Source organism: Ipomoea nil, unplaced genomic scaffold, assembly GCF_001879475.1.
Source record: "Ipomoea nil cultivar Tokyo-kokei standard unplaced genomic scaffold, Asagao_1.1 scaffold2700, whole genome shotgun sequence".
Classification (NCBI taxonomy): domain Eukaryota; kingdom Viridiplantae; phylum Streptophyta; class Magnoliopsida; order Solanales; family Convolvulaceae; genus Ipomoea; species Ipomoea nil.
This window is the reverse complement of record NW_017619128.1, coordinates 1,320,846-1,387,671: the sequence shown is the minus strand read 5'-3', so window position 1 is coordinate 1,387,671 and position 66,826 is coordinate 1,320,846. Positions and strand designations below refer to the sequence as shown.

General features: G+C 35.7%; 3 protein-coding genes across 3 annotated transcripts; 2 read left to right on the top strand and 1 right to left on the bottom strand.

Moving 5' to 3' along the window:
* Nucleotides 1–19,823: 19,823 nt before the first annotated feature.
* On the top strand, nucleotides 19,824–21,458 carry LOC109155291. The gene is made up of 2 exons (XM_019302976.1): nucleotides 19,824–21,080; nucleotides 21,249–21,458. The coding sequence occupies exons 1-2, from the start codon at nucleotides 19,824–19,826 to the stop codon at nucleotides 21,456–21,458; spliced, it is 1,467 nt and encodes a 488-aa protein (XP_019158521.1).
* A 5,952-nt stretch (nucleotides 21,459–27,410) lies between these two features.
* Nucleotides 27,411–28,482, top strand: LOC109155290 (uncharacterized mitochondrial protein AtMg00810-like). Its single transcript, XM_019302975.1, has 2 exons — nucleotides 27,411–27,648; nucleotides 28,154–28,482. The coding sequence occupies exons 1-2, from the start codon at nucleotides 27,411–27,413 to the stop codon at nucleotides 28,480–28,482; spliced, it is 567 nt and encodes a 188-aa protein (XP_019158520.1).
* Nucleotides 28,483–41,870: 13,388 nt separating this feature from the next.
* LOC109155293 lies at nucleotides 41,871–44,470 on the bottom strand. The gene is made up of 2 exons (XM_019302978.1): nucleotides 43,761–44,470; nucleotides 41,871–41,972 (listed from the first exon to the last, which is right to left on the bottom strand). The coding sequence occupies exons 1-2, from the start codon at nucleotides 44,449–44,451 to the stop codon at nucleotides 41,905–41,907; spliced, it is 759 nt and encodes a 252-aa protein (XP_019158523.1). The 5' UTR covers nucleotides 44,452–44,470; the 3' UTR covers nucleotides 41,871–41,904.
* Between the last annotated feature and the right edge of the window lie 22,356 nt (nucleotides 44,471–66,826).

Sequence of the window (66,826 nt, the reverse complement as noted above, 5' to 3'; positions counted from 1 at the left end):
GTGAGAGGAATCAAAATAAATTCTTTCGAATTTATCTATTTTCTGATCATCTTGCTTCTTTGCCACAGTTTGCTCCTTAAAAGACACATTGTGCTCCTTTGGACACATCTTGCTTGTTCAGACATCGTACTCCTTTGGATCTTGCTTGTTTGACCTCGGCACTTATTGCTTGTTTGACTTGACACATCGTGCTTTTCTGATTCGGCCACATTTTGCTCCTTAAGGCACATCTTGCTTGTTTAGACATCGTGCTCCTTTGGATCTTGCTTGTTTGACCTCGGCACTTATTGCTTGTTTGACTTGACACATCGTGCTTTTCTGATTCGGCCACATTTTGCTCCTTAAGGCACATCTTGCTTGTTGACATTGTGCTTGTTTAACAACATTGTGCTCCTTCGAATTTTGACTTCTAAAAAATAAATTCTTTGGGGGAATTGATCTCGGGTGTGATCATTATATGTAAGGACTTCTACCATTTTGCCGTTAAGCTTATCCAATCATTCAGTCATTTGTTGTATCACCATTGCTTAATACTTCTTTCCCGGATGAATACTTGTAGGACCAAAATTAATTCTTTAAATTAATTTTGTTCTTCATGTGGTAGTCTTTCCTTTACATACTGACTTGATATACTGATTCATGATGCTTGTACTAAAGACCTAAATTCTAAGGGGATCTAAAGTACATTTGACTCATCAAAACTTTATTACAAAAATATTCCTATCAAATTATGATAAAAAATAGTCACATTCACTTATTCATAAACTCCAAACTTAGGCATGCCCAAGGATATCTTTAATCAAGTTTAATAGCCCAAAAACATATCATGGCAATTCTTCAAACATATACTTAATAATTAATAACAATCCATAAACTGAATAATAGTGAAATCACACTTTAACAATCATAAATAGCTTGAGTCATATTATATCAAAAAGCCCAAAATATATTTAACTCATACTAACCCTAAAATGGGTATTCAAAGTAGTAGAGATTCCAAAATAGGTTATGGGTTTTGCAAAATAAGGAGATCAGAGAAGAGTTAACCACTTACCTAAAACATCCAAATCTTAGCTATTTAGCTCACCCAAATACTCCTTGTCAAAATCCTTAATATTTTCAAACATCAATCTTAGGGCTCCAATGATAAAACCATACTAAAAAAGAGCGAAATATGGAGGTCAAACTCACATAGAATACTCCAATAACTTGAGACCTAAGCTTGAAGAGGATGGAGATCAAATCTTCAAGATTTTTCCTTCCCCTATCTCTCTAGTCAACTCTCCTTATCTTCTTTCAAATGAGATGTTTATCGAGAGACCAAAGTGGTTCCTTAACCTTTAAGGGTAAAGAGGGTAATTTAGTAATTTTATTCAATATCAACTTTTAATAAACTTTGACTTATTGACCTCATTTAATAAACATAGATATATTTCATTTCTAAGATAGTGGGTATTACAACTAATTCTTGATAGGAACACACAAAAAACAAAAGCACCTACATGCTAAATCTTAATGAACTAAAGAAAACCTAGGAGGCCAAAGCCCCTGCTCAAAGGACCAAAACCAGATCATATGGCAAAATGATGAAAGTAAAATCTTCAACAAACAATAAAGAGCACTAATAGGGAGTCACTGTAAGGTGGTCGGTCTAGGATCACCCGTGCTAGGCAAACCCGACCTAGCCTCTCCTTGGGCACCGACCTGACGATCAAGCCCCGATATGGTCATGCCTCAGAAATATTACGACACGTGCATACAGCCCCTTTAGCCCCGACCTAGACTTGTGCATGGGTTCCACGTGCCTTACATGCAAAGAGCTCGGAATCTGCCTCATCTCCTCAATTATAAATATAGAATTTATTACCAAGGAGGGGACTTTTCAACCACTTAAGAGCCAGTACTACTAGTTCGGAGGCCACCGACCCACTGTCAAGCGTCCCGAGCTCGCGAACATAAAGCAACAAGCAGACTAGGTGGGAGATCCGACCTGGAACTGATCCTAGTATTGTATTTTCAGACATAACGGATCGTATATACTACATCATTTGGCGCCATCCGTGGGGACAGTTAAGAATTCAACCAATTAAGTCGCTTCTATCGATCTCCAAAAATGTACACCTATCTCGATTTCTTCAATGAGCAAGAAGCCGAGGATAACAGCTCCGATTTATGCTCCCATTTGAATTCCAGGATGGACCTCAATTGAACCCCGACCGAAGCTGTACCACCCCTAGAGCCCGTAAACATCATCCAACAGGGACCAACACCGGATGTAGATTATATTTAAAAAAACCGAGCTTACTATCTGCGTCCGAAGTGAAAGATCTTCAGATGCCGAATAGTACTTCCATAAAAGCCGCGTGACAATGTGTGCCCGAAGTTCGAGAACTTCGGACGCAGATTGTCCATAATTTTTTAAAAAATAAAAAAAATAATTAAATAGTGCCATTTTAATTAAAAAAATGCCATTGCCCCCACTTTATGCGTTCGATGTTTAAACTTCAGACGCATATTGTAAGAACTTTTAGATCATTTTTGTACTAGAGTATACCAAGTTTGAAAAAATCGCTAGGCGTCTGGGGGGTGCCCAGCACCTAAGCGCCTGTTTCTTTTTTTTTTTTTTTTTTTTTTTTTTAAATTTAAAAGATTTTTTTTTTAAAAAAAAATTATTTAAACTCCCGCCTAGTCTACGGTGACCTACTCGGCGCCTAGGCCGCCTAGGCGGCCGACCACCTAGATCGGCAATTTCGTCGAATTTCTAGCCGGCTCGTCGCCGCCTAGCGCCTAGGCGCGATTTTTGCAACCTTCGTGTACGCACACACACACGGATGAGTTAAATGAATTAAAAATAATACAAGAATGTTTACAAAGTGTCATTTGCATATTTGGTTTTCATAATGTTAGGATAATTAAAAGGTTGGGCATTCAATTCTTGTAGGAAACATTAATTTCAAACTTCAATTACACAAAATATATTTAAACAAATTTGGGGTAGGATGGGGGAAGTGGGTTATACATGCCAGGTTGGAAAAATGCCCGGTCGGCCCGTCAAAACCCTGGTTAAACAAGTTACCCATATATCATGTACTCTTTTCTCTTTTGGGTTTTTTTGCATATATCATGTACTCTTTTCTCGTTTGGGTTTTTTTCCACAGGGTTTTTCTGGCGAGTTTTGAACGAGGCATGATTAGGTTATATAATGTCCCAGGGAGAGTGTCATAAAGATTTTAATATGGACATTATGACCATTCATGGCAATGTTTTTATAACGGTCATCCTTTTAATTACCTTCATTTAATGAGTTAATTCTTTTTTTGGTCCTAGACTTATGGTGGCAAAGACAATTTTAGCCATCCATAAAAAATTTGGACAATTTATGGACACACTTATTGTGACGAGGATAATTTTGGTCCTCCGTCTGCATTCCTGTTAGATGGCCGTTTGAGAATAGGGTATTTGCATCATTTCATGATATCTCCTTCTCTTTATTCCATCTCTTCTGTTTTGTTCTTCATTGCAGAAAGGGACAGCGAAAAATTCCAAAAGGCCGACAAACAAAAAAAAGGAGGTTATTTGATTAGGGCGAGAACTGTCATTTGAGATAGAATGGCGAATCCAACAAACAAGACAACCTTGTTCTCTGAATTCTCGTAATTATGATAAAAATAAAAATACAGACCTTAATTTGGGAATCAATCTCCAAATTCAATGTTCTTCTACTGCACAATGCACACATGTTTATATTTATCATTTTCGCCACATGATATGCTATGATAATGATGCACCTTGCTTGCAATTTCTCTATAGTCTTTAGTCTTTTCCCCTCCACAAACTCCGCAGTCCACCCCCACTTCCCCGGCAGAGCGACCTACGCAAACAAATTTGTCCACACATATACTATTCGATAATAACTAGAAAAGTAGGAATCTTTTCTTAAAAATCGGCTGATTTGGATCTCTGGGTCGATGCCTCGACGCTGCTCTCATTGCAACAACAACGGTCACAACTCAAGGACGTGCCGGGCGATGGGTGAAGCTCTTCGGGGTGAGACTTATGGATGAGGGATCGATCATGAAGAAGAGTGCCGCATAGGGAACCTCTCCGCTCTCTACGATTCGTCCTCGTTCGCCGCCGCGTCTCTCAACCCGAGATGAATCTTGGGCTAAGCTTCAATGCAGCCATGAATTCCACCTGGGTTAGTTCAATTCTGAGCACCTTGCTATCTGATTTTGTAATTAAGTTTGGAATTTTCGAGATCCGGATAATTGCTCTCAAGAAATTGAAATTTGATATTTTGAGATGCTTTGCCATTTTTATTAGAATTCTATGTATTTGAGTGAGATTATGATTCCCTATCATAATCTCCCTAAGACTCTCTTTGTATATATACATGTAATCTGTATATTTGTAATCACATTCATTCAATACAATAATTCTATCAGTTCTCATCTGGTATCGGCTAAGCTAGGTGAAAAAGTGCCGTGAGTCTTGAATGGAAGTTTAGAATTAAAGTTCTACTTGGTTTTTAATTAATTAATTAACGTACCATTTTAATTGTGTCAGTTTATGCTAATACGAAAAACATAAAGAATTAAAAGGTAAGAAATAAAAACCAGGAACACAAAGAAATGATCACGCAGTTCGGAGCACTTCTCCTACGTCTGCGGGGCAACTCACGTGAGCCCAATCCACTAGATGTTCACTAAGATTACAAAGGGGGTTGAATACAACAAGGCCATAGCCACAACAACCAACTATAATCTTCCCAAAATCTAATAAAGGAGAGGTGCGTTCATGCCGATTTATTCAATGTTGCAAACTCAAACTGTTGAACCTGATGCCGTCAATATGACCCAGCTTGATCAATACTCCATAGTAATAGAATAAAGTGATTTGATAAAGAATTAACCTGGAAACTTCTCTTATAATATTAGCATAGTAATTCGTCTATTCAAGCCAATGTCTCCCTCCTTTATATAATTGATTTCCCAACAATTTTTGCCAAATCTGTAGCAAATCCATATGCCTCTATTCATTCCCTGCCATGTATTAATAATTCCATACTTTAACATAGCTTTGAATCAATCATAGCCACATGTCGATTTCCCATATTACCAACCAATTCCATAATTAGAATAATCTTCCAATTTCGAAAAGCCCTTCACTGGAATTTAACTTTTGTTGTAGTAAAAATACCCTTTTTGATAGGAGACAATCCATATTCCATAGATTAATTCCAAACTAACTTCTAATTATTTTGTCAATTAAATTAGCCAACACAAAAAGGGTTTTAATGTGTATCATTTGTACACTTACAATCTCCCCCTTTGACAATTTAATTGGCAAAAACAACCTAATGCATATATACTTTGGACAAAAGAATTTCAAGACTTTTTATTTAAACAAAAACCCTTTGTATATTAGCTTGACATGAGAAGCCTATGGATTAGAATTTATTTAGAATTTACCATGTTCAATGGATTGTGGCTCCATCCATATAAGATCCTTTCACTTCACTGTATGAAAACTCAACACTATAAACTGTATAGATATTCCATAATAGCATACCACCATAAGAGCCCAATAAAGAATATAAATAGGATTAATGAGAATACCATTAAGAATGCCCAAATTGTGAATCCATCTTGGGCGCAAAAACCTGACTCCTAATTCCAGTAGATATCATAGTCCAAATATGAATAGGACTAATAAATCTATTCATATTCAAACTAAGTCATCTCTTGTCCTATAAAAGGCAGCCACTCTCAATCACAAAGATCACGCTTTCAGAACCTAATCGTGAGCACGAGAGTCATTGAGAGAGATACCAAAATCCCCTTGAAAAGTAGTACAAGTGTTTAGGTCTCAATAGCTTGATAGGAAATCATATTGTGTAATCCTCATTCCCTAAACAAAGTGTACTTTAAATATTGAGCTTTTAGTGGATTTAGGCAAATTCTCAATTTGAGAAGTGCCTCGCAAATTAGGGCTGCTTGCCCGAAACTGCGTTATAAATATTTGTGTCACAACGTCTGTTTCAACGTTACCGAATTCAAACATCTATATTAATTTCAATTGGTATCAGAGCAGGTCTGCTCAAGTTACTAGCAGGATCCAAATGGAATTCCCAAGAGAAGGTCTTTCAAACAATAGACCACCAGCTCTACTTGGCACAAACTTCTCCTACTGGAAAGCTCGAATGCAAATATACATTCTAGCACAAGGAGAAGGCGTCTGGAATGCAATAGAAAACGAATGGAAAACTCCAGTTGATGACCTAGAACTGATTGGAGCGAAGAAGAGAAAACTGAATATGACTTCAACTCAAAGGCTATGAATGCAATATATGGAGCAGTGAGCGAAGACACTTTTAAACTAATTGCATCAACTCGCATAGCCAAAATTGCATGGAGTATATTATGCGATCATCATGAGGGAAACACAATTGTAAGACAATCTAAGCTTCAGATGATACAAACTGAATTTGAAAACCTGAAAATGGGAAAGGAAGAAAGCATCACCCAATTCAGTGCCAGAGTTTTAAGCATATCCGGAGATGCATTCAACTTAGGCGAACCTATACCCGAACATAGGATCGTCAAAAAGGTTCTACGCTCACTACCCGGAAGATTCCAAATGAAAGTCACCGCCACTACAAGAAAAAGTGCGAATTGCGACGGAAATTTTCCGTCGCGAATGGGCATTATTCCGTCGCGAATCGCGTTTCGCGACGGAATGGCGACGGAATATATTCCGTCGTCTATCGGCTTGTCGTTTTTTGGTAGACGACGGAAACAGTTCCGTTGCAAAATTGGCGATGGAATTTGCGACGGAATATTTCCGTCGCCATTTGGCGACGGAATTATTCCGTCGCCAATTTTGCAACGGAACTGTTTCCGTCGTAAATCCGTCGTTATTTCTGAATCGAATATTCCGTCGCCATATTATTTTTTCGGTCGCCAATTCCGTCGCTCATTTCGCAACGGAAATATTTTCCGTCGTAATTCCGTCGTTTCATTGGCAACAAATATTCCGTCGCAAATCTTATATTCCGTCGCAATTCCGTCGCGTTTTTGAATTATTTTAAAATAAAATTTTGATTTTAAATAGTAATGAATGTTTTTAAAATAAAAGATAACATAATTTTAAATTAAATTAAAATACTAATACATTACCAATCAACATTTCATACATAATATAATCGTCAATTAAACTCTAAACAACATAATAATACATTGTCAATCCACACTTAATACATAATATAATAGTCAATTCAAGTCTAAACAACATAATAGTACATTATCAATCCACACTTAATACATAATATAATAGTCAATTCAAGTCTAAACAACACTAACAAACAACCATTAAAATCAATTGATTTGAGATGGAGGTGATGATGAAGTACCCGCTCTCCCGCCATCAATAGCATCAAGTCGTTGTTGCATAAGGAGAATAGTTTCCTTCAAACTCTGAATTTCTTGTTGTACATTTGCAGAAGTAGAAGTAGCATTGTCGGGTGGTCGCGATGTTGGTGTCATATTGCCAGAAGTGTTATCATTAGTTGGACCATGAACAACAGAACAACCATATGAACCAAGTCCATAAACTCTTTTTTTCTTATCGTGTCCACCAACCGCGTCATAGTATAATTGATTGTCATCCACCTGCTCCCAATTTTCTGCCAACATCTCCCGTTGCGATTCAACTTGTTCCTAAAATATGTTAGAAATTTAGTACAAAATATATGTAAAGGCATATATCTTTTAAAAACTTAAAACAAATTCAACTTACATGAATTTGTTTGGCTTTTTCAGCTATGAATGTTTGCCCATCGTGTTGTTTGGTATGTGTATGCCTGAACAGTTCATAATACGATGGACAATGACCCAATTGTCCTTCCTACAAATTATATTTAACAAACAAAAGCAATTATTAAAGTAAGAAAAAATTCGGCAGAGTTTCCTTTGTATATAAGACTATCTCCCTGTTCAATATATAATACAATTCAATTATAATCTCCAACATCAATCAATAAACACAATAAAACACAATCACAATCAACAAAAAACATAAAAGTTGGAGCCAAGTAAACTCTAGTTATTCATTCTACCTAGAATCCTCATTAAAAGATTTAAGCTAGTGCTTCCCAAATTAACTCTGCAGTTTCTACTCCTAAGTTCAATCAATCCTCATTCCATATCTTATTTCCATATAATAAAAAACACATAATACTTAAAACTTAAACAATTCAAATGAACTTACAAGTTGAGCTGCAACTTTTACGTGAGGTGTTGATCCTGTGGTATGGGTAGATTGAGCAACTCCAGTTAAAACTCCTCCACGCCTATTTCTCTTAGCCAATTCTGTTTTCTTCTTGCCCTCCTCAGAATTCCAAACATCATTCCATTTTGTCCATATTTCGAGTGGGACATAGGGAGGTCTTGGCTTTTTCCTTATTCTGCTTATGTAATCAGCATATCTTCTTTTAGCCTTTATCTCCCAAGCATTATACACTACAGCAGTTTTACTAGCATCCCACTCAAAAAATTTCTACAAAACACAATGTAAATACGATCTTACGTTAGATATGTAAACAAAATAACAATAATTCACTTTAGAATTAAAATACAATGCATGAGATTAAATATTACCTTGAATTCTTCCCAATAAAATTCAACTGTCTCAACACTAAGTTGTCCCCATGCATAACCATTGGGATCTATTCTTTCTTTGAACAACTTAGTAATTTTTCTAGCACATACATCTGAGCTAGTCAGCCTATAAAATGGAAAAGTCAAAATTTAAAAAATTAATATATATTCAAATAATAAATTTCATTTTAATTTAACTTACATATTATCCTTAACATCAATTCGTAGGCGTCCATGCACTCCTACAGAGTCAACCATATCACCTTGTTGCCTAACTGCATCTTGTCCAACCTGACCATTATTAGTAGCCGCAGATGGCGTGGATGGTGATAAGGGTCTTGATGCTAGCCGATGCCGATGCCGATGCCGATGCCGATGCTGATGCTGATGCCGATGCCGATGCCGATGTTGATGCCGATGCCGATGTGTGATTTCCATTACGTGGTAGAACATTTATTGACAAAAGTCTAGCTGCAAAACGACCTCCACGTCCTCTTGGCATCTTTCCTACAAAATATGAAAAGTGTAATATATATTAGTGTTTCATATAATATATATTTAGTAAGCATTACTTTTGAATTACCTACATAAACTCTAATTTTCATTATCGTAGTCGTCGTCATCATCATCATCATCATCATAACAATCATTATCTTCATCTTCATTAGTTGACGAACTAGAGTCAAAGTCAATCTCATCATTTTCCTCTTCATTGTTATCTGAATTGTCGTCAGGAATGTTGAGATATTCCACATTTTCATCACTTAACCTAACGAATGAATCATCATCCACAATACTTGCAATTTCAGTTTCTTCAACTTCTTTTTCTTGAAAAGCAGTATCTTTCGTTTGGCCATTTTCCTTTTTGAAAGATTCTATCCATCCCCGAGGTTGAACTTTACACACAACTAACCAATTAACTTTATCTCGTCTCGTACTAGGGTACGGAACAAAACAAACTTGAATAGCTTGCATTGCTAAAATAAATGGCTCAAATTTGTTAACCCTTCTCCGTTGATTTATTTCAACCAAATTATATCGGTTATGAACCTTTACTCCAACATTAGGTGTTGGGTCATACCATTCACATTTGAACAAGACAGTGCGTTTAATTGGCAAGGCAGTATACTCAATTTCTAATATTTCCATCAGCTTGCCATAGTAATCATCACATGTGCTACTTACACAAACACCACTATTCATTGTTGATTTATTCTCACCATGTGACTCTGTGTGAAATCTATACCCGTTGACAAAATACACAGGATACGATTTCACAGTTCTCAGTGGCCTTTTGGACAAATCACATATATACTTGTTCTCTATTTCATTTTGGAGTGCCTGTGCCATTGAAAAATTTACATATAAGAGTTAGGTTTTAAGTAATTTAGAACCAAGAGAAGTGGTTGACTACAAGACTTACATAATTTTCAAACCAAGAACCAAAATTTTGTTGTAGTTGTGTTGCAAGTTCTAACTCACTTATCCTGGGATGAAGTTCCTTCAACATCTCTTCATATAAACTGTAAATTTATATAACACAATTATAAACTCACGAATGATTCAACTATCATTAATTGATTGATTGATGTGGAACTTACGCAATGTAAGGCTGTACTTCCTCACAATTAAGCAATATATAAGTATGTGCTGCCAAATACTCTGCATCAGTTAGTCTTCTTGTCTTACATCTTCCATATAAGCGACCAGGATATTTAAATATGGACAAATTTTCCCCGTCCTCCTCAAGAACTCCTCCATCATCATTTCGAGGTACTTTTCGACTACGTGTATAAACGTGTGGCTCGAAATAATGAGAACAAAATATAGAGGCTTCACGCACTAAATATGCATTGCAAATTGACCCTTCCACTTTAGCCTTGTTTTTCACATCTTTTTTCAACTCATGGAGCAATCTAAATTGAAAAAAGAATAAAACTTATTCAAATATTAGATACAATTGCATCTAACATCATTAATATTTTAAATAAAAAGTAACTATAGAAGTTACCTTTCAAACCCATACATCCAACGATATTGAACAGGCCCAGCAATCCTAGCCTCATATGGCAAATGTATTGGCAAATGCTCCATTGAGTCAAAAAATCCCGGAACAAATATGCTCTCCAATTTACAGAGAATTATTGAGATTTCATCTTCTAGTCTTGTCATTTCTTCCACTTTAATGACTCTTGCAGTTAAGCTTTTAAAGAAAATGCTTAGTTCAGTTATTGCTTCCCAAACCTTGGTTGGCAACATCTCTCGAAATGCAATTGGCATTAACCTTTGCATGAAAACATGGCAATCATGACTTTTCATTCCAAATAGCCTGTACTTGCTCATATCTACACACCTTCCCATATTTGAGACATAACCATCCGGGAATTTCAGATTTTTCACCCATTCACATAACACTTGTTTCTGCTTATTGTCTAATGAATAACAAGCTTTTGGGTATTTACCTGTGGCATGGTTCTTTTCTAACTCTTTTCTGTTACAAAAGAGTTTTAAATCTTCTCTTGCTTTCGCATTGTCTTTTGTTTTACCTTGAATCACCATTACTGTATTGAAAACATTCTCAAAAACATTTTTCTCGATGTGCATGACATCAAGATTATGTCGAAAGAGATTTGATTCCCAATATGGTAAATCCCAAAAAATACTTCGTTTTCTCCATCCACAACTACGACTGCATGCTTTATTCATCTCTTCTGCATTAGCATCTGTAACTTTTAATAGTCCAAATTCATCGATTTCTCTTAAAATTTCTGTGCCATTCTTAATCGGGGGAGGATGACCTATTTCCACACGATTTTTCGTGAATCTTCTTTTGTTCAAGCGAAATGGATGATTAAGTGGAAGAAATTTCCTATGATTGTCAAACCATGACATTTTTCCACCATTAGGAAGCCGAAATGCTTGTGAATGTTCCCTACAATACGGACATGCTAGTTTTCCTGCTGTTCCCCAACCTGATAACATAGCATACGCTGGGAAATCACTAATTGTCCACATCAAAGCAGCTCTCATTTGAAAATTTTGTTGCAAAGAGACATCATAAGTTAGCACACCTTCTTCCCATAATTGTTTCAATTCAGCAATAACAGGTTGTAGGAAAACATCGAGCTTGTTCTTAGGGTTGTTGGGTCCAGGCACTATTGCAGTCAGAAACATATATGGCTCTTTCATACACATGGATGGAGGCAAATTATATGGTGTAATGATGATAGGCCAACAAGAATATTGTTGTCCTGACTGTCCAAATGGTTGAAATCCATCTGTGCATAAACCCAACCTAACATTACGGCTTTCTAATGCAAATGATGGATGTGTTGCATTAAAATGCTTCCAAGCTTCCGAATCAGAAGGATGACACATAACTCCAGAATCGTGGTCATGATCCTCATTGTGCCATCTCATAGAAGCAGCTGTTGTTTTTGAAGCATAAAGTCTCTTAAGTCTTGGAGCTAATGGCAAGTAATACATTTTCTTGTAAGAGACAAGTGATTGGTTAGATGAACGACTTGATTTTTTGTACCTTGGTTGCTGACACAATTTGCATTGGGTTAACTCTTTATCATCACCCCAATGCAACATGCACCCCAACCTACAACAATCAATTTTCTCCATTGGTAGCCCAAGCCCTTGTATTAGTTTCTTTGTCTGGTAAAAACTATCAACCATGTTATTGTCTTCAGGTAAACCATCCTTAAACAATTGACAGAATGCATCAAAGCATTGCTCTGGCAGACGATATTCTGTCTTTATGTTTAGCAATCGAGCCACAGCAGATAATTGTGTCAACTTTTCACAACCAGACCATAATTGTCTATCAGCAGCATCTAACATGTCGAAGAATTTTTTATCTTCTACATTTGGCTCCTCACGCATATTCCTTGCTATGAGATTTGGACCAGCAACATCATAAACCATCTGCTGATATGATTCCAACGGTTCATTTTGCTCATTTAAACTCCAATTTGCATCAAACTCCATTGAAGTTTGATTGTGAGACATTTCTCCATGTCTATTCCACTCAAAGTAATTTGGCACAAAACCAAATTTGCACAAGTGAAATCTCACAATCTCAGCTTCTTCAAATGAGATGTGACGACATCTTTTACATGGACATCGAATTTTAGTTCCATCCATGAAATTCGGCTGACTACATGCAAACTCAATAAATGTTTCTAATCCTTCGATAAAAACTTGATTAAGATCACCACGTTGAGTTCGTCTTTGATACATCCAACTTCTATCCATATTACTCATTTATAGATGCCTACATATTTACACATATATTATCATGATTTTCAAAGTAATGATTATGCAATAGAAAAAGCAAAAAAGAAGCAATCAAATTAGTCCTTAGAGAAATGTTAATTCGACTTGTAACATACCGATCTTAGAGAAATCTTAATTGATAGGCTAACTATTTTACCAAACAAGGCCATTATTAATTATATCTTGGGGATTTGGTATTATTTTTAGGTACAGTGATAATATATTCAATTTATGAAGAAAACTAGCACAAAACAACAAACTTTATTATATGTTGAGTGACTTTGATTTGCACTGCATTGTCTATGGTGATCTATCCATGTGCAGCTTTCTCCTAGTCATTGCATTAATATGAATGACCAAAATAACTAAAACCATATATACAGGGATTAAAAACGAAAACTATACCTTTCATTTGAAACTCAAACATAAGGTAAACTATATAGTCCAGAAATTTCACAGAGGCAATTAATATAAAAAGCATACAAGATATGAGTCAGATGGATTTAATTGTCTTTGATGATAAATGAGTAACCAAAAATTAAATAAAATCAATTCATTAACCACATCAAAGTTAGTATCTGGTAGAATACATTTGCTCAATTGTAAACCTGAGTTTGAATTAAAATGTATTTTTTTATGCACTTCTAAGTAATATTATATTTTAAGTAGAAAGATATTACATATTTTACAGTAAAATAATCTCACATAATATTATATTCATTCAAAATAATATATTGAAGTCACAGATATTAAAATACTAATTTTACACATATTATTAGTACAAATATGAGAGTATTCACAGAGCATTCACTTATTTATTTTTTATTTTGAACCATCAAAATGTCTGCTATGCATCAATACAGCAATATAATAGAGATTAATTCAGCAGTAATAGAGATTAATGAAAACAATTCAACAGTCCACGAAAGAACTTTCACCCACCTACCAATATAATAGAGATTAATGAAAACTAAGCTAGCTAGCTTCATCAATACTCTTGCTGCACAAGTAGATTCGCTCCATACTCACTGCACTGCATACCATTTTCATGATATGATTGATATGCTTGTTGGATGTGGATACAAGAAAGGAACTACATTGTTTGGATTTGGCTATGACTTTCAACAAAGCAATAGGTACTCTTTAAATTCTTAATATCTCTCTCTTCCTTTGAATCTTTTCCCCATCTTTTAACTTCTCTTTCTGTTGATTTTACTAACAAATAGATAAACTTCTTTTCAACCTTTCTTATTGAATATGTTTGTGTTTCTTAGCAATCTTTTTAGCTAATGGGTGCAGGATTGACCAGGCAATGGATGCCTTAACCTATTAACCATATTTTCTTTCTTTTCCCTGATTCACTTTCTCATCATTGATCATTCTGCATCGGACATGAACTTTCAGGGCATTATATTTTGCAATTGTCTCTCTTATTTTCTTTGTTCCTTAAAAAAGCATTAACAGTGTATCAAAACATTCAACTCATAAGAAACTAACACTACTCAGTGCACATAGATCATTCCTTCATAAGAAACAAAGAAACAAATAATACTCAATGCACATAGATCATTCCTAGGAAGATAAGCGAACAGTACTAAAGTGATTGGCATAAGGCTCAAATGGGAGAAGGAATCAACTGAGGGGATTAGAGAAAGAGTGATTTTGGAACCTTTAGAGGCTTTAATTAGGGACAGTCGGCTTCAATTCCTCAGCTCCTCCATAGCACCTTAGCTTTTCTTTCTTTTTACCAGAAATCAGAAATCAACTCTCTGTGTTTGGCAAAGATTACGAGATGAATTACAAGATGAACCACACAAGACTTGGACAGCACCAGACAACACTAAATTTACTTCAAAAAAAAATATAAACTGCGTAGACGGAGTGAAATATTACGAGATGAATTACCAGACGGAGGAGGTCGACGGCGCCCTGCTGCGACGGCGACGGCGACGGAGTGCGACGGCGTTCTGCGATGGTCGTTCTGCGTAGACGGAGTAAAACGGTGGTCTTGGTCTATCTGCGTTGATGAGGCAACTTAAATTAGGGTTTTTATTTTCCTTCTTAATATATTTGATTTTATTTGATTTTTAATCTGACTTTGAAAACGACACCGCTTATATAGATAATATATAAAAGAATAATTTTTTTTAAAAACATATTGCGACGGAATTAATTCGGTCGTTAATTCCGTCGCAACATTTAGTCAAAACATCACAAATTATTTTTTTCACGACGCAAAAAATTATGTCGCCATTTCGGTCGTTAATTGCGACGGAAATAATATCGGTCGCTATTCCGTCGCGAACTAGACGACGGAGTTTAATCCCATCGCAAATTCGGTCGTAATAATTTACCGCCAAACTTTCCCGGGTTTTATTTTCTCTTTGCGCCAAACAGCGCGACGGAATTAATTTCCGTCGCGAATTCCGTTGTTAAATTGCAACGGAAATTATTCCGTCGCGATATCCATCGCTATATTGCGACGGAACATTGTCCGTCGCAATACGCGATTTTTCTTGTAGTGCGCTATTCAAGAACATAAAGATCTGAATACATACAGACTAAGTGACCTAATAGGAAATCTTCAAACCTATGAACTTGAGATGCTACAAGGTCAGAAAAACAATGGTAAAGGAATAGCATTACAGTCCAGACAAGAAGAGAACTCAGAAACTGATTCAGAAACCATGGAACAGTCAATTGCACTACTAACGAAGAATTTTAACCAAGTTCTCAAGAAGTTTAACAAGTCCAGGAATAAAAATATCTCAAACAACCAAATAAATTCTACAAATCAAAAACCATTTAATCCAAAGAGAAGAGATAATACAATTACTGAAGGAATACAATGCTATGAATGCAAAGGCTTTGGACACATTCAATCAGAATGTGCCACATACTTGAAAACGAAAAATAAAACATATATAACAACTCTGAGCGATGACTCAGATAGTGAAGAAGATGACAACAACACAAACTTTGTAGCTTTCACTGCTAGCCATGAAGACAACAATAGTGATAACAAGCAAGAGTTACTAGAGGCATACACTCAACTAAATGCCAAATGGGAGCAAATCATCAAGAAAAATTTGGAACTCGTGGAAGATAATCACTATTTGAAGAATGAAAAAGAACGAATAGAGAAACAATACAAAGAAGCCCAGAACGAACTACTAGACTTTAAGAATAGAGAAACTAAGCTGCTACAAGAAATTAAGGAACTTACAGAAAGGCCCAGAACTCCAGGCACGGACACCAGTGAGAATAACCAATCTGAAATACAGGAAGTGTCGCAACAGCACTTCCGACATCGAAGAAGAATAAGGTGCTACTATTGTCACAAACTAGGACACATCAAAGCACATTGCTACAAAAAGACAGAATGATTATTACTACAGACAAAACAACAGAGTATGGCCACCACACAACAGAAATAATAGCAAGAAAGTCTGGGTAAGAAAAGACCAAAATGTTGCATACACCTCCAAAACAAACAAGGAGCAAGATATATGGTATTTTGACAGCGGATGTTCCAGGCATATGACTGGAAATCCAGAAAATTTAGAGAACATACACTATAAAGATGAAGGATATGTTACCTTTGGAGATGGAGGAAAAGGAAAAATTGTTGCAAATGGAACCCTGAATGTACATGGACTTCCAAAATTGTCAAAAGTCTTCTTAGTACAAGGGTTAAAAGCAAACCTGATTAGTATAAGTCAACTATGTGAAGATGAACTTAAAGTAGAATTCTCAAAAGATAATTGCAATGTTCTCAATCAAAATCATGAATGTGTTATGATCGGAAGAAAATCCACGAATAAATGCTACACATGGGACGGTGATCTATCTTGCCTACAGACAACCATCAATCAAACACAATTATGGCACCAACGGATGGGTCACATAAACTTTCATGACATGAAAAAGGGTTTAAAGAAGGGAGTCTATCGAGGAGTTCCAACACTTGACATAGATGAAAACAAAAAATGTGATGCATGCCTTGAAAACAAAATAACCCGAACAACCCATAAGAAGACCTCAGGAATACACACTTCTAGAATCCTAGAACTACTTCACATGGACTTGTTTGGACCAACTCAGACTGAAAGCATAGGAGGAAAGAGATATGTCTATGTAACAGTTGATGACTATTCACGATTCACATGGGTAAACTTTCTTAGAGAAAAATCTGAAGCATTCACAATATTCAAAACTCTTGTTGTCAAAATCCAGAATGAAAAGGATGAAAGAATAGGAAAAATCATTCGTCTAAGAAGTGATCATGGAAGGGAGTTCGAAAATTCAAAATTCAAAGAATACTGCACAGAAAATGGGATTCACCATGAGTTCTCTGCACCAAAGACACCCCAACAAAATGGAGTAGTCGAACGAAAAAATCGAACTATTCAAGAAATGGCAAGGGTTCTTTTGAATCACAAGAGACTTCCATCAAAATTCTGGGCAGAAGCAGTTAATACAGCCTGCTACCTAATAAACCGAGTCTTCATTCGAAAAGAAATCAACATGACACCATATCAAATCTGGAAAGGAAAAACACCAAATTTAAAACACACACATGTGTTTGGAAGCAAATGCTATATTCTAAAGGATAGAGAACCATTGGGAAAATTTGACGTCAAAGGAGATGAAGGGATCTTTCTAGGTTACTCCTCGAACAGCAGGGCATATCGAGTATACAACCTTAGAACAAATACTGTCATGGAATCTATAAATGTTGTGGTCAATGACACAACATCAGAGAACCCTCCCAACAGTGATGAAGAGATATCTGTTGTTGAAATAACAGTTCCAACATCACAGAATCAAAAGACTGAAACAGAAATAACAGAGAAAGAAGAAGCTGAAGATCCTAAGGAAATTGAGGAAATCGTCACCACTGATGAGACCAGGGTACAGAAAAATCATCCAATAGAAAACATTATAGGAGGACTGAATGAAGGAATCAGAACTAGAGGAAAGAAACGAGACTATCAAAAAATGGAAGAAGGAGACTATGACTACTGTTACACCTCAAAAATTGAACCCAAAAATATCACGGAAGCATTAAAAGATGAATTTTGGATGGGGGCCATGCACGAGGAATTACAACAGTTTGAAAGAAACAACGTTTGGCAATTAGTCACTAAACCAGAGAATGCCAATATCATAGGGACGAAATGGATCTACAAAAATAAAACAGACGAACAAGGGAACATTATACGAAACAAAGCCTGACTAGTAGCACAAGGATACACCCAAGTTGAAGGGACAGATTTTGAAGAAACATTTGCTCCAGTGGCCAGAATTGAATCAATTCGGCTCCTCATAGCAGTAGCCTGCATTCTCAAGATAAAACTCTACCAAATGGACGTGAAAACGGCATTTCTAAATGGATATCTAAAAGAAGAGGTCTATGTTGCCCAACCAAAAGGGTTTGAAGACCCCCATTTTCCACAAAGTGTTTATAAACTCAACAAGGCACTATATGGACTAAAACAAGCACCACGGGCGTGGTACGAGCGGCTCACTGAGTTTCTAGTCAAAAAGGGGTACAAAAGAGGTAGTGTGGACAAAACCCTATTCGTCAAACACTATGATCAAGACATAGTTATTGCCCAAATCTATGTTGATGACATAGTATTTGGATCAACACTTGAGGTTCACAAAAATCAGTTCATCACTAATATTGAAGGAGAATTTGAGATGAGCATGGTTGGAGAACTAACCTACTTTCTAGGTCTACAAATCAAACAGCAAGACAGTGGGATCTTCATATCACAAAGCAAATATGCAAAAAATCTAGTTAAGAGGTTCGGACTAGAAGAAAGCAAAGTTGTCAGAACACCTGCTCCAACAACTGAAAGAATCACAAAAGATATAGAGGGGAAACAAGTTGAGCAAACCCTATATCGAAGTATGATAGGAGGACTAGTATATCTAACTGCTAGTAGACCAGATCTAAGCTTTGGAGTAGGAATATGTGCAAGATATCAAGCAAATCCTACAGAATAACATTTAAAAGCAGTAAATATGTTAAAGGAACTACCGAATTAGGAATATGGTATTCTTTCGATACCAATCATCACCTATCAGCCTATTGCGATGCCGATTGGGCAGGAAACATAGATGACAGAAAAAGCACCTCAGGAGGTTGTTTCTTCCTAGGAACAAATCCTGTATCTTGGACAAGCAAAAAACAAAGTTCTATATCATTATCAACAGCAGAGGCAGAATACATTGCAGCTGGAAGTTGTTGCACACAACTACTCTGGATGAAACAAATTCTAGAAGACTATGGAATACATCAAACAACTATGACCATACACTGCGATAACAAAAGTGCAATAGATATCTCCAAAAATCCAGTACAACACTCAAGAACAAAACACATCGACATCAGGCATCATTTTATAAGGGAGCTAGTAGAAGATAAAATCATCAATCTCATGCATATCAGTACAGAAAAACAACTAGCAGATATCCTAACAAAAGCTCTTGACGGAAACAGATTTGTAAAATTGAGGACCGAAATCGGATTATGCCACTTACAATAAGAAGGGGAAGGGGTGGGCCGTATATGAGAACAGCTTGCGGCCCATAATATGAGAACAGCTAGCGGCCCATAAATCTTTAGACTTGTTCTTCTAAGTTCCATAACCCGATCCACCAATTTTTTTTGGGCTCATAACAGAGTCGTCTTCTACCTTACGATCAATCCTACCACTATCATCAAAGCTCCACACAAGATTAGCCATGGTGAGAACACGAAACCAAGCAAAAGGAAAATTACCTCGAAGAGGCCCTGCACCACACTTTCCCGGCACTGGAATGCTCTCTAACCTAGTCCACATCGACGATGACGACACCTCAAGAATCGTCATGGATCCCGTTCCCATCTCACAAGTGCCATTCCAGACCATTCAAGAACATCAATCTGCACCTACAGGTAATCCGGAACTCACTATTGATCTATTTGGAGAAACCCTAGGTCAGGTGCCCAATTCTGGGAAAAGCCCTGAATCAAACACCGATGCTCTAGGTCACGGTCAAGAACCGTGTCCGTCTCCTCTCGACATCCCTGAAAAAGACCTAAACAGGTCATCAGGTCACAACCACGAAACAGAGGTAGCACACAGTTTAGAACCCACCAAAAGGAAACGAAAAAGGACAGACCCATATGAAGGAGGTGATCCTAGAGCCAAACGGCCAGATGACTTCCCAATCAGGGCCGGGCCTCCACAACGAAAACCCACTAATCCCCTCCCAAGATTACAAAATTCCAAAGTAACAACCAAAAAGGGAAGAGAATTAGAGGAAGATCTGAGCTGGGCTTCGGAAGAACACCCAAATAATGATGCTGAAAATTTGGTTCAAGAAAAGGAAAAACCTACTAGAAAAGGAAAACAAAAGAAAAAAGGCAAAGAAAAGGTATCACCAGCAGAAGATAAGTCTATCCTACCAAAACCACACAGCACAAAATTTTTGAGCCAACAATCAACAAAACTATGGGGCAAAGTTGTTGAAAGAAAGATCCTCAGTCAAAAATTAGTGTTGGTAGATAAACTGAACAAACATGATCAAATCCGAGAAACCTTGACAAAAAATCACCTACTTGGTTCTGTCACAAACATAGAAGCCTATGATGAACAAGTTGTTCAAGAATTTTATAGTAACCTAACCAAAGACATCACCATCTCCACAAGTCCAATGTATGGAAAAATATACCTAAGGGGAAAATACTATGAGTTTAATCCGGATATCATCAACACCACTGAAGGGGAGGAAAGAATACTTCTTACAAATGATGAAGTCATTCAAGAACTCACAGCAGGGAATGTGAATCTGGAGAAAAACAAAATTAAAGCTGCATCATTAACCAGTAAGTATGCTGTACTACAGAAAATCGCACTGGCAAATTGGATGCCCTCATTACATGAGTCAACACTCAAAAGAAGCCTAGCAGACCTACTATACAAGATTGGAAAAGGGATCAAAGTTGACCTTGGCAATCTCATCTACACACAGGTCACAAACCTAGCAGAAAACAAAGGAACCAAAGCTTGCCTTATATTTCCAGACCTCATCTGTTCTGTTCTAGCAAAACAAGGACTCAAGATTCACAAGCCAAAGTCTCAAGTAAAAATCCTCAACACAACCATTAAATTGACCAACGGGGGGCACCAAAATGATCTCAAAACCCTAGGTCCAAAAGACAAACCAACAGATTAGCAGACTCTAATTAACTACTTTGAGAAAAGATTGTCTGAACTAGAGGCTTCTGAGAAACATGTATTGAGGAAACAGATGGAAATCAAAGAGGAGAAAACTGAAGTACAACAATGGCTGAAAGCCCTGAAATTAGAAAGTAATGAAGAAGAAGATGATCAAGAACCAGAAAAAGATCAAGAAAATGAAGAAAATGGTGATCAGGAACCTGAAGCTGAGAGTAGTGGAAGAAATGAAGAAGAAGATGATCAAGAACCTGAAGCTGAAAGTAGTGAAAACTCCACCTAAAACATCTTCAAACATTTAGCAAAAAAGGGGGAGAGTTAGTACCTTATATGATCTGATGTCCTGGTAAGACATCTTCAAGAGGGTATGATTTTGGTAAGATATGCTCCAAGATAAATGGTATGATTTCTCTTGGCTATTTTTGTTTGGGAAGAATCTGTCTATGATCTGATGTGGTATGATTTCTCTTGGCTATTTTTGTTTGGGAAGAATCTGTCTATGATCTGATGTCCTGGTAAGACATTCTTCAAGATGGATGGTATAGTTTTGATAAGATATCTTCAAGATAAATAGTATGATTTCCCTTGGCCATTTTTGTTTGGGAAGAATCTGTCTCAAAATGGATCAGCTTCAAGGTGGATGTTATGATCTCTTTTTTTATCTGTCTCATAATAGATGGTATGGTATTTTTGATATCTTTTGGATGATCTGAATTGAATAATCTGTAATGTGTATGGGACATGTAAACCCAGACTGTTTGGCAGTTTCTGTTTTCAAGAGGCAGTTTGGCAGTTCTCTTTCTTTTTTTTTTGGCAGCTTGTCTTTTGAGGATAAAAATGATCTAGGCTGGCCTTATTCTTTATTGCTACCATGTGGAAAGATACTGACAAAAGGAATAGACTTATTTCCTTGCCAGCACATTTTATTATGCTATAACTACACAAGTCAAAGAACAACAGCTGAAGCAAAGATTGAATCAAGGGGGAGACTACTCATCAAAAGATCATCACATTCCTCCCCAAACTAAGGGGGGGTCACACCAGGAATCAAGACCTTCCAACAAACCAAGGTTTTTGAAAAAGTTTGACAAAGGGGGAGATTGTTGACCTCAAAAGAATTGTCAACTATTGGGCGCAAAAACCTGACTCCTAATTCCAGTAGATATCATAGTCCAAATATGAATAGGACTAATAAATCTATTCATATTCAAACTAAGTCATCTCTTGTCCTATAAAAGGCAGCCACTCTCAATCACAAAGATCACGCTTTCAGCACCTAATCGTGAGCACGAGAGTCATTGAGAGAGATACCAAAATCCCCTTGAAAAGTAGTACAAGTGTTTAGGTCTCAATAGCTTGATAGGAAATCATATTGTGTAATCCCCGTTCCCTAAACAAAGTGCACTTTAAATATTGAGCTTTTAGTGGATTTAGGCAAATTCTCAATTTGAGAAGTGCCTCGCAGATTAGGGCTGCTTGCTCGAAACTGCGTTATAAATATTTGTGTCACAACGTCTGTTTCAACGTTACCGAATTCAAACATCTATATTAATTTCAATTGCTCAAGAATTGTCAACTCATCTTACCAAAAGCAATTTCCAATAATCCCAAACATAGTCACGTGAAACCAAAGAATATACCAACATACCACATATCCATAATCACTGCATTAATCAACTCATAAAGCTACCAAGACCAATTTCCAAAACATACTCCATGAACCAAAATAATGCAATATTCAGAAACATACCATCATACCAGAATAATGCAAATTAGTTATTAACTCCCTATTACTCCAACCATACTCCCCCTTATTATATACTCCCCCTTTTTGCCAATAATTAACAAAGGTGAACATCTATAGTACTGGACTGAGTCTGACGGAGTGCCCGATTGGATTGAACCTGCACAAGAAAATTAAAAACGAGAAACGCAGAACTTGATAACAACGAAGCAAGTAACACATAAGCACATATAGACACAAAAGTCAAGTTGGAGCAAATTAATTAGATAAAACATACCAAGTAATAAACACATTCAAGCACAAATTCATAGCAAATAACACAAAAAGCACACAATTGGGTCACTAAAAAGACAGATTGGTAAATAAGACAGTAAGCACAATCAAGTAATGCATATTCAGTCACAAATGCAAATAAAGCAACTTCAGGCAAGAATTGATAACAGATAGCATAATAAGCACACAAGCAAACACAGATATGGTCATGACCGGACCAATAAAAGCACATTCACATAGTAACAGAGGAGAAGAAACTGACACGAAATGCTAAAGCAGAGCAAGTCACAGGTACATGAGGCATACCAACACATTGGACAACATTTCCAACGGTAAAGTCGAATGGCACAGATTGTGTAAAAATAGACAAAGCAACAAAAAAAAAAAGCACATTAGGCAGATTTGCAGGTAGAACAGAATAAGATACAATAGAAGTAGGTAAAATGAGTGAAGCAAGATCATACAAATCACTAGGGATGGGTAAAGAGAGAAAACACACAGATGAAGAATTCATAAATGAAGTAAATTGCTCAAGAATAGACATAGACATATCCAAATTCCTAGATGTGGGTAGAGAGTGAGTACCCTCTAGAGAAAAAGGCAAGGATGATATCCGATTTGTTGAAGGAGAAATTTCAGCCTCGGCTCTCTCCACTTCGTCAGCAACGTTCTCCGTGAGTACTAGCCATGGTTCGGCGATGATGTTTCGGCAAGGGCTTGGAGTTGACATGATTCTTTGGCCGTGAGTCCCCCTAGGAGTGCCGGATTTTGCATGATGGAGGCTAGAACCCGATCATCGGCCTCAGTGAGAAGAGGAGATTCAACAATAATGATTTTTCTAATTAGTGCAAGCCTTTGTGATTTTGTGGTGAAGATTTCGAATGGGTTGTAGACGCCTTAGAAATTGCCTAAGCTATAGCTTAGATGTCCCAGTTTTTGATGTCCTAACTCAACTTCATCAATACTAGACCTGTAGAAAAAAAACTTGTTGGTCAGAGTGTAGCAATTGTCAATTGACCTCTTACCTTCCATAACGCATTGATTTGCGTTGTCCAGGACACTGCAGGTATTTTTTGTGAAGGACACGTTCCAATTTTAGTCGCAGAGTTAGCTTATACTTATGAGATTTGCACAAAGACCATTTACAAGTAGTACTTTTTCTAACTTGGGTAGGCCAGTCACATTTAGAGTGCTTATGCCCGTGACTTGGCCTTTAATATCGTCACCAAAGGTAACTTCTCCTTTGCTTGTATTTACGTTACTTAGAAATTTGGCATTTCTTGTCATATGATGGGAACAACCGCTGTCAAAATACAACTTCTCTTCTCCTCCTGCACTTTTAGAGTGAAAAGAGGCAAAAGAAATGTAGTCAGTCTTTTTAACCCAAATCTGTTTCGTAAATGCTCGGATGTTCTTGTGCCAGAACTTCTCAATTCTTTGATCCTTGTAGAAGTAGTAGCATTCGGGCCTGGTATGACCGCGCAACCTCAACCTGCAATAATGACACACAGGGTTATAGAGTTTATAAAATTGCTTGTTTCATCGCACTATACGATTGTTTTGTCTCGCTGAACTGGATTCAGGGACGTCCACTGGATCAGGTCCAGATGCTTTGACGAAAAGTGTTTTACCTTTTGAAGCGTCCACTAGATCAGGTCCTAACGCTTTGACATACACCGTTTTGTCCTTTGATGTACCCCCGGTGAAACCCAGACCAAATTTTGTAGAGGATTTTCTTCCTGAATAAAGTATTTGGTCAAGTGTTGAAGTTGTGTCCATCATTTGGATTTGCCTTTTATAGGTGCTTAGCTCCTGCTTCAGGGTATGTACCTCCTGTTTCAGTCTCTCTTATCGGTCAGATGCCTCTTTAAGAAGTACATCCCTATCGGCTACTTGATTTTGGTATACTTTACTAGTATTCACTACAATTCCTATCTCACTAGTTAATTTGCGATTTTCTTTTCTTAGGGATTCCCATTTAGGATACAACTTATTGAACTCAACTTCAAAAGATAAAGCATTTAACTCTAAATCTTCCGCGGAGACATATTCTCCTCCCTCCGAGTCAGCTACGTCTTCAAGTTCAGAGCATGCTGCAACACGTCCAGTAAACGCAACGAAGTTACCCGAGATTTCTTCTACATCAGATCCAGTTGTTTCAACGTCAGGCTCGTCGTCACTCCATGTAATGGCTGACATAGACTTTTTGCGTCTAAGATAGGTGGGACACTCCGCTTGTACATGTCCAAAGCCTTCACACTCATAGAACTTGATTCCTTTATTGTTAGATTTTTATTTGGACTGCCCGGGACATGAGACAGACTGTTTGAAGTTTGACGAGACTGTCCTAGGACCAGCTTTGGATGACATTGTTCCTCTTTGTGGATTTTTGTTGCGTGAATTATTTGATAGCTGTTTCAAAATTTTAGAAAATTGTTTAGTCAAAAAAACAATTGTATCATCACCTGGTTCATCTGAATCAGATATAACATTATTTCCTTCAGCGGCAAAAGCTACATTTTTTTGTTTTTTTCATTTTCGTGTGATCAGTTAAAATTTCCATTTCGTAGGTTCGAAGATTTTCCATTAACTGAGTAACCGTTTTGTTCTCCCAGCCGCCATGTTCTTGTATGGCCGTAACTTTCATTCTGAACCTTGGTGGTAACATTCTCAGAATTTTTTTTAACAAGTTTTTCTTGGGGGGAAGGTTCACCGAGAACCATCGCATGATTTGCCAGTTCTTGGACGCGTGTGTGGAAATTTGTGATGGTTTCATCCTCACTCATCCGGAGTTCTTCAAATTCGGACTTACCAGTTGCAGCTTCGATTGTTTTACAGACGTCGTGCCTTCGTAAGTTGACTCAAGGGCTTCCCACGCACCTTTAGCTGAATCATAGCCTGCAACTATAGGAAATTGACTTTCATGGATAAGAGAGTAAATAGTATCTAAAGCTTTATCATTGTTTCCAGCATTAGTTATTTCAGTTTGGGACCATTCAGTTTCAGGTCTAGTTACACGCGTTCCATCATCACTGGTACTGGCGTTAGTCGGATGAGTCCAACCTGTCACCACGGACCGCCATACTGCATCACCTTGAGCTTTTAGATGTGTACGTGTGCGAGCTTTCCAATAAGCGTAGTTGTCGCCGATTAGCTAGGGAAGAACCTTAACACGATCCATTTTGTAACACTCAACAACCCGTGAGATTGAACAAATTAACAGAATAAAGAAAAGCAATAACAGCCGCTGAAAGCTTGAGTTCAAGAGGCACGGAATAGCCAGATCGACAGACTAATAATTTAAGTCTGCAGGCTCTGATACCAATTGATAAAGTGCCGCGAGTCTTGAATGCAAGTTTAGAATTAAAGTTCTATTTGGTTTTTAATTAATCAATTAACGTACCATTTTAATTGTGTTAGTTTATGCTAATACGATAAACATAAAGAATTAAAAGGTAAGAAATAAAAACCAGGAACACAAAGATATGATCACGCAGTTCGAAGCACTTCTCCTACGTCTGCGAGGCAACTCACGTCAGCCCAATCCACTAGATGTTCACCAAGATTACAAAGGGGTTTGAATACAACAAGGCCACAACCACAACAACCAACTATAATCTTCCCAACATCTAATACAAGAGAGGTGAGTGCATGCCGATTTCTTCAATGTTGCAAACTCAAACTGTTGAACCTGATGCCGTCAACTTGATCCAGCTTGATCAATACTCCATAGTAATAGAATAAAGTGATTTGATAAAGAATTAACCTGGAAACTTCTCTTATAATATTAGCGTAGTAATTCGTCTATTCAAGCCAATGTCTCCCTCCTTTATATAATTGATTTCCCAACAATTTTTGCCAAATCTGTAGCAAATCCATATGCCTCTATTCATTCTCTGCCATGTATTAATAATTCCATACTTTAACATAGCTTTGAATCAATCATAAACACATGTTGATTTCCCATGCTTAATTACCAACCAATTCCATAATTAGAATAATCTTCCAATTTCGAAAAGCCCTTCACTGGAATTTAACTTTGCTCTTCACTGGAATTTAAATTTTGCTATAATAAAAATACCCTTTTTGATAGGAGACGGTCCATGGTCCATAGATTAATTCCAAATTAACTTCTAATTATTTTGTCAATTAAATTAGCCAACACAAAAAGGGTTTTAATGTGTATCATTTGTACACTTACACTAGGGTTTCTTTCGCATGGCTGGCAGATCTGTTGCATCATCGGAACGGGCCGTCTCGAATGTCGCTATTTCCTCGGTCACCTCGATCGTGAATTCATTGGCCACCGCCCACCAATTTATCAGTATCAAACTGACCTACAAGAAATTCTTGTGTTGGAGATCCCAGGTTGTTCCGTTTCTTCGTGGTCATGAACTAATGGGATTCATTGATGGAACGAACCCGTGTCCACCAGCCTTTCTCTCCGGCAAAGATGGTACACCAGCGTAGCCAAATCCCGCCCATGCAGTTTGGATTCGACTAGGTCAGGTCCTCCTATCCATGATCATGTCTTCATTATCGGATGAGGTGATGCCCTTGGCGATCAGTCACCACACCAGCCGGAGAGTGTTGGACGCCATTGTTAACTCATTTGCTTCGTCTTCCCGGTCTCGCTCCTTGAATCTCCTCAGACAGCTTCAGTCGTTTCAACAAGGAATGCATCCATCGTAGACTACAATGGAAGGGCGAAGGTTTTGTTCGAGGACCTCACCCTTGCTGGTCGGCCAATTTCCCTCGAAGAGCAGAATTTCTACATCTCCAAGATTAGGGATCTTGGTGAACCTGGTTTTTTCTTGGAATTGAAACTTTTAAGTGTGGTGCTGGAATTTTACTTTTTCAACAAAGATACATGACAGATATTTTGAAATGTGTTTGTATGACATACTGTAAATCCTTAGCTACTCCTATATCTGTTTCAAAATCCACTATCTTCAATGCAGATTTATATGATGATGCTACACAGTATAGGAGTTTGGCTGGAGCTTTACAGTATCTTACTGTCACACGTCCGGATCTATCCTTTGCAGTTAATCAGGTCTATCAACATATGCATGCTCTTACGGTTTCTCATTGGGAGCAATTGAAACGTGTACTGAGGTATGTCAAAGGAACTATCACTTATGGTTTGCGCATAAGGAAGTCAGTGTCTAGAGAGTTGCATGCTTTTTCCGATTCTGATTGGGCTAGCTGTCCTGAGGACCGTAAGTCAACTAGTGGTTATACTATATTTCTTGGATCCAATCTTGTGTCTTGGGTGTGTAAGAAATAAAGAAGTGTTGCTAGATCTTCTACTGAGGCTGAATATAAAGCTGTAACAGATGTCTGTGCTGAAGTGATTTGGATCTTATCCCTGCTGCGAGAGATTGACATGACTAGTGTGTCTGTTTGTGGTGTGATAATCTTGGTGCTACATACATGTGTGCAAATCCTATATTTCATGCTCGTACTAAACATGTGGAGATTGATTGTAACACCCCGTGTTACGACCTTCAAATCCGAATTAATTATTAAACTAGTCCCGCCAATTAAAATAATTAAAAGGGGGCTTAATCCAATTATAATCCCCTTAATTAACTTAAGTGGTCCACAATGGATCATGGACCCTTATCCTTAAACCAAATCCTTAACCCAATAAGAAATAGGATAAGTGAACCCCTATTATTCAGACCCTAGTTGGGACTCCTAAATCTATATATAGGGACTTAGGAAGCATTTAGAAACACTGCCACCAAACATAGGAGAACCCACAGAAAGAAGATCTTAGAGAAGAACCTTAGTAGCCGAGGATATTGATTAGGGCTAAAGGGTAAACCATGTCTCGACAAAACCTATTTTCCTTGCTATATCTTATTCATTGGCTCCTTTGATATACGATTCTGTGCTTGAGTCTTGATAGAGCTTTGCCTAGGGTTCATATTGTGTTTATGTGATAATCTTGGTGTTTATGTGATAATCTTGATGTTTATGTGATAATCTTGATGTTCTTGATACTATGATTAATTATATGAACGATCTTGTATTTTGATTATGTCTAGAGCCCTAGGTTTATAACGTGGATTTCGTATTATGTTATTCTTGGTATGTTTGGGTGGGATTTTGCATGATCGGGTGTTGAGCCTAGCCTAGGACTTGTGTTTAGGACCTTGCATATAGATTTCTTAATGTTCTTCTGATTCCAGATGTCCTTGGATCGTTATGTGATTTATGTTAAGTCTTGGCATGTTTAGGAATCGTGTTAGGATATATTTGGTGTGATTCTTGGTTTAATTCCGTTACTTGAATACGTGGTGTTGTCGTTATGTGTTTGAATGTGTTTGGACATGGTTTCGGGTTCCACGAGAGATCCTGGGACCATAAAGTTGCCTGTGTGTCAGTGGGGGGTAGGTGGGGAGACTGACCACCCGCCACCTACCCGATTCCCGCATTTACTATTCTAGCGGGCAGCCGGCGGGCGGTGGTCTGCCCGCCGGCCACCCGCTGGAATAGTATCCCGCCGCCGGCGGGTGGTTGGCGGGTGGTCCTCCACCCGCCACCTACCCGCTGGAATCCCGGCGTGGTTCGTGGTGTTTTTCCCCGTTTGATGTTTCCCCGTATCCCATTGTGTCCCCTTGTACCCCGTTTGTCGTGTATGAGTCTCGTTTGTTAGGCATTGTTTTAGGATTTTATGTGTAATACGTGTCGTTGTTATTGTGTCTTGCTTGTTATGTGTTTATGCGTTGATTGATTAATGATGATGAGTATTGTGGTCATTGCGCAATGGCCAGTGTGACTGATGATGATAATGATGATGATGAGATTGTGATTGGTGGAAAATAACTGTTAGCGGCTGGCACCACTTGTGCCCGGTCATTGTACTAAAGGTACAGGCCATAGCGGTGACTGTGCTAAAGGCACACACCCACCTTAGACTTGCTTGCCATTGAGCATGGGTCAGGTTATAAGTGTTGCGGTGTCATGTTAGAGCTATATGCGCTAACCCCTTGATATTGGCACTAGAGGTGCGGATCATTGAATGGCACTGCGGCACCATCTTGATATGTTGGTGGTTGAAAGGTGGGTTCGTTGGTGGAAGCATGTAGTTGCCCGGAGGCATAAAGGGTGGGGATATAAGGGTGGCCTGGAGGTATAGGTTGGAACTGATATAAGGACGGAGGGGAGTTATACGGTTGGAACTTGGTATAAGGTTGGAGGATGAATTGTGTGCTTTGTTGACTACTTGTTAATTGGTTGTATTGAATGCCTTAGTTGCCTCTACTCGTTACTTGCATGATTATCTGCCTGTTATGTCTTGCATTGCATGTTTAGGACGCATGTTAGTTCTTATTACTATTCCATGATATTGAGTTTGTTAATATGCCTTGAGTCTTGATCTTGGATTTAAACTAGAGTCTCGTAAGTATATATGTATTCCAGTTTCAAAATGAGTTTCTTATATCTACCTATATTGTACTTAACGCGTTGGAGTGGGTTACCAACATTATTCGCTGACGGTTGTTATACCGAATGTTTTTCAGGTAATGAGCTTTAGCTTCGGAGCGCGCTAGTCAGAGCCTTGGCTTAGTTTAGTCAGTCTTAGTTCAGTAGTTGGCCTGCGTACCTTGGGATTGTATTGAATATTGATTTGAGGATTTCTTATGTTTGAATAGTTTAGCCTGTGCACCTAGGTTCTCAAACCTATGTGTGGCATAACACCCCCGACTCTTATGGATAGTATTATGCTCTATTTGGGAATTAAGTCAATGAATTCACCTTTATTTTACAAGTTTTAAATATCTCAAAATTAGGGGTGTTACATTGATTATCACTTTGTTAGAGAAGAGTTGCAAATAGAGATATACAAGTTTATTTTATCTCAACCATAGATCAACTTGCTGATATTTTTACCAAGCCCATACCTGGTCCTAGATTTTCTTTTCTTAGAGACAAACTACAGGTCACTAGTGTACCATGCGCTCGAGGGGAAGTACTAGGACTCTATGTATTTGAGTCAGATTATGATTCCCTATCCTAGTCTCCCTAAGACTCTCTTTGTGTATATACCTGTAATCTGTATATTTGTAATCACATTCATTCAATTAATACAATTCTATCAGTTTTCATCATTTTATGTTATGTTAGGCTGAATAGGAAATATGCTTCGTGAAAATACCCTTCTCCCTGCAATGAAGAACAAAACAGAAGAGATGGAATAAAGAGAAGGAGATATCATGAAATGACGCAAATACCCTCTTCTCAAATGGCCATCTAACGGGAATGCTAACGGATGGCCAAAATTGTCCTCGTCACAATAAATGTGTCCATAAATTGTCCAAGTCTTTTATGGAGGACTAAAATTGTCTTTGCCACCAAAAGTATAGGACCAACAAAAGGAATTAACTCTTCCTTTTTTTTTTTTTTTTTTTTGAAAACCATTAATTCTTCCTTTAATTGCTATATTATATATTTGTAAGGATTGACTGAATAAAATTGCTCTCTTGGAAATTCTTGCCTCTACTCTCTGTTCTCTATATTTACATTTTTCTGTTTATTTTATCTTCACAATATCATCTACAAGTTCAACGACTAGGAGTTAACAGGCCAACGAGTACAATAAATTATAACAGAAATAACGTAACCTAGCTTGTAATAAATTTCTAGTCTTTTTTTTTTTTTTTAGAAATAAATCAAATTAAACATGAAAATATAATTTTATGATTTTTTTACTGAACACCAAAAAATAATATATTTTCTAAAAAATGATTCATTTTTTAACAAATTTCACGCTCTCTCTTTTTCAACTATATATCTAAAATGTAAAAGAAAATTTCACCATTTTTTTTGTGGGTGTGTAGGAACCGTTGGTAGAAAAAACAAATAATAATCGAATAAATAAGATTATTATTTTCTGGAAAAACAAGGGAAGGAAAGATGGAGAATTTGGCTAGTGTTTGGTGTTGGGTTTTTGCAAGAGTCAAGTGAGCACTCTTTCCTTAAAACCTTATTTGCCACCTCCCAAAGATGCTGGGAGCGTTGTGGCCTAGGCTTCCCAGGATAAAACTTGCAAGTGATTTAATGTTTGAGCACTCAAACAAGGAATCCGGCGAGCAAGACACGGTTATGAACACAGTAGGCTAAAGGAGTAGCAGCAGAGAGGTTTTGAGGCTAAAAGATGAACTTTCGTGTTCTATATTTTCTGTATGTAAAACTCTACTGCCCAGCTCCTCTTTACATAGGGGTGAAGGATTTAATAGCTTTTAATTCGGCACTTAAGGGCACCCCTCCACCTTCTTGTAACAGCAACCATTAGCATGGCTTTCAATTCAAAAATTAAAAATTGGAATTAACTCAAAAAATTAATTCCGTAACAGTAGAATTGAACACCCAACGGTCACAAAACTGCACAGGTTCGTGTAGGCCGAAACTGGAAGTTTCTGCCATAGGCCCTTTCAAGTCTCGGCCCGCAAGGCTGAGACTTCAGTTTCGGCCAGAGGCCAAGACTTCAGTTTCGGCCAGAGGCCGAAACTGCATGCTTCACTGGTTTCGGCCACAAGCCGAAACCAAGGTGTAGCCGATTCGGCCATAGGGCCCTTTCAAGTCTCGGCCCGCAAGGCCGAGACTTCAGTTTCGGCCAAAGCCGAAACTGCATGCTTTACTGGTTTCGGCCACAAGCCGAAACCAAGGTGTAGCATCGGCTACACAGTAGCGTGTTGAAAAAATGCCCGTCCGTTTGGCATAACTTAGCCCGCAAGGCCAGCCAATTTCCGGACGACATTCGTGCCCGCAAGTGCCGGCGCACATGAGCTCGGGCTTAAATCAAGCCTTTTTCAATCTCGTCTAGTTGGAATTTGATTTGCACCCCCCCCCCCCCCCCCCCCCCGCGCGAGACAGCCTCTATGCTACACAATTCAGTGGCGTGTTGGAAAAATGCCCGTCCGTTTGGCATAACTTAGCCCGCAAGGCCAGCCAATTTCCGGACGACATTCGTGCTCGCGCACACGAGCTCGGGCTTGAATCAAGCCTTTTTCAATCTCGTCTAGTTGGAATTTGATTTGCAACCCCCACCCCCCCCCCCCCCCCTCACGCGAGAGAGCCTCTATGCTATACAATTCTACAAGCTTCAAAAGAGCTCTTGTATATAAGGGGGGAAAATCCTCATTCCAAACCAATGTGGGACAAAGCTCACTTTTTCCCTTCATTTTTCCAACTCAATGGGTCTACTTTGAGAATCAATATGTCATTCACCCATTATCCGTTTTGAGCGTACAATATATCAATCTCTTCGTCTCACTACGAAGTACCCGAATCCACTTTGACCCGACCCAAATCGGAAGTGGACCCCACTGATAATTGTACCACAAAATAGCCACTTAACATGTCATTTTAAGCTATTTTTTCCAACAGGATGTACCCCAAGTTATTCAAATCACCGTTGATTGTGGTAAAAAAGAACTTGTTGTGTGTGTCTGTGTTTTTTTTTTTTTTTTTTTAAATATAAAGTGATTGATGGAGAAAGGAGAAAAGGAGTAACAAAAACAAAGAATAGAAGGAAATTCAATTCTTAGAATTAGTAGGGGATTTCCATGGTTTCAAGTGAGTTTTGTCGTAAAGTCAAATCAATATGCCCAAAAAAGCTCGGACTGTTTCTCGGGTAATAAGAGTTGACCTCAAAATTCATACGGTTTTGTTGATTTGATTAGTCTACTATTTGACTGTTCAAAATATTAGTTGAATACTACACAATTAAATAAATATTATTGGGAACAATATATTTCAATCATCAGGCCATATGTATGCTACTATTGAATTAGTTCAACGCATGTACTCATTTGATCAATGAAATTGATTTAATAATAGGTTCAAGTGGATGATGACCACCTAATTGAAAATAATAATAATCAAATTGACAAAAAATTATAATTGAATTATATTTTAACTTATTTAGTAGGTCATATATAGTTGATTTGGTGTTGTGTGGTTTTCACTTTTGCATGTTGCAATGATTTAGAACGATGAGTTTGATAATTTTAAACAAAAAGTTTAAAAATAATATTAAATATTTTTAGTAATTCTTAAAATTTTGATAAATGAAAATATATTTTAAAAATCCTAATGTCACCTAAAGTACATATGTCCATCAACAAACAGCCATAGCTGTGCCAAAATTATATATCCAAAAAATTAATAATAATAATAATTTTTTTTAAAAATGGGGGTAGTGATCTTAATTGCCACAATGGTAGGTGGTTAAAAAGCCTCTATACAATTCAACCTTTTCTTAAAAGGCTCTTGTATATATATTGGTGCAAACTTACTCTCCAATCAATATGAGACAAGTGCTTTTTTAAAGTCTTTTCACCTTCATTTTTCAACTCAAATTGATCTAATTTGAGAATCAATTTATCATTTACCCATTATCCATTTTAAGCGTACAATATATCAATTTCTCCATCTTATTACTAAGAGTGAAAATCTACTTTGACCCGATCCAAATCAGAACTGGATTCCACATATATTTGTACCACGAAATAACCACTTACATGACATTTTATGTTAAAAATTCTAACAATAATTGCTTAAAAAGGTCTAGATCTAAACCATAGAAACGAATGTGGGCGATCATGATATGTGTGGGTCTAGTCTAGTCTAGATCTTGCACATAGAGACAACCGTGGTTGTAAAAAAGGAATTTTTGAGCAAAATTTGAGTTGGGTGAGTTGGTAAGACTTGTAGTTTTTATGTTCATGGTCAAGGGATCAAATCCCCTTATATAACATTTTCCTACAATTTATTTATTTCTATTTCTAATTTGTATTTTTTTAAATTTAATTTGTAACTTTGTGATTTTGTTAACTTTCTATAATTATAGTGAGATAATATAGATTGATTTGTAATACATATCAAATTTTGAACCTATTTCTATTCGAGTAATTTACTACTTATATTTAGAATATTTGTTATTTTGTGAACTTTATAATGAGTTATGTATATGTAATATATTTTGTGATTTAGTTATGAAAAATATTTTAAAATATAATTTAATTTTTGTATGAATTATCTAATTAAAGTAGGTTAGAAGTTTTATTGTGTGTCATCGTATGCAAATTAATCTAGAAAAATTTGAAAGTGATCTAACTAAAAAAGAGTATTTATAAATATGATATCAATATATATGATGTGTGATTTATTACATGTTTTTTGTTTGAACTATTTTATCCAATTAATTATGTTTTGTATTTTATTATGAATATCTTTTATCCCATTTGAGTGTTTTGATTTATTGCTCCCAATAATTAAGATTTTATGCTATGCTCTTATTTGTAAGTTTTTTTATATAAATTTTTATTAATAATTATTTTATTATTTATTATAATAATAATGTGATTGTCTATAAGTTCATTTGGTTTTAAATTATTTATTCATTTTTATAAACTATATTATTTATTTATGAAAATACTGATGTGGTGATTGATTATTGTGGATTTAGGAATGCATCTATAATTGTTTTCATGTGTATGTAAAATTGTTAAAAACTTGTGAATCTTATTTAAGTTATTTGACATTAGTATTGTTTCCTTATTTAATTTAAATTTTAATTATAAAAATATATATTAATTTCGTATAGGGCCCATTTTTTGTTGTTATGCCCCGGGCCTAAAGAATGATAGGACCGGGCCTGGTTGGAGGACGTCCTCAAGTTGGAGGAATTTGATTAAAATGTTATTATTATAATGTTGTGTATGATTATAGAAGCTGTAGTAATAAACAAGTCAAATATAGTCTTATACCATCATTTGTTTTGAGTCAGAAAAACTGATATTTAGATTGAAAGTTGCAGCAGACTACAATTCTAGCAGATTTCCATACTTTTATCTTGATCATTTGTAGACCCTGCTCGAATTTAACCTATGCATAACAGAAAACTAACAAAGGGTCAGCAGATAGGTTACAAACACCAATTCATCATCATCACTAAATAATTAAAGACTACCTCTTGAGTGTCCCTGCTGTTTGTGACAGGCTTGTTGTCATTGTTAAAATCACTTCTCTTTTAAAAACATAATCTCAATAACCTCACAAACCAATAATGTCCTTTTAAAAAAACCTCACAGTAGACTCCGATTTCATCTTATTTGATTCTCTTTTAAGTTTCCAGGGTATACACACAGATAGACGAACACAATCAAAACCTTTACACAATGTGCAGAATGCATAAACCATCATCATTAGCGCTATCATCACCATCATCATCATCATAATCATCGATGGATTCATTGTTGATCCCTTCAAGTAAGAGGTGGAACAAGGAGAAAAGGATAACCAAGATAAACTGAAAAGCTATAATGGTACCCATAAACCTGAATAGAATTGTATAATTGACATTTCTGGAACGATATAAAATTATTGCTTGTTGGAGAAGACAACAAAACCATATCAGCAAAACAATCTTGATAAACATGATTAATTATTGTAGTAGCTTGTAGATTGATGAAGAAAATTATGCCCAGCCTGCAAGGGTTTATATAGTATAGTATGAGGCAGTATATTGATGAAGAAAATTATGTCCAGCCTGCTAGGGTTTATATAGTATGAGCCAGTTTAAGGATTTTAGTATGATTGGGAAACCCTATGTTAATCTTAAACGAGTTAGGATTTTAGTATGATAAAGTTTAAATCGAATTAGGATTTTATATAGTGGCCTCTTGTGGCGTGATTGAATGTGTATCACCATTGTTGATTCACAATTACAATACTGTTTATGCATCCTGGCTCGGATCTCTTCCCACCATAACCTGGCGTGCATCTCTCCAAATTAAATTTTCCCCGGCTGCATTAGAGATCAGAATTAAAAAAAAAAAAAAAGTTATATATATTGAGTAAGGTCTGGAATTGATGAAGTAGCAGATGGAGAAAGAGGATAATATATGAAGCAGCGCAGCAAAGTGAGCAAATTAAATTAAACCTAGCCTGAATCTAACACGTCTGAGTTCTCGTTCAATTCGTCTAGCTCAACCCATTCGCTCCCCCGGCCCGAGCGGTCGGCGTCGCCGACGTGACGCGTCCATTGATGAGATCAGATCTCCGTCTTCAATTCGCACCACTGATATGATGCTGTGACGAGAGTTCATTGATTGTTGCTCCAGAGACTACGAGGACGTGTATATATATATATAGCCATATAGGGTCAGATTTCTGTGAAAACAAGTCTTTCTGTGCAGTCAGTGCAACATGCACCATTAGGTATGCATAAATGCACCGCACAATGTTCGAAAATACACCATTATGTGTGGTGAATTTTTTTTATTTTAATTTTTTTTTTGTGGGGCATTTTTTGACATTTCGTTCTAGTGTATTCTCGAACGTGCATTTATGCATACCTAATGGTATATGCCGCACTGACTGCACGGAAAGGTATGTTCTCACAGGAACCAATATATATATATATATATATATATATATATATATATATATATATATATATATATATATATATATATATATATATAGAGTTAATTCCAACAATGGTCCTCTGACTATGTTGATTTTCCACAATTGGTCCTCGACTTTTAATTTGGACAATTTAGACACTTGACTTTCGAAATATTTTCAATGTTGGTCCTTCCGTCAGTTGAAGGTTAAGTGGATGTTAGTTTAAGGGGTGAAGTAGTCATTACACCTGCTTAGAATATAATTCATTGTCTTTCTCCCTTTCGAATGCCATGCTTGGAGTTGTCAAATATTACCTTGGTAAACAACCTCAATGCGGATCTTAAATCCCCCTGATGCAGCCAAACCTGCGAGGAACGACTGAAAAGATTGCACCAAAGTAACATTTCAGAAACAAAATTCAGAAAAAAAAAAAAAAGTGTAATAGTAATTGGTGGAATCAAACAAATCATCGTACCTGAACAAACTCAGGCAACATGAGTGAAAGGTCTCCGATCATACCACCTTGAACATGAGCATCAGCAACTCCAAATAAACCACTGCACACACATATTCCAAAAATGTTGGAAATCATGGAGTGAAAAATGCAGAGTCAATATTTTACTTCAGGAAGCCTGCACCAAAATGAATCTACAATTTTCATAAAGCACCCCACACACCCAGAATAACAAAAATAGCAAAATGTCCCGCAGTGGAAATCAAAGGATATATAGTAACAACAAATTAACCCACAATACATAGTCCATCTGTAATAGTTCATTGAAACATCTCATTCCTTTCACGAAGCACAAAATCGATGCCGGAAAATGCCGTCTCGAAGCACCAAATCAGAAGTTGCTAAATCCAGTTGCCCTATTCCTCCTCGCCTCCACCACGTCGTGGCTGGAAAACGTCGTCTCGTCCCTGACAGGCCCGGCCCTGGGCAACGGCAGGCTGGGCCCTTGCCCAGGGCCCACACTTGGAAGGGGCCCACCATCTTATGCTATTAAAGTATTACCTATATATACTACAGATGTTTGTATAACAAACTTCTAAGCATATCTATAACTTAAATGAGAGATAGTTGAGATGGTAGGAGTTGTGGCTAGTGTACTGAAGGTCAAGGGGTTAAATCCCCTCATGAATTACTTTCATAGTAAATATATTTCATCCATACTCTATTTATATGTTTGTTTTTTATAATTTTTTTTATCTTTCTATAATTATAGTAAGATTTAAAATATAGATTGATTTGTGATTCATATTAAATTTAGAATCTATTTTAATTTTAGTAATTTAATACTTATATTTAAAATATGTGTTATTTTGTGAATTTTAGAATGAGCTATGTATAGATTCCTCCCTACTCTATTTATATTTCTAATTTGTATTTTTTTAATTTAATTTGTAATTTTGTGATTTTTCTTTACCTTTCTATAATTATAGTGAAATTTATAATATAGATTGATTTGTGATTCAATTCATATCAAATTTTGAATCTATTTTTATTAGAGTAATTTACTATTTATTTTTAAAATATGTGTTATTTTATGAACATTATAATGGATTATGTATATATAATATATTTTTTGATTTAGTTATGAAAAATATTTTAAAATATAGTTTTTTTTATGAATTATCTAATCAATGTAGTTTAAAAGTCCTATTGTGTGTTATCGTATTCAAATTAATATAAAAAAACTTAAAATTGATCTAACTAAAAGAAAAAGTATTTATTAATATGTATATCACTATAGAAGATGTGTGATTTATTATGTATTTTTTATTCGAACTATTTTACCAATTAATTATGTTTCATATTTTATTATGAATATATTTTATCACGTTTGGAGTTTTTTGATTTATTGCTTCCAATAATTAATATTTTATGCTATGCTCTTATTTGTAAGTTTTGTTTTATAAATTTTTATTAAAAATTACTTTATTATTTATTATAATAATAATAATGTGATACTCTATGAGCTCATTTGGTTTTAAATTATTTATTCGTTTTTTAAACTATAATTCTTTATTTATTAAAGCATTAATGCTGGTATTGATTATTTTGGATTTAGGAAGGCATTTAGAATTGTTTTCATGTGTATGTCTAATTGTCAAAACTTGTGAATCTTATTTCAAGTTATTTGACATTAATATTTTTTCTCTTATTTAATTTAAATTTCAGTTATAAGAATATATATATATATATATATATATATATATATATATATATATATATATATATATATATATATATATATATATATATATATATAGGGCCCATTTTTGTTGCTACGCCCTGAGCCTATAAAATGATAAGACTGGCCCTGCGGAGGGTTCGGGTCCGGAGAAGGCGGTTTTGGCGGATTACTGCGGCCACAACAGCCGCCGTTGTTATCAGCAAACAAACGAACAAATTCCTCAAACTCATAATGTATAAAAAAAATTTAAAAAAAAATAGACATAAATAAAGGGTATAACCTTCATCCACACTTATTATATTTTTAGATACTTCTGTATATATGTTTTTATAATTACATGCTTTCATCATATTTTGTGTTTTTTTATTGTAAGTTGTCATTTATCGGTTTTCCATTTTTTTTTTCCTATTTCCATGCTACATAAGTACAGAATCCACCTAAACAATAAACAGTTTGTTGTAACCCGCATGGGCAGCTCAACTGGTCATAAAGGTGAAACTTTGAAAGAATGATAAGGGATTGAGTCTCACCAGAGGCAGTGTAGGAGCAACCTACTCAAACTGAGGGGAGTCTTCCTTTAGGAAGAATAAACAGTTTGTTGTAGTATCTATGGTTGAGACGTTGAGTCAACACTTGATTCTAAATAAAGTTTACTCGAACATTAATCATTGACGACCAAGATTCGATACTGCCAAATAAATTTAAATTCGAAAAAAAAAAATCAAAAACATTTCTGGTACAGCTATAATGTTTTTTTTTTTGTTTTTGTTTTTTGTTTGTTTGTTTTTTTTTTTTTAAAAGCTGGCCACAGCCTTGCATAATGCATAATATTGGTCTACCATTGAGTCAACACCGCACTGGATTCTAGATAGAGTTTACTCAAACTAACACTAATCATTGATGTTCAACATTTAATATTTGATTTACTGAAAAGTTTACAAACTTTATCAGGAGTTGAAACCTGCCTTCTGATCTTAGGCAATAAAGGATCACAAAGAGATAAATCAGTCTAGGTTGCCTATAATTGAATGGCTCAAACAAGAATGCTACTAGACGTACAACTCACATGGAGAGTCAAACTTGAAATCTTAGTTTGTGGGTACCAAGTTTACTGCCCGACCAACATAGTTAATTTTGAATTCAATAAGACAAAACAAGCAAAAGTTGTCAAATAAGCCTTTATTAAGTCAAGTAAATAATGTAATTGAGTCTTTTAACCGAAAAAAAAAAATCTTCAATTAATTCCATTTAACCAACCAAAGATGTGGAATAATTTAAAAACATACACTTTAATTAAAAGCCTAATCATTTTTAATTATATGGATGTCTTTGATTGATTTTATTTTTTCTTTTGTAATTCAGCCGATGTCATGCAAAATAAGGACTATATTCATGACTTATTTAACAAGAAAGAAATTATGTCGTTAAATTTGATTGTAAAGGTTTTTTTTTTTTTTTTTTTTCAATGCTGTATACTAACATACTTTCTCAACCTAATGAAGGTACAAAGAGTCAACAACGCCTCGATCTCATGACCTTCCATATGAAAAAGGTCACTACATACCATTTGAGCACAAGATGTTACTATAAAAGTTTAGCGCACATAACGTTGAAAATTTTAGTCACTAATTCGTTGCTTGACATTAACTCTCGAAAAAAAATAAGAATTAAATTTTAGGTAGGTAAGTTTAACGACAGAAATTTTAATCATTATTCCAACAACAACAACAACAACAATTCAAAATCATATAAACAAAAACAATAATATAATTCAAAATCATATAAGACAGATCAAGTGATAATTGTTACATATAACATTCTAATTTCATTAAATAACATTAATAACGAATTTAAGATACAAAATTGCTTTCCTTACATGGTTGTTTACATTTACTAGGATTTCATATTACTACTTATCAAAGCTTGCTTGTTCAAAAAAGTTGAATCCCAATTTTAAAGGGCTCCAAATCGTGGTTGGACAGAGCATTTTGAAGGATGTAAATTACTGAATGTAACTCAATAGTTCAGCAAACATGGTTAAATATTGGTCAAAGCCAAGTGTATATATAGCTGTTATTCAACTGGACTCATCCAATTGCGCGCGGTTCAGGGAGTGACGTTCTGGAAAACGTCAGACCAATTACCGCCGGCGGGTATGCCGGTCTCCTATAACCACTAGTTGCTGCCACATACTGGTCGCCGGCAATCTGTCTCCCCGGAGTGTTCGCCGTCGGGGGTGGAGGGGATTTGGGACTATCGCGGCCGTACCAGTTATCACTACCAATCATAGTAGGTGGAAAGATAAAGCTTTCAAGTTTATTAGACGCTGAAAGTGGTAACGGCCAGGACAAAGACCGTGATGCTGGTGTCCTATAACCACTGGTCGCCGCCACATACTGGTCGCCGTCAATCTGTCTGCCCGGAGTGTTCGCCGTCGGGGATGGAGGGGATTTCGGGCTGTCGCGGCCATACCAATTATTACTACCAATAATAGTAGGTGGAAAGATAAACCTTTCGAGTTTATTAACGTAGTACGACGCTGAAAGTGGTAACGGCCAGGACAAAGACCGTGATGCTGGTGTCCTATAACCATCGGTCGCCGCCACATTCTGGTCGCCGTCAATCTGTCTACCCGGAGTGTTCCCCTTCGCCGTCGGGGATGGAGGGGATTTCGGGCTGTCGCGGCCATTCCAATTATTACTACCAATAATAGTAGGTGGAAAGATAAAGCTTTTGAGTTTATTAACGTAGTACGACGCTGAAAGTGGTCGCCGCCACGTAAGCAGGTAACCTGCTAAAATTGATGGTAACCTGCTATCCGGTGAAATTGCATACATTTAGAGTGTTCAGTGGCCTAATTGCACGTTTTTGTGTGTTCAGTGGTCAAATTGTATCTTTTTTTCGTTCAGTGGCCTAATTGCATTTTCAGGTTACGTTCAGTGGTCAATTTGAACCTTATTCCAAAAATTAATAATTATAATAATTTTTTAAAAAAATGGGGATAGTGATTGGCATAATTGTAGGTGGTTAAAAAGTCTCTATGTTATACAATTCAATTTTTTTTCGTAAAAGGCTCTTGTATAATAGTGATGCGCAAACTTATTTCCTAAACCAATATGAGACAAGTGTTTTTGCAAAGTCTTTTTACCTTCAATTTATCATTCACCCATTATCCATTTTAAGCGTACAATATATCAATTTCTTCATTTTATTACTAAGAGTGAAAATTCACTTTGGCCCGATTCAAATCGGAGGTGGACTCCATATATTTGTACCACGAAATAGCTACTTACATAATATTTTATGCTAAAAATTCCAACAATAATTGCTTAAAAAAATCTAGATCTAAACCATAGAAAAGAATGTGGGCAATCATGATATGTGTGGGTCTAGTCTAGTCTAGTCTAGATCTTGCACATTTGAGACAACCCGTGGTTGTAAAAAAGAAATTTTTAAATTTTTTAACGGACAATTATAGTCATCTTCAATTCTTCATCGTCAAAGAATAGAAATTTTTGAATTTTTTGACAAGTATAGTCATCTTCATCATCAAAGAATATAAATTTGTAATTTTTTTTAAGGACAATTATAGTATCTTCATCATCAAAGAATCATGGTTGTCAACGAACATCCTAAAAGACAGTTGATGGCCCGCTAACAACAATTATCTTCTAAAAACAACATAAATTGGATTACCATCCCAAATATTGAGTTTACATTTACTAGATTCCAGGTTATGCCAAAAAAAAAATAATAATAATAAAAAATTGATCCAACTTAGTCAGACTAATCTTAAGTTCACAAAATTTCGCCCTTAGAATCTTTGGGAAGGTAAATAGCAAGTTACAATCAACTCATTGGTAAGATCCTATTCTGTACCAGGGATCCAGACTTTCCACCATTCTTTAGCGTTTTATTACTTGTCAAAGTTATATATATATATATGGCGGAGGCGGTGGCCCCGCCAAAGGCAGTCTCGTATAACCAACGGCCGCTGCCACATACTTGTGGCCGTCAATCTGCCTGCCAGGAGTGTTCGCCGTCAGGGATGGAGGGGATTTCGGGCTCTCGCGGCCGTACCAATTATTACTACCAATAATAGTAGGTGGAAAGATAAAGCTTTTGAGTTTATTAACGTAGTACGACGCTGAAAGTGGTAACGCCCAGGGCAAAGACCGTGATGCTGGTGTCCTATAATCACCGGTCGCCACCACATTCTGGTCGCCGTCAATCTGCCTGTCCGGAGGGTTCGGGTCCGGAGAAGGCGGTTTTGGTGGATTACTGCGGCCACAACAGCCGCTGTTGTTATCAGCAAAAGCGAACAAATTCTTCAAACTCTTAGTACTAGGAAAGACAAACGCTGTGAATTTGTAGAAGTCATATGTGGTTGCAGACCACAAAAATGGATTCATGGCTTGTCTGGGTGGTGGAGAGGGTTTTGGAGATGGAGGTGGCGAGATTGCAGGCCGGTTGACCATTATCGCTTCATTTTCATGATTGGGCGGAGAGACAACACGAACAACAGACCGCACCTTACGAGGTATGAGGATTCTTGACTGAGCAGATCCTAAGAGAGAAGAGAAAATCAGGATCATGGTAGTAATGATACTGAGGATGACACTGCTGATCTCCATCTTAGTTGAATTAGTTTAGTTTAGTTTGAGTGGAGTGAGAAGGAAGCTAAGCCATTGGGCATTTTATAGACTGTTGTTAGTTGCACAATTAAGTTGGTCTAGTGTGAACCTATTGGGGATTAATTATAATATGTATTCCATTTCTAAGCATATAGTCAAAGACTCAAAGTCCTCCCTTTCACTTTGCTTACGGGAAAAAAGTACTATTTGCCCGCGTTAGATTGGACCAGTTCAAATTCCAAGGTTCTTTTGAAGTATTACCAATTTTGGTCCTCAACTTATAAGCCTACCATAAAATATCCTTCTCAAGATTTAGAGTTTGTTGAAAACTTGGAAAATAATTTTTGGAAATCATTTTTCGGGTTTCGAGTGTTTGGCTAGAGAGGGGAGATGGAAATCAATGAAAAATAGGGGTATGGTAAATGGAAAATAGAGGCGATTTTTCTGCTTAATTTCTAAACACACTCTTAGTATAGTTTGTTTGTCGTCTGACTTAAAGGTCATAACTGGAAGTGGCAGTGTGAGGTTTTTTACGGGAAACATTTATGGGAAAAAGACTCAAGAATGCGAGAATATCTCGATTGGATCCATTGTACACCCGTGAAAACTAAGATATGATAGATGGACTGATTGCACGACTGATACTTTACCTCGATAATAACTCTATGATTACCTAACTATTAAAAAACCGGAGGGGGGGGGGGGGGGGGCAAAGAATCTATGTATATTATATTAGTACATATATTTAGGATTAGGATTGAGTGGAAAAAAGTGTTAGCTAGTCAAGAGATGTTTGCTCACATGAGATTGGAAGACGAGTCAGCGTGTGGATGTAAGAAATCCCAACTACCAAAGGCAATTGGCCTGCATGAATTTGAACAATTCTTTGAATTGCGCTTTGAATGAAGATTTTAGTACAAATCATTCAAATTAAAGTAAATAATGTTAGGTTGCGAAGGATTGGAGGATTAAGTCCATTATTTTGTTACTTAATATGAATTTGAAATGTGATGTTGATTACTATACAAATATATACAAAAAAAATAAAATTACATTTTAAGAGTAACCACTGTCAAGTTGATGTAATTGTGTTAATTCGCAAAGGATTGGAGGATTAAGTCCATTATTTTGTTACTTAATATGAATTTGAAATGTGATGTTGATTACTATACAAATATATATATATATATATATATATATATATATATATATAATATGAATGCACAACCTGGGCCAAGCAAATAATCAAGCCAGAGAGTTTTAGATACACAACATTTGGTATATAAATGCACGAAATTCTATATGTCAATGCACAACATTTTGTATAGTAATGCATGACAGGGGCCAAGTGAATAATCAAATACTACTCAACGGTCACCAGGTATATCAACGGGTTCGATAGACTCGTTGATCAGATCTGTTAGTCCAAAGACTATTCAGCAGGTCTATTGAACCCATTGGGGAGCTCGTTGACTAACCAAATTACCCTGTGGGACAGTTTTTATTACCCTTAATCAATGCAAATTAGTAGATTACGATGATTTAATCATAACTGTGGATGCATGATTTGATTGGTCCATATTAGACCACAAGTTCTAACATTATATATATATATATATATATATATATATATATATATATATATATAGGGGTCTGGTTCCCGTGCAGACGTTCGGTCATTCATCATTAGGTATGCAAGAATGCACCACATCGTGTTTAGAAATGCATAAGGACATGGTGCATTTATGCATACCTAATAGTGCATGTTTGTCCCGGTGAGGGTTAGGGTTCAAATCTAGGGGGGGGGGGGGGGGCGGGGGGGAGGGTGAGGGGGATGAATCGACTTGAAGAGTTTTAAAATTTTCGCGAATGGTTAAAGCAACCGAGAGGTGACTTTAATTATTCGATCAGAATGCATAGCGGAAAAATATTTTTAACCCTTTTTAAATTCTTTTGCATTTTAGTTTTGACTTATCAAATTCTTAGGTTTGGTTTAATTATGCAATGTAAGCAATAAATAAATAAAGAGAGTGAGAGGGAGATTTTTATAGTGGTTCGGTTATAACGAGCTTACTCCATTCTTCTCCTTAAACCCTAATGAGGTTTGCACTATCTCCAGTACAAAACCAAGACGTCCACGCCTTGAACACCAAGCCGGCCGTGAACTCCACACCCAGGTTTTTCAACTCATAATCGAGTTTACTCCGCCTCTTTTACTACTACCGAGTAGATAATACATGTTTGAAGAAAAGGGTTTTCTTCTTCTCCAACTTAGAGATCTTGGCTTCTTGAATCTTGATCTTTCATGTTTGAAGTATCTCAAGTCTATAAAAATCTGAATATGAGCTTCAAAGATTTTTTCTCTCTTTCTCTTTATCACTGGTTTCTAAAATGAACACTTGAAAGCTTTTTCACACTTAAGATTTTTAAAATGACCAACACCTTCTTCAGCTAAGGAAAAAGGGTATTTACAAGCATAGTGAAAAATAGTTCTGTTAGAGAAAAACTATTTTCAAATACCTAAGGACCAGTGTGTAGAGACCGACAGGTAATCCGGAAGGTAGGTGAGCTTGTCAAATTTTTCAGTCATTAAAGACTTAATTTGTGCTGAACATTGCTTTTTGTTCTGCACAAAATTTTAGGGCATTTAATGAAAATATCGACCTTGGGATATGTTCCTAGGACTCTCATTTCCTTGGATATACTCGCTCATCTTCTAAGGTTTCAGACTGTACAACTCAGAGAATGTCTCGAGTAGTCTTATCGAGTGGTTAACTAGGTTAACGCCTCGAGCCTTAGGTCCTCTCGAATACGAATGGTTGACCTTACCACTCGTCCCTTCAGTCTTCTTGTCTTCAGCTCGGACCACTCATGAGTTAACCCCTTGGGATACTATTCGAGTCTTATATTGAGACTGTCCTCTCGAGTTATCATTCAGATGGAAAGATTTTTTACTACTCGAGGTACCATTTAGTTGGTTTCGAATGTTGAGTAGAAATATCCTAAGTCTAGAAAATAAAATAATTTGGGGTTTAAATTCCTATCATTTGGTATCATCAAAATCTGAAACAAATGTTTCTAACAGTGCATGATAGCACGTCCCAGGGTTGTGCATTTTCATAGTGCATTTGTGCATTTCAGAATACTTTGTGATGCATTTATGCATACCTAATGGTTGCACGGTAACAAGACGCCGCATTTGAACCAGTATATATATAAATAAATAGATAAATAAATATATAAATACACACACACACACACACACACACACACACACACACACACAAGGGATCAGGTGCGAAACTTCTCTTAGGTGAAACGTGCAGGTTAATCACAGCCTTGATCTTGCCAAAATCAACAGCCCAAAATAAAGAACAATTAAAAAAAAAAAACCCCAGTAGTGACATTATGGTCATTTTGCATAAGTTCACAACTTAAGGTGTTTAAGTTTAAAGCTTAAGGTGCGTAAGTTCAAAGTTAAGGTGCATAAGTTTATAGCTTAAGGTGTGTAAGTGTATAGCGTTAGATGCCTAAGTTTAAAGTTTAAGGTGCTTAAATCTAAAACTTAAGGTGTGTAAGTTTATAGCATTAGGTGCCTAAGTTTAAAGTTTAAGGTGTTAAGTCTAAAACTTAAGGTGTGTAAGTTTATAGCTTAACATGCGTGCGTATGTTTAAAGCTTAAGGTGCATAAATTTATAACTTAAAGTGTATATATTTAAAGATTAAGGTGTGTCACTTTCTAGTTTAAGGTGCATCAGTTTAACTCTCTCGTTTGGTTCGCTGGAAAATATTTGAAGGGAAATGGAATTGAAATTCAATGGAAAATAAATTCCAAGAAAATAGATTCCATTTTTGGTTGGTGGAAAATAAATTACTGGAAATATGAATTCCATTGTTTGGTTGAGTTTGGAATGGTAAGGAATAATGAGTATAATGACAAATATAACCCTACACAACAATAATAATATAATAATAATAAGAGTAATTAATAAATAATGGTGAGGGTAAAATTGTCATATTAGTTTTCCATGGAAAACAAAATATCTAGGATGAGCTAGGAATTTGTTTTCCTCATTCTCAAGAAAACTTTTTCCAATGAAAAATATTTTCCATCCAACCAAACAACATAAAACATCATTTTCCTTCACTTTTAGGAAACCATTTTCCATGGAAATGTTTTCCATCCAACCAAACACCCCCGTATGTTTAAAGCTTAAGGTGCATTATTTTCCAACTTTAGGTGCATAAGTTCGAAGCTTAAGGTGCGGAAGTTTATAGATTTAGGTGCCTAAGTTTAAAGTTTAAGGTGTTTAAGTTTAAAGTTTAAGGTGCATAAGTTTATAGCTTAAGGTGTGTATGTTTAACGCTTAAAGTGCATTATTTTCTAGCTTAAGGTGTATAAGTTCGAAGCTTAAGGTTCGTCACTTCGAGACACTTGATCATTTACATCCATGTTGCCAGGAAGCACGTTTTTCTTTTAATTTTCCTTCAATTTGAGCAGGTGATCTAGATTAGATCAACGACTTAGATCTTACCCCATTTTTCACTTGGGAGAAACTTCACACGTGAACCATCCCCTATAATAATAATAATAATAGTAGTAGTGACATTTACAAAAAGATTTATATAAAAAGTTCAGCTATACTATCATGGTGAAACTATCTATCTGTAAATGAAAACAACAAAATAAAAATTATCATTAAACAAGTGGTAATTGTACTAGGAAACCTTGTGTAATGAGTTCAACAAAAATATATTAGTAAGAATCAAACTCATAATTTTTACATATGAGAATTTTGTTCTACCTAATTAATAAATTTTTTGTGGTTGTGTCTACCGTTGACTCATACACTTGGTTCTAAATAAGGTCTACTCAAACTAACATTAATCTTTGACGACCAAGATTCCATACCATAGTGGCCAATGAAATTTCATTTCCTAACAAACATTGCTGTGACACCTATAATATTTTTCTGCTATTTATTTATTTATATTTAAATTTATTTTTTTTTCTGGCCCACGACCTTAATTGCATAATGCATATATATTGATATACTATTGAGTAAACACTGGATTCTAAATAAAGTTTACTGAAAAACAAGCTTGGTTAGCGTGAATGGTTGTACACTCTCATTCCTTAAGAGAGGTCAGGAGTTTAAACCCCTCTCGTATAGAAAAATCAATCTGGCCAGCATTTTGCCTCTTAATTGGTTCGGTTCGGTACAAATGAAGATTAGTCTGAATATGGTACAGACTTAAAGGTGCTTCCTACAATTATGGTCTGCTCAGGACACCTCATGGTCTGACAAAAATAAAATAAAACCATTAAGTCACCGTGATTTACATCCTCTTACATGCTTTGTCGGGTCGGAGTGTGAGGGTCCCTCAAGGTTGGAAATTCAACCTTTTGGGAGAAAAATAAAATAAAGTTTACTCAAAAGTCAAAACTAACATTATGGCAAATTATTGTGTGGATCACAGTTCACATAGTTATGTGGATCACGGTCCAAAATGATGTGATTTTGATGTTAAAAAAATTCCTTGCTCCGTGCGCATGTTAGAATATTGAACATTTTGGGATAAGATAATGTATTTTAGAGTTAATTCCAGCGGAGATCCCTTACCTTTTGTGACAATTCCAAATTTAGTCCCAGACTATCGTTTTCGCCATTTAACACCTCGGACTATCATATTTTGGACACTTTTGGTCCTTTCGATAACTTTTCTAACGAAACTCCATTTTAGGCAAGGACATTTTTGTCTCGTCACTTTTTTTTTCTAGTTTTCTTCTTGTCTTGTGTGCCTACCGGCACAGGCTGCAAGAATTTTTGCATTTCATGATTCTTCTTCCCAATTGATCCTAGCAATAAACACTAGCGAAACCACTAAGCAAACTGCAACTCCGATCCGGTGACAAAACCTATCAGCAACCCTACAATTCCAAGATGAACCTTAAATGCCAAAATCACACCCACCAGCAACGCCAGCAGGTAGAATCCGCAGACTCACTATCATATGTTCATAGCTACGCCATCGCCATTCCTTGCACTATTCCATCGAAAACCACCATCGATGATGCCTTTCTCGTTAGTGAACAGAGCTCCCTAGAACCCTTTTTCGCCAGCCATGGTCGTGTCGTTGATGATACTATAGATGACTGCCAAATCCAAGGAGACGTGTACGGATACACAGGTTGCTAATGACTACATAATAGAGAACAACAAGTGATCAAAGTTGAGACTAATAACAATTATCCCAGCGCCTCCTTCGCATCCAACATGTTTTTGGTGAGAAGCACTAAGATCTCGTAGCACCACCATTCAAGGCAAGTTGTGAGGCAGCACGGCCTGACAAAATATATAGAAAGCGTCACCACATTAACATGATGTCTGTTACCTAAAACACCATGGAAACTCCTTGAACTCCCATGGCGTTTGACATAAACACATTTAAAGGCAAGTGCATTCCGACGGCTAAAGTTGTGGCTGCTAATAATTGAAGAAAACTGGTTGGCACATAAGAGAAGAAGAAAACATCAAAATATAATAATAAAAAGTAATGGGATAAAAGTGCCATGCTTAAAATGGAGTTTCGCTGGAAAAGTTACCGGAAGGACAAAAAATGTCCAAAATAAAATAGTTTAGGGTGTTAAATGGCAAAAACGATAGTTGAGACTAAATTTAGAATTGCCACAAAAGACAGGGATCTGCATTTGAATTAACTGTTAGATTTAAATAATCCAACGATACTGAATAATAACTTAACCTCATAGAAGCGGAAGCGGAAGCAATATTGATCTCCAGCCACAGTTAATGTTCTTGTTGTGTTGCCTCCTAAACGGTAGATCGTTAGCCATATTTTGTCTCGTACTTGACTCAGAACCACATATGGTGTATAGGCGTCTACTGACCAGTATGAGTACCGTAACTGAATGTGCAATATAATGAATATATTGTGTATCCCATCATTCCAGGTTTATATATATTAGGCACATAGTCTAATGGACTAACAACTTCTAGTTATTTAGTCTAATCAAACTACTTAATAAGTCTACTCAACTTGCACCACTTAATTAAGACCCTAATATATATAATATAATATATAATATATATTATTATGGAAAATATTACATTAACTCTAAATTTTATGTGTTAGAATAATGTACTTTATATGTGTTAGAATAATGAAATTTCTGGGATAAGATAATATATTTTATAAGTTAGAATAACGTACTTTATGAGTTAGAATAATGTATTTTATGAGTTAGAATAATGTATAATGTATTTTATGTGCTAGAAAAAGAAATTTCTGGGGTAAGATAATGTATTTTATGAGTTAGAATAATGTGTTTTATGTGTTAGAATAATGTATTTTATAAGTTAGAATAATATACTTTATGTGTTTTTGGACCTCAGTCCATGCAATGTTGATTAATATTAATCATTGTCGGCCAATATTCAATACTGAACTATGAAATTTCCTGAAAAACATTTCTAATATACCGACCTATAATTAATGGGCTAACGACCATCCATAATATGCTTATATTTTGTAGGTGCTGATTAATAGTTTTCATATAGGTATTGTAATAGCTGGTTTTACGAATTTAGCCGTTGACGGCTGGTCAACACAATCGGTTGGAAATGAAATAGAAAAACTTTTAGAGGACAATGATGAATGTTGTAATTGCCTCTCAAGAATAAGAAAATTATGAACCATTTACAAGTCATTTTCTAGGTGACGGTAAATATGTTATCGAATAATATATTTGGAAAGTAGTAATGAACAGAGTTGTATGCTATGCGTTCTTAGTACAATAATCAAAGTCTATCCCTGACTATTTTTTTTTTTAGGGAAACGCTGCTGGAATTTTTTCGGCACTTGTCTCTTTGCCTCCAAACCTAGTAATTTGATTTAATAATTTACTTTCTATATTATGACTTGCGCTTTATATGCCGCTTAGCATGTGAACTATTTTCCCTTTCTATACTCTGGATGATTTGCCTCTGAGTGTTTATGCTTGTTGACCATGTTAGTCTTCCTTAATTATATAATGGATGTGGTGTACTCAATTGATGACGATAACCATTCTAGTGATGACGAGTAATACTTTTTGGAGGATGACTCACTTACCCCTTGTTTTGAAAAGTTTCCCCTTCTTATACTGCTCTTGGTAGCAACTCCTCATCTTCTGGTTTCCAAGTGCCAAAATCTCGCACGAAAATGAAGGAGGGGCCTCCCACTCTTCCCTTGACAAGTCCCTCATAGAATCCATACGACCTCAATTAGAACTGTACTCCAGGGTTTTGAGGAATCCCGAGATTTTGTTGGCCCCAAAATTCTCTTACTCGCTCCCGAGAATACCTTTAATATTACCAATTCCCTACGAGACGCTTATTTTGGTGTTCACTACTGTCCATGGCGACAGGATAATTGGGCAAGGCGTAGTACCCGACCTAGAGATCAGAGTTGACCCGAGGATTCCAAGGAACAGGTAACGACTGCAACACACTTAAGAGGAGGTAACAACATTTACTCTGGCACTTTATGCAACACTTAATGTAGGCTCGTCATTACTAGGAGTCGATTACACTCAGCAAAGGAGCCGTTGCACCTGTAATATAAATAGTGGACCATGTAATAGACATGGACACACTTTGATTCTTAGCTTGTACTTAGAATGAATATATAGCAATACAACTCTTTTCATTATTACTTTCCAAATATATTATCCGGTAACATATTTACCGCCATCAAGGTATTTATATAATTCAACTACTTTCAAATAAATATTTGAAAGTATATCAATGCAGGATTATATATGAGAAGTTCATACATAAGTAATTTAATGTCAAATTTGTTTATTTAAATATGTAACTCATAGTATATGAATACAATGTAAGCTTTCTGCCATTTTCCTTTCTTACATGTGTTTCCTGTTACAAGAACGTTAAAATTGCTTTTACCTTTTCTCTTCTATTTAATTTGATCATTTCCAATATATCCTTTTATCTATATATTAATATAATTCTCAGAATTAGGTAACTCCTTGCCTGCAATTAGTTTTTCAATTCTGATCATCCTGCAATTGGCCTGTCTTAACTATTTCATGCTTTGAGTCTGAAATCTCTTTTTGCTAAGAATCTGATCCCAAAGCTTGAGATATAGTCCACTGCATTAGCCATTCCTGCATAGAATTTGGCTCACCTGGACCATATTGAATTTGCAGAGGCATTGCAGTAGGAAAAGAAGAGAGTAACTGAAAAGACAGAATATTAAGCATCAGAGTGCTATAGCAACATTCAAATGAAAACAATGGAAATGCAAATCAATCATGTATGACTATTCACGCCAAGGTAAATTCTATTGTTGTGAAGTATGACTTTAAATAAGTATACACTATCAAAAATCAACTTAGGCTCTGTTTGGCAAACCTAGCTGAAAAGCTATAAGCTAGGAGTTGATAGCTGAAAAGGAGCTGAAAGTTGAAAAGCTATAAGCTCGGAGCTGAAAATTGAAGAGCTATTAAGCTAGCTGTTATGATTGAAAGTGTTTGGTAAAATTAGCTTTTTGATAAGCTGATAAATGTAAAAAGACTAAAAAGGACATCTTCATAAAATTTAAATTAGTTTATTTATATATTAAAATTTAACATTTCGTCTTCCAAAAAAAGTAAACACTTTTTAAAATAAAACTATTAGCATGATCATGATCTAGCATCCCATAATGAAGTAGCAATATTGTTGCGAATCTCCTTCATCTCCATAGAGGTGTGACTTAAATTTTCGTTAATGGAGATATTACTACTTGAATCTTGAAGTTCATCGGGCGGTATGTAATCTGGATGCTGCTCAAGCAAATTAAACATCATGTCATCTTGTGAATTCTTCCGAATATAATTATGTAGTGCAAATGTGGCCATAATAACATCAATTTGGGTCTTCTCACTAAACTGCGGCATTTTAGCAAGTATCTTCCATCTTTTATTCAATACTCCAAACGACTCTCAATACAACTTCGAAGAGAAGAATGTACACGATTGAATGCTTCTTAAGCATTAGTTGGCGGCTCTTGTTCAATTTGAGAATGAAGCCATATTGCTAATTTTAAAATAACATTAATAATAATAATAATAATAATAATAATAATAATAATAATAAGCTAAAGTTTCAACATAATTGTTTAGCAGGAAACAAGACTAAGGAAGAGATTGACGTGAAAGTTGGGATAGGGGAAGAGAAAGTGTTTTAATTCATAAGGTTAAAATATGTCATTATTTTAAAATAGTAAGGGTAAAGATGGAAAAAAAAGTTAGAAAACTAGTAACTTATTTTGAAACGCTACCTAAAGTAGCGTTCCAAAATAAGCTCTTATTTTAAGCTAGGAGCTTATTTTGGGAACATTACCAAACAGAGCTTATAGCTTATTAGTAGCTTAAAATAAGCTATAAGCTCCTAGCTTAGCGTTGCCAAACTGAGCCTTAGAGAACCATTTTTCCTAATCATTTATTTACAAATGAACAAATTCTTTTTTCTAGTCATTTATATGCAAAACATTTTCTCGTTTTTACAACAGAAAAGAGATGATATGTATATGCTTTTGCACCAAAATTTTTAAACTTTGTAAGCATTTCAAATATCTGGACCAAATCCCATGGCAGATATGCATATGTGATCTGTGGGTTGATTGGATTGTTGCAAGAGGAGTAGAGAAACAGCGTAAATCCTTCAGTTTGAATGGCTCTGGCTTCTGCAGGTTCACTGATACTGATTTTATTGAATATGTTCATATGTTTATTTCTTTTGAGAGTGTGTGTGTATGAAGTTATATAGAGTATGAATGCATTTGATTAGAACTTTCAGAATAATATTAGATTTAGTGATTGGAATTTTGTTCATTGTATTTTGAAGTAGATGATGAATTCTTGTGTATTTTGAAATACTTCACATACTTGTTGAAGATGATTATACTGATGAATTGATGCTTTGGTATTTATGGTGTTTGGATAAATTGTTTTTATTATATTATGCTTAAAATAAAAAAAAAAAAAACAACTTAAAAACCACGGTTTAAAACCGTTGTCTATGAATGTGCGAACACTGGTTTTTAACCGTCGTCTTTGATATATAAGACAACAGTTAAAAACTGTTGTCAATCAGGGTGACTTTCAACAATGCATGTTTTAACAACACACAATAGACAACGATTTTTAACCGTTGTGTTATATAGAAAAGACAACAGTTAAAAATGGTTGTCTATGCCTGTGACTTTAAACAACACTCAATAGACAACGATTTTTAACCGTTGTCGTTTCTAGAAAAGACAACGGTTAAAAATCATTGTCTATGTGTCTATCTTTCAACAACACTGGTTTCAACAACATTCAATAGACAATGGTTTTTAACCGTTGTCTTTTCTATAAAAGATAACCGTTAAAAACCGTTGTCTATGTGCATGACGTCTAACAACATCGGTTTCAACAACACTCAATAGACAAAGGTTAAAAACTGTTGTCTATGTGCGTGACTTTTAACAACACCGATTTCAACAACACTCAATAGACAACGGTTCAAAAACCGTTGTCTTTTCTAGAAAATACAACGGTTAAAAACCATTGTCTATGTGTGTGACTTTTAACAACATAGGTTTCAACAACACTCAATAAACAACGGTTCAAAAACCGTTGTCTTTTGTAGAAAAGACAACGGTTAAAAACCGTTGTCTATGTGCGTGATTTTTAACAACACCGGTTTCAACAACACTTAATAGACAACGGTTCAAAAACCGTTGTTGTTTCTAGAAAAGACAACGCTTAAAAACCGTTGTCTATGCGCGAGACTGATTGCGGTAATTTGGGGCAAACAAATAATATCCGGAGTATTCGGGTTGTCGAACCACAAAGAGATGGGGTACTAATCACTAGCTACTAGGCTACTCATATGAAACTAGTCCGAAAAAAACTTGAAGGTTGGGTAATTGCATAATATAACAAGCAGAATAAAATAAATAACAAGGTTTTGTAGACAATAGAGTAAAACAGGATTCTTGGGATCACAATGTTTAATCACCTAGTGCCAATTATCGTTTGTAATATTTGGTTTGGAATTAAGATTTGTATGGGAATGCAAAGTGGAATCGAATTACTCCCGTAATCTCTATTCCTAGTGAATTTCCACTCCCGTGGCTTAAACACCCGATAAGATCGAAGGCCAGCATTCAATTATTCATAATTACTACCATCTCCCGATGAGCAACAATCTAGAATAAACTTCCCCTAATAAGTTCCCCTTTCCCAAGGTCCAACCATTAGGTGCAATCGTGTGTGCCCTAATTTATGCCCCAACTCCCATTGGTGACACAAACATGACTATGCAGCTAGTAATTTAGGCCTTTAATTACCAACAACAACAGGTTAAAACAAGATTGCCACACAAATCATAAAACCAAACATAAATATATTAAGAAATTAACAAACTAGGCACATAGGTTCGTAAACAAATTCACCCAAAAATCCTTAAAGAATTTAGCCAAGCATGGCTAAATTATACATAGCAAATATAAATAAAGAATTACAAATCATCAAAAGAGTACAAGAATTGACCAAGCGATTCTCCCAAATCTCCTTGGCTTCCTCCTTGCTTCCAAAGACAACTTGAGGCTATTGATTTCTCTCTTTCTTGTCTACAAAGAACTCTAAAAATCTCTCTCTCAAAATCTCTGCTTAGGGTTGAGAAATGTGGGATTTTATAGTAGGTACAAAGCTGGACGAAATTAGAATTTTCTTTTTAAATAAAGAAATTGCCGTATTTAATTTAAAATTGAAGTTGGAATTGGAATTTGGAATTGAAGTTGAATTGGGATTTGGAATTGAAGTTGAATTGGGAAATTGAGGTTTGAATTGAATATGGAAATATTGCAGCCACCGCCCTTTCTTAATCATGTGGTGCGGCATCCGCTCGACGCGTCGAGACCTGCCAGTCTCAATCACGATTCTTTCTGGAAATTTCGATGTGTCGAGCCTTTGGCTCGACGCGTCGAGTCCTCTGGGCCCCGAATTTGTTTAAAATTGCTCCAAACTCATTCTTGAATTCCCTTTGCTTATAACATTGACCTAAAATGTTCAAAAACGCTAACAAACACAGTAAAACATTTAAAACAAGCGTGAACCATAATTAAATGATAATAGCAAGGAAAACATGTATTAAATAAACAAAATTAAAGAACTTAGATACTGAGATGATTCAAAATAATTATAAAAACAAGCACAGATGTGATAACATCACCCCCTCACACTTAAGCATTTGCTTGTCCTCAAGCAAAACCAAGGAATAAAATCACAAGTCAAAACATACAAATTACTCATGCTCTCTCTTGCACAACCTTTCAAACCACCAACCAACTTGCTACAAAACAACAAGCTTCTAGAATCAAATTAGTTTGGCACATAAGAGACCCATTTCCAAGCCTATTACCAAGCACCAAGAATTTAAAGTATGTGAGAATAAAGTGTGCACAAGTACTCAGTTGAGATTATGCAAGACACGGTTCATGAATGAGATCCCATAGGCTTGCCTTTCATACTCCCCTAGATCAAATCTAAGAATGCATGCTAAGATCAAATAGGACTTTATTAAGCTTGTAATGGGGCTACGGGTGATGGCTAACAAAGAAGTGGTATGGAAAAATTAATCAAAAAGAGAGAATGTCACAATTTATCTAAACTTTTCCAAATTTGGAAGAGATGAGATAATCATAATTTCAAGGAGCAAATTTCTTTTAAGAACTTAGCAACTCTTTGGTAAAATGGGGATCCACACTCAAAAACTTTCAAACTTTCTCTTTTTTTTTTTTTTTTTTTTTTTTTTTTTTTTTTTTCATTCTTTTCGTTGGATTTCTTTTGAATACTGCAAGACAATTTTAATCCAATCTTTCAATTCCTTCACACTTGAACATTTGTAATATCAGCTGCTTTTTTGGCACAACTCCATAAATTCTTCTTACAGAAATAATAAAGATAAAAGTTTCATTCTCTCAAAGGGTGGAAGGGAAATATTTAGCCAAGGGCTAAGGGTTATAATAATGGGTTAAATCAAAAAAACAATCACGAAGAGGGGATAAGTGCTTAGCACTTATTTAAACAAACAAAAGGCACAATGGGGACACAAAGGATAAAAATATATATAGGGACAGGTTTAAAGGCTATGGCTAAACAAAAATGGCCTAAATCACTTCAAAACATGCAAAACTTAGACATAACTTAGGGAGTAATGAGGCAAGTTCTAGCAAAACACCCATGACCGGAATCTCACATAAGCCTTCACTAGCAATGCAAAACACAAGATCAAGAATTAATCCAATTATTAGGTGGTGAACAAAGCTATTGGCAAGGGAATAGATCAATTATGTGTTACACCTCAAATCATCCATCACAAATTGAGATGCAGCAAGCACCACTGAAACAAACCACAAACCAACAAGAGAGAGTAATTGTAACTGCATGTTAAGACAAGTAACTTATTTACCAAACATAGCATATGAGTCATCCAAGCAAAAGCAAAAATTTTAAAATTTTAGAAATATCCCCAAATTAATGACTCCTCCCCCTCACACTTAAAAATTTGCATCGTCCCAGATGCAAAATAAAAGAAAAGGAGAACAAGAGAAAAGAGAAAAGAGAAAACTAAAAGCACTAAAATAATCACGAATCTAGAAAGAAATAAAACTAAATAAAACAAATCTAGAAAGCAATAAAATTAAACTAGAAAGCAATAAATATGAAAGCAATAAAAGATAACATGGGGTGCCTCCCATGAAGCGCTAAGTTTAACGTCGCTAGCTCGACCTAACCTGGTTATGGAATGCTCATCCCGGTTGATCCGCGAGTTTGATCTCATCACCCCATAAACTCTTCAAATGCATATACTCATCATGTGTCACCTTGAAAGTAGGGTGGGGTCAAAGTTCAAAATTGACTTGCAATCAATAACCTTTGACTCATCAAGAACATTAAATTCCACCTTTTCCTCCCCAAAGTCAAATATCATAGAGCCTTTTCTTGCATCAATTATTGCTCCAATAGTGGCCAAGAAAGGTCTCCCCAAAATGAGTGGGATGTCTGGATTCATTGGGGCAGCTATCACAATAAAGTCACAAGGCAAAAAATGTGAGATCTAAATATACAGAGTATAATCTACGAGAAACTTAACTCGTAGTAGCGGAAGCGAAAGCACTGTAGATCTCCAGCCATGGTTGATATCCTGTTGTGTAGCCTTGTGAATGGTAGATCTGCAGAATAAGGTTAGCCGTTTTGTCTCATACTTGACTCAGAACCCTAGATGGTGTATTGGTATTTTCTGAGCAGTATGAGTACCATAACTTTATGCTATATAATGAATATATCCTGTATCCCATCAATACAGGGTTTATATAGGCATATGGGTGGAATACAGACTTAACCTAATGTCTAGTCCAACCAATTGCTTAATGGGCCTAGTCCACTTGCACCACATAATTAAGGCCCATATGGGAAAGTCTTACAGTCTCCCACTTGGTGCAAGTACTAGCACAATTCTCATCAAAGAACAAAACACAAGAATCATAGTAATATGTCCCCTACTGAATATGTGAGTAATATCTCCTATGATCACATGCATTTTGATTCCCCAACTTGAATCCTTTATGAACAAACCCAATGTTTATTCTGGGTACCTTAATGGATGTTTCTCAAAATAAAATATATATGCGCAACTTAAGAGAGAAAACCATCCAAATTATACAAAGTAGTATATTGTATGATCTCTAAGATCCTACAAAGCACGCCTTAAGTAGAGATCTCTTAATGTTAGCATAATGCTAACTATATTCCATGACTTCTTTATAAGTTAACATAAGCACTACCTCTAACGGCTAAGAGCATGAAGTTGACACGTCTGTCACTCCCACTCATCAAAATAGCCAAAAGATAGTTTAGTCATAGAAGCATTCTAACGACTTAGACAATAAACCAAAGGTCTAAGTCCATAATTTTGGAATCTTAAACATACACCATAAATTCCCAAATAATCTTAAGGTCCACCTCAAAATGAACTGAACATTATGAGTCTTACTTTTATGTTTCGCAAAATTGTCTTGAGCCTTTCAAATCAAAATGGCCCAGGATCAATTTTGAAGAAACTAAAGACTATTAAATGCTAAAGAATTTATTAAATAACAGTGCACCACAAGTTAAATGTTTTGTGCTAATAAACTCCTTAATATTGTTACAACATTTTCATAAATATGTTGCACAACCAATATGAATTTATATGAACAAATACAAGATTAATACTTGTGGAATCTTTTGGACTTATTGTTTGACATATAATCCAATGTGGGATGTATGAAGCCAATTAAATCCAAAAACTTTAATGGAGTATCTTAATGATCTTTTTCTAAATGATCACTCCCACTGATTATGGAGTATGTTAATGATCCTTTTTTAAATGATCACTCCCACTGATTAAGATATTCTTTAGCAAAATTAATGATATACGTACTCATAATTGATTGGACCAACTAATTAATGAAGATATAATTCCCCACCATTAGTTGGGCATACTAAATAATCAATATATGATTCCAATTATAGTCCAACTAAAGGAATAACTAATGAGGACATGACTCTCCACCATAGTTGGACATTCTAAAATAATAAAATATACTTTCCAAAACCAATTTAGAATTTGGCTCAAAAAGGTACAATTTATTCTTGGAATAGAGTTATATCAAATCACGTAACTTACTACAGTTAGTCCAAAAACCGAGCACGTTCCGTGGCTCAATTAATAAAGTGGCTAAATTTTGGGAAGTAACTAAATACATGTTTTGCCAATGCAAATCATGAAACTTAGAATTATATTTGAACTAAATTTATAAATTTTAAGAAATTGTAATAAAATTATTATATAGTGGGTCGAGGGATTTATTGACATAAAACTTGCCTGTGGGCTAAAGTTTTAATTCTATTAAATCCAACTAAACCCTTATGATAATATTTTATCTCAATTACTAAATGGAGAGAAGAATCTAGTGACATAAAACTTGCCCGTGGGCTAAAGTTTTACTCAATTAGATTCAACTGAAATTTTATGATGAAACAATTATCAAATAAGTTGAAAAATTAAGTGACATAAAACTTGCCTGTAAGCTAAAGTTTTACTCAATAAGATTAATTACAACTATTATGATAAATACTTAAGGAATCATGTTCCTTTCCTTAATCCCTGTGGATAAATTAAGAAATATGATTTAAAATTTTACATCATAAAATTAAACTTTATGATAGAGATGGGAATTATTTACAAATAACCATAAAGTAAATAAAATTGATTTATTTCTATCATCACTGATAAAACTACTAAACTACATTCCGATACATAATTGCCCGTGGGCTAAATTATGACCGTAGTCCAGTATTTCATCTTAATTAACTATACAAATATAACGAAATTGCCTGTGGGCTAAATTCCATCGTATTACATACAATTAATCACAAATGATATGTCCAAAACTGTATGTAATCAAGATAAACTGCTTAATTTATAATTTTAACTGATTAAGGATGCTGTGGCTACTCCCCAACTCATTAAAATTATAAGATCACTAGACAATTTTCATTGCCATCTTTGTGTAATTTAAACCTTAGACAATTTTAGTAAATTAAAGATGTTGCATGTGGCTACTCTTTTATTAATCTAAAATTGTAAACACACAATTATTAGGTATACTCCCAGGAAAGTTGGTCGAGACGAAGCCCGGTTAAATACCAACTCCTTAGACAGAGTAGTGTCGCAAGGGGACTAGTAGCAACAAGGCTTTTAAGCCAGGGCCATAGAACTAGTATTCCTCCCCAAGAAACTTCCCTAAGTCATGCGTTCTCATGTTTGAAGTAAAATCGTTTGGAAGATCTAAAGATGGTAGATTCACATATGGATAAAGCTTTAAATTGATGAACTAAATTAACGGACTAAACGTGCTTAAATTCAGGCACTACCGCAACTAAAGTTTATGCATTAGTCCAACTTAAGTATGAACTAATGTAATTCCATCCTAAATTTATGCATTTCTAAAGGCATAATAAGACAAAATTGCATAATTTAAAACAGAATATTATGCTTAGGACAACATGCATAAAAGTAAACATTAAACTCATATATTCCAAACAAATTGCATAACTTAAAGCAATTTACAATATGAGATTTCAATAATTTTGAAATTTTAAACTGTAAGCCCATGACAAAATGTTTTAATGCATAATTAAACTTAATATTATGCACTTAATGTGATCAAATTAGGGGTGTAAATGAGCCAAGCCGCTCGAGAGTCGCTCGTGAGCGGTTCGGTCAACGCTCGGCTCGAACTCGGTCAAAATCGAGCTCGGCTCGAGCTCGAGCAGCTCGTGGATTAAACGAGCACGAGCCGAGCTTAGGTATTGTAGGCTCGCGGCTCGACGAGCCGCTCGCGAGCCTTATAATATATTATATAATATATATAATATATACTCCGTAATATGATTATATTATATTTAGTATATAAAAATAATAATTAGGGGAGGAAAATTAAAATAGTTTGATAATTATGTATGCATAAAAGTTATAAAACAAAGGAGTTTAAATTTTAAATCAAACAGGTCAAATTCGAGATCAAAATTGAGCTCAAATTCAAACCTAAACTCGAGTTTGAATTTGAGCCTAAACTCGAGCTCGAGTTCAGGCTCGAATTCGAGCTCGAGCTCGAGCAGCTCGACAATTGCCGAGCTCGAGCTCGAGCATCAGTTCACGAGTTCGAACGAGCTCGAGCTCGAGCAGTGCTATCATTAACGAGCTTGAGCATGAGCCTACCCAGGCTCGGGCTCGGCTCGGCTCGTTTACACCCCTAGATCAAATGCATAAAACAATATAAAGAGTATATGAAAATACACCAAATATTCATATATTCATACTTAATCAAATATGGGCAATAACATTAATCATAATTCAAAGACTAAATGAATTATGAAATAAATGTACAGTAATGGCAATAGACAGTTGCCTTAAAAAAAATACTTATCTGAAACATTGCCACATAAACATAATTGGAAACAATTTAGGATTCATAAATAAATCATAATAATAATGTTATCATTAAAATATTAATGGTAATAAATAACCTTATAATCACCATTAATATTTGGTAATAACAACCAAAGTATGGTAATATACCTTCTTTAATATTTCCATTTTTCTTAAGAAAATAAAATGTGGCAATTTCAAAATTATAGCAATTAAACTATAACTATAGCACTAATTATCAATAAATACTGATAAAAACTTAAGGACTAACCTTAATGATACAAACCGCATCTCCCGTAGTGCTAAAATTCTCCCATCTTCACCGTCAGTAACCTCAATGCAACGTCCAATTGTACGTAACAATAACCACCAAATAGGTAATCTTTCCAAACATAATAGATTACCAAGTAATAATAATTATTATGAAAGGTAGTAAACGAGATTAGCCCCTAAATTTAATAACAGTAATTAATAATGCCATTTAGACAAGATTGTAATTAAGGGTACACCGAATGCCAATCTCATATTACCATATAATAATTAATCAAGACTATAATGTCTTTTAGGGAGACTAAAATAAGGTAATAATCAAATTACCATGTAAAGGCAATATACCAACTATATTGCTTACTATATTATTAAAGGAATTAATATTATTATTAAAGCCCTGAAAACTATTGATAGATTAAAAAAATATATATAATCAACTTAAACAATAGTTGTAATTTTTAAAGGTCAAAATAACAATTATAATCCTTAAATTCTTAATGGCTCATAAAGAGACCCAAGATAATAATTATAACACTTAATCACTCAAATTAGACCCATAAACTCAATGGTCAAAGTGAGTTATGACATGGATATAAAATGGTCTAGTACTGAAATATATCCAAACATAATATTATTACCAACAATAAATACCATTAACAAAATATGGTAGTCGATAATAATTAAGACTTAGTGAACATGTTATGCATAATAATCAATATTATTACCATAATAAACATGTTATAAGTCAAACTAAAATAGTTATAATTAACATTAAAATATCACTCAAAAATGGTGGGATCCAAACTTTAATGACCCAATATAGGTTCCAAATAGCTTGTTCAAAATAGGTTTTAAAGTCCCAAGTAAAATATAGGACTAAAATATGCCCAAAATTAAATGGGAAACCAAAACAAATGACTTTAGTAGGCCATCATGAATAAAATTGGCCTAAGGATCTAAGTTGAATGATATTTTAATAATTAATTATGAGTTAATAATATGTTAATCCAACTTTAATGCATGCTTTTATGAATGTACAATTATAATAAAATAATTTATGAATATACATAGTAGGCTTGGATTTTAACATATTAATATATACTAACCCATAAATCCTAAATAAATTGCAATACTTCAGGCAATTTAATATGCATCTCAATATTAAATTAAAATCTAAATAGAAAATTTAAAACTTAATATTTGCCTAAAGTTGAATAATAATTTAATTATAAATTTAATGCCAAAATTAAGAGAAAACTCAAGGGCATTAATATTTCAAATTAAGCAATTACTATATATTTACCATTTGCCAATAATATACAATATTAAATTAGGTAATATTAATATGGTAATAATAAACTAAATAATACCATTTACCAAATTAATATGTGATTACTGAATAATTGGCAAATAAAATAAATGGTAAGAAAAAAATAAAGGTAATTGCATTTTTGGAAAAGGAAACTAACGTACCAGATTTCTTTTTCCAATGAATCACCGGAAAACCAGCTGTGCAGCGAAGAAGCAGGGAAGCCATCTCTCCATCTTCGTCCACAACATAGTTGGTTGCCGACCCATCCATCCTCTGTGCCGGAACTGCATCAGCGAAGACAGCTGTCGGCTACCAAAACCGCAAAGTTGCCGGAAACTCAACACCTTAAGGGAGCATCATCCGTCGCCGCCCGTTCTCCATTGAACACGCTGTGTGTGTCGCAGCATCTTCATCCTCCCCATGTAGCAGCAGAAGCAATGGCCAACCTATCTGGATGATTGAGAGACGGTTTCCCACCAGCTTCATGCTACGCCGTCGTTAGAAACGGAGGAGACAGCGATCACTCTTCTTAATGCCCCCAACCGGTGCTCGCACTTCACATCGCCGACCTCCCCGCGCCGTCCATCTCTACCATCATTAGTTCCAGAAACAGAGGAGATGGTGGGAACCTAGCGCCGCAGCATGCCGTCCAAATGGAGACCATAACAGGCACTATAATCCGATGTTTCTCCGGCAAGCCATCCCATGGTGACTCGTAGAACAACACAATAAATTGGAAACAAATTATATCCAAAAAAAAACAATATAATTCCATGCAATTTTTTTTAACAATAAATCATTTACACGAGATTAAAAATGCTTAATGCAAAAAAAAAAAAAAAATTCAACAGTCTAAAAATCATATACAAAATCTTGATGTATATGAAAAAAATAATATTGTTTTTAGGCAAAACAATCAACCAGGCAGAGATTATAAGAGCTCTTGATACCAAATGTGAGATATAAATATACAGAGTATAATCTACAAGAAACTTAACTCATAGTAGCGGAAGCGAAAGCACTGTAGATCACCAGCCATGGTTGATATCCTGTTGTGTAGCCTCGTGAACGGTAGATCTGCAGAATAAGGTTAGCTGTTTTGTCTCATACTTACTTAGAACCCTAGATAGTGTTTTGGTATTTTCTGAGCAGTATGAGTACCATAACTTTATGCTATATAATGAATATATCCTGTATCCCATCAATACAGGGTTTATATAGGCATATGGGTGGAATACAGACTTAACCTAATGTCTAGTCCAACCAATTGCTTAATGGACCTAGTCCACTTGCACCACATAATTAAGGCTCATATGGGAAAGTCTTACACAAAATACTTATCCACACGAACTGGGACATTTTCAAGAATTCCAATAGGTTTCGTGATGGATCGATCCGCCATTTCCAAGGTGAGTTGGATTGGTTTTGGTTCTCCCAACCCTAACCCTTGACAAAGAGTAAGAGGCATAACACTCACACTGACTCCTAAATCACAAAGGGATCCCTTTAAAGGTCGGCCTCCAATCACACAAGGAATTTTGAACTTCCCCGGATCTCTATGCTTAGGTATATTCCTCCCAATTCCTGGGGTCAACGCTCGATACTCTTGTGCCACAGCTACCATCTCTCGTTCCCTATATTTCTTTTTCTTAGCTAGAATCTCTTTCAAAAAATTTCCATAAGAGGGAACTTGTGAAAGCAAATC

Bases quoted from the DNA above. Each gene is read 5' to 3' on its own strand.
- LOC109155291 (XM_019302976.1), top strand. From the start codon at position 19,824: ATGGATCCCGTTCCCATCTCACAAGTGCCATTCCAGACCATTCAAGAA. The intron at 21,081-21,248 runs GTAAAAATCCTC...TTGAGGAAACAG, and splicing joins TTCACAAGCCAAAGTCTCAA to ATGGAAATCAAAGAGGAGAA.
- LOC109155293 (XM_019302978.1), bottom strand. From the start codon at position 44,451: ATGGAGATCAGCAGTGTCATCCTCAGTATCATTACTACCATGATCCTG. The intron at 41,973-43,760 runs ATATATATATAT...GGAGACCGGCAT, and splicing joins GGGGCCACCGCCTCCGCCAT to ACCCGCCGGCGGTAATTGGT.
- LOC109155290 (XM_019302975.1), top strand. From the start codon at position 27,411: ATGGCTGGCAGATCTGTTGCATCATCGGAACGGGCCGTCTCGAATGTC. The intron at 27,649-28,153 runs GTACACCAGCGT...TCTTCAATGCAG, and splicing joins CTTTCTCTCCGGCAAAGATG to ATTTATATGATGATGCTACA.